Source organism: Setaria viridis, chromosome 5, assembly GCF_005286985.2.
Source record: "Setaria viridis chromosome 5, Setaria_viridis_v4.0, whole genome shotgun sequence".
Classification (NCBI taxonomy): domain Eukaryota; kingdom Viridiplantae; phylum Streptophyta; class Magnoliopsida; order Poales; family Poaceae; genus Setaria; species Setaria viridis.
Window position 1 is genome coordinate 30016624 of NC_048267.2, and position 70346 is coordinate 30086969.

Sequence of the window (70346 nt, forward strand, 5' to 3'; positions counted from 1 at the left end):
ATGTACTCAAGATGTGGATCGACTTACTTAGGGTTGTCAAACGCTACACCGTAACTGGGTAGTTATAAAGGTAGGTTTCGGATTTGTCAAGAAGCATGCTGTGAGGTATGGTCAGTCAAGATGGAATTTGCCCCTCTCTATTTGAGAGAGATATCTTTGGACCCCTCGAGTGATTAGATCCGGAAATGCATGGCCATGCTACGTGAAGTTAAGAGTTAACCTAGAAAGGGATTTCGAATCACAGCATCGAGAAAGAGTGGTCGGCTTGAAGCTGGACCGAATATCATGAGGCAAAGGGAATAGCATGTACGTGATGTTGTGATGGTTCGTCTGATATGATCTTTATGTGCGTATAGGAGTTAGTATGTCTTACTAGAGGCTGCTACTAACTATTGGTTGATTAATTCCAACTAAGGATATTTCTTTGAAATATCTTTACATTGTTTTTCTCAACTAAAATAAATGAAGCATGTAGCTCATCTTTTCTTTTATGTTTGAAATCTCTCAATAGTGCATCTTTTCAACTATAGCACCATTTCTAGTCTTTCTTGCATCCTTGCGTTCTCAGAATTGAGCCGTATCCTTCAGTATGTTCTTTTAAAGCTTTCTTTTGTTTTGGTGTATTGTTCTTAGTTGTACTGGTTTGTTTGCTTGTATGTTTGTGCCAGTGATTGCTTCAAGTAGAAGGATCGTTGTTCAGAAGATTTAAAGATTAAGAGTTTCAAGAGAGCAAGAGCTGAAGAGTAACTTTTATTTGGAGAAAGGCAAGTGTCCCAAACCACCGTTTTGTCTATACTTATTTATAATACCATGATAATATTAATTGGAACATGGAGAACCACCCAAGAAAACAGTGCGGCCATAAGAACTATTTGGCTCTGGTCTTAGCTAATTAATTAGAGACTCTGGTCTTGGTCTTAGCAAAAGGGGGGACTGAGTCGTTGTATAGCCCGGTCCTCTTTGGAAGTGGGCTTTGCTAAGACACTATGCCCACTAGGGAGGTTTATGCACACTAGACACCGAAACCTTATCAGGTTACCACTTATTAGGGAACCATTGTAAAGGCCTTGTAGCGTCCCTATGCAGTCACACTTCGGTAATGTGATGAGTGCCTGATCAGCACAGCATGGTTGGGTCTAAAGTTCTTCTAAACTTTTACGCGACCTGTGGGTAAAGATGTACAGCCTCTGCACAGTGTAAAACTAATATATCAGGCGTGCTCACGATCAAGAGCGGCCTAGACCCTCACATGATAATTGAACTTGAAGATGGACTTAAATAATTTATTCTGGTTATTTCTTGTGGCCTTGCTGAGTACCAACCATAAGTGTACTCACCCATACTTACTGCTGCTCAAAAGAAGAAGGTGTGTGAAGTTTTCCAAAAATGATGCTGAGTTCTAGGCGTATGCAGCCCCCAGTCGATTGCCTGTGAAGTTTGGAGTCTTCATTTCTAGGGATAAGTTGTATATCTCTGGTAGACTCGTAAGTCTTTATTTATTTTTCTTTACGTGATACTGTTACTATTATTCACTGATGATGTCACTATATGTATAAAACTAGATCCTGGCATACATATAGGTAACACTTGGTTTTGTTTTAAAACCGGGTGTGACAACGGTGGTGCTTGAGCTCAAGGATCGGGCAGCGGCGGTGCTAGGGCTATAGTGTGGTAGATGAAAGAGCGAATGGCTCAAGTGAAACGGAAGGGATGACTTCCTCCGTTATTTATAATCGCAGCATAATTAAAACAGAGGTGAGATTAATGGGAATATTCTGTTTTTAAATGCCTGAAGTTAGTGCTTGACAATTTACAATTTTTTCAAAAAGAGATAAGGTTACTATTGGCGAACGGTCACATTAACCAGTGGTTGACCCTTATACCCAAACTAGTCGTGTAATGGCTCGAGGGCTGTGTGCCACGTGCCCATAGGCAAAAAAATTTCTTTGGGTTTTAAGGAAAATGAGATGTGAAATTACAAGACTGACCCCTAGCCTGATTCTTCGATTCAACCTAAGGCTGGGGGGCTACAAGTGCGACTTTCATCGCACTTCCATATAAAATTCAAGATTGAAGATTCAAGACCAAGTCAAACGAGGCTTGAGCACATTCTAGCCACATGGCAATACTCGAGTACATTTGAAGACTCAATCCAATGGAGTATTCTAACAGCACCACAAACAAGTCGGAGACGCCTACACAAGTACTCGGGACTGCTGCATTTGCCTAAAAAGTACTCGAGGGCTTGTCTTCCATACATCTATGGGCCCACCACAAGGTTTGGACAGTCCTAGATACGGGGTTGTACACCGAGACGTGACAGACATAGAGACTACGGTGCAGGATGGCGTGGTCTACGTGGAGGATAAGAACTAGTCGAGGATTCGGAAACTACTCGTAGCAATTAGAGTAGGACTCACTAATCAAATCCGACTAGTATTCTTGTAAACAACCGACCTATAACCCTGCCCTCGTCAATATAAGGCGAGGAAGGGACACCCTCCAAACAAGTTCAATCAATACAATACAACCAACACATAGGACGTAGGGTATTACGCGATCCAAGTGGCCTGAACCTGTCTAAATCGTGTGTTCAACTTCACCTTCGAGTTCCAGATCTCAGTGAGCCCCATGCATAAAACCCTACCTTTGGCACCCCCTCGGTAGGTTCCTGGGTATAAACACCGACACTTGCTTTCATAAAGAATGCATTTATGAGAAGATATTACTGTGGTAAATACCTCTCACCAATGAACGAGAGAAATTCTCCATAATTACCACCTTTGCTTTGACCCAATTTGAGTGTTGATACACTCTGCTTATGACTTGTGGTCTAGATCCAGTTTAAGGTGTATAGCAATTTTTGAGAAGCATATGTCGACAATTTGTCGTGTTTGTATAATTGATTCAATGGAACCAATATAGCATGTGAAATATTAACTCTTTAGAACTCATATCTCATTTCCCACGATGATAGAGTTAGGGTGTTCCAATGACCCAGTGCCTGAATTTATGTGCACATGTACTAAACTTTTGAATGCTGAAAATCCATAGGCTTTGGATTTTCAATATCCAGAAAGTGTCTAACAACATGTATAATGTTGATTTGCATTTACTATCTTGGAGGATGTCTCCCCTATTTCCACGGCTGCTTGTAATAAGCTATATCCCTAGTGACCATACTTCTCCCCCTCTTATTTTAATTTGGGAGTTGAGTGATCTTGTTAGATCATCACTCTTTATGTTACAGTAATTGTAGGGATTGGATAAGATGACACTTTTGATAAGCAAATACATTTACCAGGCTATTTGTAATGTGTTACAAATATAAGATGTTCTGAACTGATGGTTCAGATATACTTTGGTATGTATGTGGATGTGAAGACTGAATGTGTGTAGCATTCATTTTGAATTCCTGGCATTCTATGTGTGGTATTAATCTCCCCCTAATGCCTGGAAGTATCCTCAAACTATGATCAACATAGGGTTGTTTACAAATCTCTATAAGAGACCTAAGGTATTATATGAATGACGGATAATAATACCTTTTGTGTGGGATCCCTAATGCCCATGATGTATGATGAGGTGGTGATATTGGTATGTGGAAAACATAACTGACATGCAGATGTGAAATATTTGGTTGTGGCCAAGTTTCCACATACTAACTGCAATGAAGGGAGCCGCATGATTGCAGTTTTATGAATTTAGATTATGCGGTGCGTAAGTTCGTATATTGCTAACTTGATGTTGATAAATTGAACTCTTTCTTGATGGTCATACAAATGAGTTATCTCGATAAGAGATTCAATTAAGCCATAATTGGTATGAACATAGGGACTTAGTGATTTAGTTCCCAAAACCAAATAATTCCATATGAATGGATTTAATTCTGTATCTAGGAAAATTTGCTCTAAGTTGAAAAATTAGAGCAATGAATTTGGTAAAATTGTGATGCCTTTGATCAGTAAGGAACACATGTGGGACTATTTGCAAATGCATGCATGAGCACTTTAGAGTGCCTAGATAGTCCATAAATGGTTGAATATAGCCAACTTATCTTGAATGCATTCAGAAAATTTAGTGGCTCATTATTTGGAATTTTAAGGTAAGAGGGCCTTACAATTAATTCTCTTGTGACACATGTGGTGCACAAAATCTGAGGATTTGGAGAATGTATTCTATAGCCAATAGAATTGATAATAATTTTCTTATCATCCATGAGTTATGATAGGGCTATCATGTCAATTCTTGATATACTCAAGATTGAAAAATTATTTTATATACAACATGTCATACGGGATTAATGTATGTACATATAACATATCCTAGATGATATGAAAGGAATTTTATGAATATTGAATTTCCATATCCATTGTCCCAAGTTGATGCTGATATTTCATCATTACTCTTAGTAATAGGTTTCGATATAAACCATACAAATGGATGGCATGAAATCATATGTTGGGTATTTGTAGAATACATTAGTGCATCTACGATTCGTGAGAAGAGTATATATCTACCATAATTGTGATAGTGGTTATATGATCCACTAAATGAAATTCCTTTTTCTTTCTAGTTTGATCCTGAATAAATACCATGTATGAGGTACATGATATTAATGATGGACAATATACTACCCGTAGTAGTATAATATAGAACTAATGATAATTTTAGGGATAATATGGAGACTTTTGGAGGTCTCATGTTTGAAGTGAGTTTCAAATTTATCCCCATGAATTTGCTTGCCTCCAAAGAAGTGGAGGTATTGTTGAACCAAATATTTTATTTGGAAATAAGGTGTACATGAAATGTACAACCACACTTTAGACAAACACGAGGTTTGTCATTATGGTCACTTTTAAGAAAAAAAAATAACATTTTATGTATGGGATCCATTGAGTTGTAAATTTCATGAACTGAAAGTTCTATTCTTTGTTGCTAACTCTAATGAGAGTTTAAAGAATAAATGGATCTTGCTCCTTTGGATACTCAAACTTGTAAAATCTGAATGAAGTGTAGTAACATGCAAAGGTGCATGTGTGGTAATACCAATAATGGATTGGGTACTTTGATTAGGGTAGAACTATGGTGGCATTGATGCCATGAATCTGCCAATGATATCATTGGTATCAAGAGCCCATGTTGGAGAGTAAATCTCATCCAATGCAAATTCGAAAAATTCCATGTTGGAAACATTAGTCATGTCCTACGTGAGTAGATCATGTATTGTAATGAATTTATTCGAGGAGTAAATTATATGGCATGAAATATATCATTGTGCAAAATTTATTTAATCAAGTTGATACTTGATTATAAGCAACCTATTCTATAATTTACAGGTGCCAAAAGTCTCTGCACATGTTCTGGACTCCACTCTTGTGAGTATAGATGATCTGATGATCATTGCCAAAATATAGTGTGTGTGTGTGTCTATATATATATATATAGTCACCAAAATATGTTGCACTTTTCTGCTATTTATTTAAGCAAAAGTTGATGCCTAAATTTTGAATTCAAGATGAGTCTTGAATTAATTATTCTATGTAAAATCTTGTACATTTAAAATGTGACTTGAATTACAAGTAGTGTGAACCTCATCATTGATAGGCGATGAAATCGCTACTATTATCGAGTGTGACTCGATCATCATGTACTAGTGGGTTAACATATCACAATGTAGGCACCAGAAAGGTGTAGATCTTGAAGTGGTGGATGAGAAACTCGTTGCTATAGGCAGAGTTTGCATGATTGCAATAAATGCCTTAGACTCCACGTGTATATTTTACACTAGTAATATTAGGAGGTCATTTTGGGAGTAATCACTATGTTGGCATTATGATTATGCAAAACTTGTGAAGGCAAGATGATTCTTGCAACAAAATTAAGGTACATGTCAATGGGCAGGGCAACTGCTGTAAATGTATTACTTATATTATTGTGGGAATGAATGACTTGATAGTCATATTGAATTCAAATTTTCCATTACATGAAATTTTGGATATACACTTTCAAGGTAATCACCATAAGATATAGACCTTTCAGTGATGAGCAAATTTGCTGCCTAAAAGCACGGTCTCAGAGCAAATAAATTCTTAGATAAGAACTTATTGAAGCCAGTGCTTATGTCGCATCACCTTGTGTTGTCCCAAAAACATATTTATATGCCTTAATTTTAATTTTGCACCATCTTCTACATGACGTAGAATATTAATTAAGGATTAATTATGCAAACAAAATAAATTGCATATGTAAAGATTGTTCTAAAACATATAACGGATTATGATAATGCTCAATTACTGCGGTAATTTTGACATCCTTATTACATGGGTGCTAATACTTATATCTTACAACGTACATGACAACACATATTTATAGAACAATCCAAGAACTAAAAAAACATGTAGAATAGAATATTTTGAACATGTAAATGAACAGAAACCTAGAAGCTTTATTCAAATTTTGAGCAGGCAAATAAGGTTAGACTGAAATGTTGAAAGCAGCATGGCTTGACTTAGCTTCGGCCTGCCCTGCGGGTGCTGGACCCCATGGCCTTGCAAGGCCACTTTCGGCCGTTCAAGACGCGAGAAACCCAGCACCGCTAGGCTCCACACGCTACGTTGGATGCCCGAGCGACAGCTACGACGCGACCGAGTCGGCTGGGTGCTGTGAGCCCCACAGCCTTGGCCACGTGCGCCGTCGGAGGACATGAAACCCCGCCGGATGTGCAGGCAAGCAGGCACCGCTGCCACATGCACGTAGGTAGAGCCAGCCGTAGTGTCCTCTGCCTCTTCCGACAGTGGTCACGGCAAGTGCTATGATATTTGATCAAAAATATGCACGATCGATGTGAAAGAATGCAGATCGGAGCGTGTGTGGCCTGGTATAATTTAGCTCTGTGCCACCTGATAGCTGGGACGGGACTGCCTGATGTGACCGTCATGTCAACGCGCGGTGACACCCAGTGTACTTTGTGGACTGTTTCCACAATCTAGTGGTCTTCGACCTGTGCTTTCACCGCCGTCTTGGCGACGCGCTTCGACAGCTCTAGCTACTCTTCTTCGACTATTCCAAGAGGAGCTCAGTTTAATTCTGTCCCTCTGTCATCTGTAATTTGCATTGGACATTTGGACTGAACAAACACAAAATCTAAGTCAGCGAATCATGGTGGTCAGAGTAATGTAAGTACTGTACTATATTTACTGGAGTACTATACTACTGTATATAGTTATCACTTATCACATTGGTCAGAGTAATCTAAGTCACGCATGCATTTCCAGAAGGCACTCGATGGATGCTACATGCCCGCACGCGCTGCACTGTAAGCCTGAGGCGGCTGTAGAAGGACAGTCCTAGCGTCGTCACAGTATCACGCGCCTTATTCGAGTCGACCCAAGACATGTATGATACGGCGGCGCTCATAAATATTTATGCCGACGGCCGCGAGCATCATGTGCTCGGCCTTCGTATTCCCGGAAGCGTACGTAGTCGCGGCGATCGCTGCACGTCAAGTACGTACGTGGCGCCGCCGTCCGCCGGACGCCTCGCCACGTCTGCGCTCGTCGCTCGTCGCGCCGCAGCCGCAGCCCCGATCGCGCCGCAGCCGAGCCGCGGTTTGCCACGGAGAACGACCGTGCACCCGCTGCCGGAATTCAATGCAAAGGAAAGAAAGCTTTGGGCGCTGGCAGGTGGCAGTGGCAGTGCCCATGCCGACCTGCGTCCGCGTTCGCCGTGCGGCTCCGCTCCACGCCTCCACTCTACCCGCCGCGGCCGCGCTCGCCCGGGGAAACCGCCGATCTCACTCAAGTTTTGCAGCCGGAAACCACGGGCGATCGATCGGCCCGCCGCCGTTTCATCGTTGCGGTTGCGGCCGGCTCTGGACACCAGGACGGCGGCCGCTGCCGTTGCTTAAATTCGAGCTGTGTGGCACGCGGCGGAGCTGGCAGGCACTGGTACGTGTACTCCACGCGCGGCGCGGCCGGCGCGCGTCCGGTGACCTGCGACTGCGAGGAGGCGTACGCTTTGCATGTGCCCCGTGCCAGGACGATTCGAATATTTAGATACTGATTAACAGTATTAAATATAGATTAATTATAAAATCAATTGCACATATGAAGGTTAATTCACGAGACGAATTTATTAAGCCTACTAATTAACAGTATTAAATATAGACTAACTACAAAACCAATTGCACATATGGAAGTTAATTCATGAGACGAATTTATTAAGCCTAATTCATGATTAGTACATATTTACTGTAGCATCACATTGTCAAATCATGAACTAATTAAGCTTAATAGATTCGTCTCGCAAATTAATCTGCATCTATGCCATTGATGTTATAATTAACTCATATATATCTAAACATTTAATACGACAGGGACGTCAAACCAAACACCCATGAGTCTTAACTGCCGACTAAACTTTCAGTTAATTTCCACCGGACCCGGCAGGACCCGCCACGGCTCGGCACGCCAGACGACACCGCCAAGGAACGGAGGCCGTGTTGTGTCATGTCGCTGTGTGTCACCTGGGTCTTCATATTTCGGTTCATAGGGCGTCTCGATCGATCCCTGCGACAGTACGTGAACGATCCGGCCGGGCGATCAGGTAAACCAACACATGGAGCACATTACATTTGGTTCAAGAAGCAGGGACCGCATGCATGTCCGCATTCACCGAGCTAGCTACCGAACACTGCAGACTGCACTGCGCAGCCTTCAATTAACGTGCGTGCTTCAACTTTTGAGCACACGACGAGAGCCTTTACGTACTCGACGTGCGTGAGGTACAGGGCACGTGTCCGGGGCCGTGGAGGTAGCCAGTACCACATTTGGCTATCAATTAGGTTTGCCCCCACACTCACAGACTGACTGCGCATGGAAGGAGAAGGAACATACTACGACACTGCGCTATGATTCTAGACTCCACTAGTGGTGTGGGTCGGCACCCACGCCCATCGATCAATCATGTAGAATCCGTGCTCTTGGGAATGTTATACGTGAAAATTACCGGCCGCGCCTACGGTGTACTCTACACTTGCTACTGCTCATTACTCTACGGAGTACATGTGCCTATTCAGTTCGGTACACCGGCTGATCGATGACCCATTGACTTTATCGTCTTGCGTCCTTGAAAACTTCCTAACTCAACAACCTTGCTTGTAATCTTGTGTACCTGGGTTAGCGACATTCCGGATTGGATTGTGGAATTAGCTACCAAGGATTCACTTTGTATGAACAACGCTTGTAATCTTGTGGCTTGTTTAGGCTATAATCAACACGCAACCGTCGCCTGAGACAAAGAGCGACGTTCCCCGAAAAAAAAAAAACTCAACAACCTTGCTTACCGGTCAGCCCCACTCTGTGTGCATCGTTGGATGGACAGCGCAAGTGCATAACAATTAGCCAAAGTTGTACTAGAGATTGAATGGGGATATGGCATGCTTTGAGGTTAGGGTTTGGGAGGTTTAGGTTACCCAAGAAAGCGGTTCACTGGCCTGATGGAGGTGGGAGACATATTGGGGAAGCAGAAGCGGTGAGGGTGCTACCGGAGCCGGGTGGTGGGCGACCCGTGATGGGATAGTGGAGGTTGTGCGGATGTCCGACAATTAGCATCGGGCGAGGGTGTCACATTAGGGACTCAGGCTGTCAGGTGGAAGATGAAGAACGTGAGAGAGAAAAGAGATAAGGAGAGAAGCGCGTAGACTTGGATATCTTAGTCAGATAATAGTGAATGATGATCGCGTAAAAAGGATATATCAATTGATTGATGAGAAGACATAGTCATAATGAATAGGTGGATTCTCACGAATTCGGCAGATTCCTGACCCATCTGCGGATGACTGCAGGGGTTATGCAGGTCCAATCGTTTATTAAGCTTTTGCCTATCTCCTTCACCGTGTTGTCTGCACCAGCCACCGGCCACACGTGGGCTGCAGCCAAGGTGGATTGTTATTTTCTGCTCAACAGCGAGAACAATGTGCACCGCTCGACGGGTTTTTATTATGGCTACGGATAAACAAAGTTTGGCGGCAACAATGCTTTCAGTAGGAGCCCGGGGATAGATGTTTAGATCTTGCTCGTAAACTGGCATCATAACCTAATCTAATGTACAACTACTATGGCAATGATATGTTACTATTATGGTCCTGTTCTCAAGCTTCATTAAATCGGTTACGTGGTATCACCTGGCTTTCTGCTCACGCACATGACTTGGTCATATCTCCTCAAGATGCGGGCCATGTCGTGTTGCCCTCCTTGCTGAGATCTTAGGCATGGCATGGCCCTCACTTTCGTGCCATGACGACATGGTTCAAAGTGTATTATGATGTGTTGTGAATTGTACCATGCCAAAAGGTCATAGCGTGCGTAGTACAAAATTAATCTAGCTCAATTGCCAGCCCTACATGCATCAATATCAGTAGACCTTTTGCCTATCAGTGGAAGAATAGCCTCTTAAAAATTTGCATGAATTTTCTCTAGGTTTCCGTCCTTAATGTGCCTCTCATTAAATCCATTTGGGAGTGTCTAAGAGAAATCCAACCAAGATCATTCGGTGTTCCTTGCTTCCTTGTTTGGATATTTCCTTCGATCTCTTGCGAGAGACCAAATATCTTCATTGCCTTCGCTAGGAATCAAAGTTTTGGTTATCAGGAGCTGAGAACCTCTAGTAATATGGCCACTACTTTAGGTCCCAACTTATCCAAGTAGGAGATGTCCCAACTTTCTAGGGATGTACTTTTAACCCACAACTCAAGCAATGGCCCATACTTTCCAGCCCCTACTTTCATTTGACATGTGGGTCCTGGTCATTGTTAGGCCAATTCTTTTTAATTCCCCTCCCTTGGGCTGCAGCCAAGGTGGATTGTTGTTTTCTGCTCAACAGCGAGAACAATGTGCACCGCTCGACGGGTTTTTATTATGGCTACGGATAAACAAAGTTTGGCGGCAACAATGCTTTCAGTAGGAGCCCGGGGATAGATGTTTAGATCTTGCTCGTAAACTGGCATCATAACCTAATCTAATGTACAACTACTATGGCAATGATATGTTACTATTATGGTACTGTTCTCAAGCTTCATTAAATCGGTTACGTGGTATCACCTGGCTTTCTGCTCACGCACATGACTTGGTCATATCTCCTCAAGATGCGGGCCATGTTGTTGGGATACGAGGTAGGTTACACTAGCGCAAATCAAAATTTCTACCGCGTAAAACCAGGAAAAGCTGCCGTATAAGGATCACGGGATTACCACTCGACGCACTACTGGTGCGGAAGATGTAGATATGCGCCGATGCAGTGAAGACGATCACGTAGTCGTACATAGTCGATCAACGTAGTCGTACGTAGTCGATCACGTCAACGTCCAGGAGCTCCTCAGCAGCTCGTCCACGTGCAGCAAGATCGCCCTCGTGCCGTCGTCGCCGGCTCGTCGTGGCTCGTCGGCGGCTCGTCCAAGTGCTGCAGGCGCAACACCTCCAAGGTATCCACACGTGCAGGGAGGAAGCGTCGTAAGCCGGACTGCTAGATCCGTGAGTTGCAACAGGCGAGGGCGTGGGAGGCGCGGCAGATGTGTTTCGCCAAAAGGTGTAAACCCTAGGGCGCCCCCACCCCTCTATTTATAGAGGTTCCTGACGGGCCTCTGGGTCTGAGGCCCATTAGTACTTCTAAACCTAATCCAACTCGGATCAGATCCGAATTGGGCTTCCATCCCCTTAAGTGTGTGACCCTATGGATTCGGATACGTATAGACATGGCCCGAGTACTCCTACTCGGCCCAATAGTCGGTAGCGGCCTCTAGCAAGACGTGCCAACTCCTATACGCACACGAAGATCATATCAGACGAACCATCACAACATAATATACATGCTATTCCCTTTGCCTCACGATATTTGGTCTAGCTTCAAGCCGACCGCTCTTTCTCGATTCTGTGATTCGGAATCCCTTTGTAGGTTAACTCTTAACCGTACGTAGCATGGCCATGCATTTTCGGATCCGATCACTCGAGGGGCCCAGAGATATCTCTCTCAATCAGAGAGGGGAAAATCCCATCTTGATTGACCATGTCTTATAGCATGCTTCTTGACAAACCCGAAAGCTACCTTTATAACTACCTTGTTACGGCGTAGCGTTTGATAGCCCCTAAGTAGGTCGATCCACATCTAGAATACATGCGACAATCTCAGGTCTAAGGACAAAGCGTATATGTTGTTTAAAGAGAGAACTACTTCTCGTGTTGGGTCAGTCCTAGCACATGTCTCCACATGTGTCCACACTATTAGTTCAACATCTCCATGTCCATGACTTGTGAAACATAGTCCTCAACTAATACATGTGCTAGTCTAATATTCATGTGTGTCCTCGTATGAACTCCGACTAGGGACAACTTTAGAATAACCATACAAGTAAAGAGTTTCACATACAATTCACATAATTGCAAATCAATTCAAGTAGCCTTTAATAGATATTCAATGAACACAATATACAAATCATGGATACAAATGGAATATCATCATCTCTATGATTGCCTCTAGGGCATACCTCCAACACATGTCGTGTTGCCCTCCTTGCTGAGATCTTAGGCATGGCATGGCCCTCACTTTTGTGCCATGACGACATGGTTCAAAGTGTATTATGATGTGTTGTGAATTGTACCATGCCAAAAGGTCATAGCGTGCGTAGTACAAAATTAATCTAGCTCAATTGCCAGCCCTACATGCATCAATATCAGTAGACCTTTTGCCTATCAGTGGAAGAATAGCCTCTTAAAAATTTGCATGAATTTTCTCTAGGTTTCCGTCCTTATTGTGCCTCTCATTAAATCCATTTGGGAGTGTCTAAGAGAAATCCAACCAAGATCATTCGGTGTTCCTTGCTTCCTTGTTTGGATATTTCCTTCGATCTCTTGCGAGAGACCAAATATCTTCATTGCCTTCGCTAGGAATCAAAGTTTTGGTTATCAGGAGCTGAGAACCTCCAGTAATATGGCCACTACTTTAGGTCCCAACTTATCCAAGTAGGAGATGTCCCAACTTTCTAGGGTTGTACTTTTAACCCACAACTCAAGCAATGGCCCATACTTTCCAGCCCCTACTTTCATTTGACATGTGGGTCCTGGTCATTGTTAGGCCAATTCTTTTTAATTCCCCTCCCTTACCTTTTCTCCCTCCCCACACAGTTCTCTCCCTCCCCCACCTGGCCACTGTGTGTAACACCCTAATTTCCATCATTTGCAAGTTAATAAAAAATTAATTAGAATTTCTCTAGAATTTGTTTGAGTTCGTTTAAGGCTTTAAGGTTTCTTTGTGAATTTATTAGGCGTAAAAATCTTTTTCTAAAATTAACTTAATGAACCATCAGTTTAAGTGTGTTGCATTCATACTGTTTGCATTTCTTATTCCTTGAGTGTGAAAAAGTTTGAAAATGCGTTCTTACGACCGCTAGCCTCTCCGAGAATTTTTTCTGGAATTCATTCTCCTTTTCCTAGAGCAAAATCTATTTATTAGAAGTCTCTAGATTTTTTTTCATGAGTTCTAAGTATTTTATTTGGATTCCCCGTGTCCCAATCTATCTCTTAGAATTTTCCAAAAAAAAATTGGGATTTTTAGAGTATTTTTCGTGGCTTTTATTGAATTATCTGGATTTTCTTTCCACGGCAAATTATTTTCTAGAAATAATCAAAAAAATCTAATCCTTTTCGTCTAGGCCGAGTGTTCGGCCCAACCCGCTCCGATCGGCCCACCAGGCCCAGCAGCGACATAGCATCAGCTGCGCAGCACGGCCGCCGCCGCCTTCTTGGCGTGCATGCCACGGCCGGCCTCGCACCCTGCACCTATTTAAGGCGAGGCTGAGCGCCCGAGCCCTACGCCCTTGTTGCATCGTCTGCCTCCACCTCGCCCCGTCCTCGTCTTGTGTAGCACCGTCACCGACCAGGGACCGCCACCACCTGAGCTATGCGCTGTCGCCCCAATTCGCCGACTAGAGGCGCAACCGGAGCAATCCGACACCACCACGACGTCCACGAAGTCGAGACAAGTGCGCGCCGCTTGCTGCCACCTTCATTTAGTCGCTAGAGGACCACCGCCCATGAATACCCGTGCATCGCCGTCTTCCCCAATTGCCGCCGTCAAAAATCTGGCCGGACTCCGTCCATCCCGTCCACCGGTGAGCACCGGGGAGATTCCCTCGACCTCCTCTCTCATTTCCCCTCCTTGCCTTGGTCCCCAGCTCGCCGGAGCATCGGCAAGCCAACCAGCCAGAGCTGCCGCAGACCTGGGGAAGAAAAAGACCCCCAGTTTTCCAAATAGATCCCCAAAAAAACCTGTAGTTATTTATCCTTTTCATGTGTCTTGGCAACTTTACAGGAATGCCCCTAGAAATTTCTAGTTCCTTTCAATCTAACCCGAACCCTTCAATTTTGTAGATGTAACCCTAACCTTATCCTTTTTGCGAGCATTGTTTTACGTGTCTTGCAGATCTTTATTGCTAGCCCTTCAAATCTATAGTTAATTGCATCTAAGTCCCTGAAACCATGTTTACCTCGTAACTTCTTCGTTTTAGCTCCGTTCCAGTGAATCTTCCGCTCCCGCGATCCTTGCAAGGTGTACGATAGTTTTAAAATGTTGTTTTAGTACATTTTTATAGTTTGGTGTACTGTTTCTTATTAGATGTATTTATTTGCTTGTTTAGTTGCTTTGGGTGATTGTGTGACGCTAGAAGGAGCGCAGTTCGAGCAATCTCAAGTAGAAGCCTACAAAGACTCTGAACAGCAACAAGACTTTAAGGAAGGCAAGTTGTGTCCTTGATCACATTCTATCCTATACAACATCTATATATGAAACATATGCTAGGAACACTTGAGTCTTAATTTGATGGGTCCTAATTAAGAATTTACCTAGTTTCCATATTATCCCTTGTCAACCTAGGTTTTACTTTATTGTTGGGTAGCTATGCTTGCTGCTATACCTAGTTTATGCGGAAAGTAATGAACAATGATGAACCTGATTTATTTTATGTTATGCACCTTTGTTAATTGCAACCACTCACATGCCTTAATTAGAACATGGAGTGACCACCCAAGAAAACAGTACAACTATAAGACAAACAGGCTCTAGTCTTGGCTAATTAATTAGAGACTCTAGTTTGTGATAGTCTTACCGAAAGGGCCAGAGGAGCTAATAGGTTGTGCAATGGCTTTTCGAGCCAAGGGGTGTACATACCACTTGGGGGAGGGTTCATCCCCTTATGAGGAAACATTAGCGGGTTATCACTTATTAGGAAATCTTTGTAAATGCCTTGTAGCATCCCTATACAGTCACACCTCGGTACTGTGATAACTGTCTTCTTTTGCACAGCATGGTTGGGTCTAAAGTTCTCTAGAACTTTTACACAACTTATGGTGAAAGTGTACAACCTTTGCAGAGTGTAAAACTGGTATATCAGCCGTGCTCACGGTCAAAAGCGGCCTGGACCCTCGCATAATAATTGAACTTAAAGAATAATAAACATGTGTTTTATTTATGTTTCATTTATGCTCGTGATATATTCTTGCTCTTATGCATAATTGGGTGGTATAAACTTACATTCTAGTAAATAGCTTGCTAATAAAACTTGACCAACTTTAAAAGTGCTTGAATGCAGTAAACCAGTCAGCTATTCCTTGATTTGGCCTTACACTACATATTTCCCCCCCACTTACTGAGTATCCACCATAAGTGTACTCACACTTGCTATATCTGTTGTTCAGTACAAGACAAATCTGTTGAAGACTTTGAAGAGTTGCTAGGCGTACGTTTCCTCCAGTCAACTGCCTCTGGTGTTGTTGGAGATCCGCTACTTATACTAGAGATTTTTATCTTATTTCTGATTATGTAATCTATGTAACTCTCTTTTACGTTATAACACTATATTTGATATTTGCTAAAGTCATCATGTGTGTGAATCTTGATCCTGGCACACATATGATAGTCACCTGGTTTTGCCTTTAGAATCGAGTTTGACAGAAGTGGTATCAGAGCTTTGTTGACTGTTGGATGTTAGTCTAGTTAGAAAATGGTTGAATTTAAGAATTATAATGCTTTAGTCATCTTGCTTTCACTATTCTTTTTATTTTATTGCTCCTCCTCACCCATTAATGATTTATCTCACCCTTGCTGCTTAAAGCCCTGCTTATTCTATCCTACCTTGCTCTATTTTCTTAAGATTTATTCTGAAGCCCTTCATGCTATCCTTAGATGACTAGAGAAAGGCAGACTGCTCGCAAGAGTGCTTTTGGACCTTCCCAGCATGTGCAGTCAGGGGAAACACCAGATGCTTCAAGCCACCCCATACTGCCATATTCCTCGCCAAGCCAGTGGAAGTAGTGAAGCACCGCAGATATCTTGAACCCTTCACTAACCACTCAAATTGCCCTCACAGCTGCCCTCAACACTGTTTTGGATGCTGCCGTGTATGAGCTTTTCACCTCAAACATGTTGCTAGAAGAAAATAGGAGGATGAATGAGATCCTAGAAGCAAAGCTAAGAGGAGATAATAACCTACCAAAGGAGTTGGGAGAAGACTTGGACGAAGAAGAGTGTCTAGCCAACTCTCTGCCTCGCAAGATTGCCTGCTATGGCTCTCCTAGCTCTAGCACCAGTGTGCCCTTTGATCCTTAAGTAAACTTAGGAGGTTTTCTTATCAGTTGTAAAATGTTAGAATCTAATCATTTGAGAAGTCTCGTTTAGTGTGCTCGATATGCTTGTCATTGTGTTAAGTTGCTTATGTTGTTTTTTTTTAATGACTGTGATGCGTTGTGGAGTGATGACCAAAATGACATCAGTTTTAGTATCAAAGTTGTTTAGTTGGGTTTTATCTTGTCTCAACCCACATTAGGGTGTGTTTGGTTGGGCTGTAGCTTTTGGAAAAACTGTTGTGAGCTGTGGGCTGTGGAAAAGCAGCTGTGAGAAAGTAACTGTGGGAAAAGCAGAAGACCGTTTGGTTAGAGGAGCTGTGAAACTGTAGGCTGTGTAAGAAATACCTGTAATGCCCATAAAGGTCTGTGAGTGTGTTTATATGCAAATTGCTCGTAACAAAATAAATTTTATATATTTTTCATCCATTAAAGTGATTGGTCCACATAAATAGAACTATATCCATCAAAAGTTCTATACAAGGATGCCATCCTTCAACATGGATGAGCAGGGAGCGGCGGACGGCTGGCCGGCAGCCGGCAACCGGGGGCGACAGGCGGCGGGGTGCGGCGGCCAGGGTCGTCGGGCGGCAGCCGTCCAGGGGGCGGGGTGTGGCGAGCGGCCGGGAGCGCCGGGCTAGCGACCGAGGACGGCTGACGTGGGCCGGCGGATGGCGGACGGCTGGCCAGCAGTCGGCGACCTGGGGCGACGGGCGTTGGGCGGCGGCGGTCAGGGTCGTCGGGTGGCGGCCGTCCGGGGGCGGGGGTGTGGCGGGCGGGCGGGGGCGCCGGGCGGCGGATGGCGAGTTGGCAGATGGCGTCTGGCGGCGGGGTGCGGCGACGGGCCGCCGATGGCGGCGCGCAAAGAGACGGAAGGGTATGCGGGGAGGAGCGGATGGACGCGTCGGGAGAAATAGATCGGGGCAAAAAACGAATCGTTACCTTCATAATCAGTGGCAGGTGGGTAATTTTTTACCCCAAAAGCACTTGAAAGCAGGGGGAAGGTGCTTTTGATTTTGTACTAGAGCAAAAGTAGCTTTTGGGCAAAAGCACGTAGAGCTTTTAGGCCCTTTGGTTGACTTTTGGCTTTTGCAAAAGCAAAAGCAGGTTGGAAAGCCCAACCAAAGGCACCCTTAATCTTGCACAATATTTTATTTATCTATCCATCTATCTATCATACAAGCCTTGGGCTGCTTAAAAATTTGTTATCATCACCGTCTGACACAGCTGTGCTGTTTGAAATATATCTGGAGCTATAGAACTACGATTGACATGAATCCAATTGAGTTAGTTCAAGAATTTAATGGGTTATTTTCTTTCAAAGTTTTATGATTTTTGGATTTTCTGACAGAGAGAAATCTACATGTTAGTGGAATATGTAGAATCTATCATTTCTCTATGATAGTTACACCTGATTGAGTGGGATGAACAAAATATGTTGTAACTGGATCTCATACCTCTCTATCTTCTAGATTTATCTCTATCTACAACTATCTGAGTCTCATATTTTTACTGATCATTTGGTGAACACAAGGTCCGGATCCAGAGTTGAGCCTTGTCAGAAGAGCCGCAACTCCAACCTCGATCCTCAACAGAACCAGGTGCCACTAGAAGGGATGGAGCAGTTCTTAGCCACCCAGACCTTGCTGTTGTAGAACCTAGCCAATATTATGGCCAGTTTGCAAGCTCAAGTGAACCAGACGCCAACAGCACCACCTGTGCAGCCTAGGGACAAGCATAGGGAGTTTATGAGCCATCAACCTCCTACCTACTCTCATTCAACAGATCCACTGTAAGCTGATGATTCTCTCAAGAGTGTAGAGAAGAAGCTTGAGATCACCCAATGTAATGATAGGGAGAAGGTCCTATATGCTTCAGAAAGATTAGAAGGACCTGCTGCAGATTGGTGGGATTCATACACAGGTGCCCATGTAGACACATCTACCATCACCTGTTCGGAGTTCAACAATAACTTCAGAGCACACCACATTCCAGCTAGTGTGATTAAGCTTAAGAAGAAGGAGTTTCTCAGTCTTAAGCAAGAAGGGATGTTTGTGTGTGAGTACAAAGATAAGTTCATCCAACTATCTCGCTAGGTGCCAGAAAAGGTGGATAATGATGAGAAGAAGCAAGACCACTTTCTAGAAGGTTTGAATGGACCTATTCAGTATCAATTAGTGGCCCACAATTTCCCTAACTTTCAGCAACTTGTGGATAAGGCGATACTAGTGGAGGACAAGCACCTTGAGTTGGTGGAGAAGAAGAGGAAGTTTGAATCCCAGAAGAAAATTACCAGTAACACTCACCCCCATGGCACTCAACCGTGTGACCACTCATTTTACTCTAGGGAGCAGGATGTGTTCCAGCACCCCGATCCAAAGGTTCAAGATAATTGTCAGATCTCGCCTAGTAACATCCTGATGGAGACCAGTACCCCTTGCACTTTCAAGGGAAAGGGATGCTTTAGCTATGGAGAAGTTGGTCACTTTACCAACAACTGTCCAAGAAAGGATACTCAGAATCTCCAAAGACAATTCAGCAATGGTTCTAGGAGTCAAAACTGGAAAAGATGGAAAGTGTGAAATGGAAACCAACCTCAACAAAATATGGGACAACAGAACTACATACGTGGTAAGGTGAACCATGTGACTTCAAAGAGTGCTCAGAAGGCTCAAGAGGTCGTGCTTGGCATGTTCTTTATCAACTCAGTGCCTGCCACGATTCTATTTGACTCTGGTCCCACACATTCATCTATTACTTCTCCGTATACATCAAGACAGAGCTTACCCAAGTACACCATGAAGAAGACCATGTTAGTAGATTCTCCTAGTGGTGAGATAAGAGCAAGCTACATTTGTCCAAAGGTCAACATAAATATAAAAGAGGTAGACTTTCCTTGGAATGGGATGGTTGAGCACATTTGATGGATAATTCAGTGTGCCAAGACATCAGTGCTTCTTACAAGTTCTCAAGGACAAAGGATTGAATTTATGGCTAGGTTACCATCAGAAATGGCATGTGTAATCAATCAGCTGAAGGATATTGCCATAGAAGACATCAGAGTGATGTGTGAGTTCCCAGGCGTCTTCCCCGATGATCTACCAGGCATGCCACCAGACCGAGAAGTGGAGTTTGTTATTGATCTTATACCTGGTACTGCACCTATTTCCAAGAGACCATATAGAATATCGAGTGATGAGTTACAAGAGCTTAAGAAACAACTGAAGGAACTATTAGATAAGCGCTTCATCCATCCTAGTTCGTTACCTTGGGGAGCACTAGTTATATTTGTAGAGAAGAAAAGATGGTACTCAAAGGATGTGTGTGGACTACAGATCACTTAATGAGGTGACCATCAAAAATAAGTATCCACTACCTCAGATTAAAGATCTATTTGATTAGATGAGAGGAGTCAAGGTTTTTTCAAGATTGATCTACGATTAGGTTACCATCAGATGAAGATCAGGCCATCAGATATTTCCAAGACCGCATTTACTACCAGATATGGACTATATGAGTATATAGTGATGTATTTTAGCTTGACTAATGCCCCCGCCTACTTCATGTATCTCATGAATAAGGTGTTTATGGAGTATTTGGATAAGTTTGTGGTTGTCTTTATTGATGATATTCCAATATACTCCAAGAATGAAGAGGGGCATGAGGAACACCTGTGACTTATGCTACAGAAGCTTAGAGAACATCAGTTGTCTGCTAAGTTTAGCAAGTGCAAGTTTTCGTTGAGTGAAGTTTCATTTTTTGGACATATCATCACAAATGGAGGTATTGCAATTGACCCAGGGAAAGTCAGAGATGTGTTAAAGTGGGAACCGCCTCAAACAGTGACAGAGATTAGGAGTTTCCTTGGACTTGCTGGACATTACCGCAGATTCATAGAAGGATTCTCCAAGATAGTGAAACCAGTCACCTCGCTACTTGAGAAAGGGAGAGAGTTCAGATGGATTGAATCTTATCAAGCCAGCCTTGAAGAGTTGAAGAAAAGATTGACTACAGCCCCAGTGCTAGTGGTTCCTGATATTCACAAGAGTTTTGATATTTATTGTGATGCATCTCAACAAGGCCTAGGTTGTGTGCTTATGCAAGAAGGACATGTTATAGCCTATGCCTCTAGGCAATTGAGGAAGCATGAGCAGAATTACCCTACTCATGATTTGGAGTTAGCAGTAGTAGTTCATGCTTTAAAGATTTGGGGGCACTACATCCTTGGAACTAGATGCTAGATCTATACTGACCACAAGAGCTTGAAGTATATCTTTACTCAAAAGGACCTCAATCTGAGACAGCGCCATTGGTTGGAGTTGATCAAGGACTATGACTTGGAGATACATTATTATCCTGGCAAAGCTAATGTTGTTGCAGATGCTTTGAGTCGAAAGGGACATGTTAACATGGTCCTAGTACACCAGTTACTCGAGGAGTTGTTTAAGGAGTTTGAGAGACTCAACCTTAATTGTCCATACAGAAGGAGTAACTATGGAAGTGGAACCTACCTTGGAATCAGAGATATAGAAAGGCTAGCTTGAGGATACCAAGGTTAAAGAAATTAAACAACTAATGAAGGAAGGGAAAGCACCTGACTACAGGATAGATGATCAAGGAATGCTTTGGCTTGGAAATTGAATCTGTGTGCTATATTTGGAACCTCTCAAGGTGCTGATATTGAGAGAAGCCCATGATTTCGCCTACTCCATTCATCCCGACAGTACTAAGATGTATCAAGATCTCAAGGAAAGATATTGGTGGTATGGTATGAAGCAAGATGTTGCTCAGTATGTTGCTCTATGTGATACATTTCAAAGAGTTAAAGATGAACACTAGAGGCCAGCAGGATTGCTTCAACCATTGAAAATACCAGAGTGGAAGTGGGAGGAGATTAGTATGGACTTCGTTGTGGGATTGCCTCGCACACAAGCTGGATATGATTCTATATGGGTCATAGTGGATAGATTGACCCAAGTTGCTCACTTTATACCAATCAAGACCACTTACACAGGAGCTAGATTAGCAGAGTTGTATATGTCTAGAATTGTCTGCCTACATGGAGTGCCTAAAAAGATTGTGTCAAATGGAGGTACACAGGAGCTAGATTAGCAGAGTTGTATATGTCTAGAATTGTCTGCCTACATGGAGTGCCTAAAAAGATTGTGTCAAATGGAGGTACGCAGTTCACATCAAGATTTTAGTAGCAGTTCCATGAGTCTATGGACACAAGGTTGAACTTTTAGTTCTGCTTATCATCCTCAGACGGATCGTCAGACAGAGACGACCAATCAGATATTGGAAGATATGTTGCGAGCCTATGCTCTCCAGTATGGTAAAAGTTGGGATTAGAGTTTGCCTTATATAAAGTTCTCTTATAACAACAGTTATCAGGATAGTCTCAAGATGGCTCCGTTTGAAGCTCTGTATGAAAGGAGGTGCAGAACTCCATTATTCTGGAATGAAACTGGAGAGAGACAATTGTTTGGGCCACAGATCATACGTGATGCAGAAAAGAAAGTGCAGGTCATTAGGGAGAATTTGAGAACTGCACAATCAAGGAAAAAGAGCTATGATGATACCCGTCGTAGGGAATTGACCTTTGAAGTAGGTGATTACGTTTATTTGAAGGTGCCACCTATAAGAGGATTACGGAGATTCAAGGTCAAAGGCAAGTTAGCACCTCGCTACATTGGCCCATTCAAGGTATTGGAAAGAAGAGGAGAAGTAGCATATCAGTTAGAGTTACCAACTTAACTTTTAGATGTTCATAATGTCTTCACATATCTCAGCTGAAGAAGTACTTAAGAGTATCAAAGGAGCAACTGCCTATGGGAGAGCTAAATGTGCAGGATGACTTAACCTATACTGAGTATCCAGTTAAACTATTAGAGACGTTGGAAAGGATTACAAGGAACAAGGGAATCAGGATGTGCAAGGTACAATGGAGTTATCATTCAAAAGATGAAGCTACATGGGAATGAGAACATGAGCTGAAGGCAGAATTTCCTCAACTCTTTGCTAGCCCATCCGAATCTCGAGGACGAGATTCATTTTAAGGGGGTAGGTTTGTAACACACTAATTCTCCTTTTCCTAGAGCTAAATCTATTTATTAGAAGGCCCTAGATTATTTTTCACGGGTTCTAATTATTTTATTTGGATTCCCCGTGTCCCAATTTATCTCTAGTAATTTTTCTAGAATTTTTGGGATTTTCAGAGTATTTTTCGTGGCTTTTATTGAATTGTCTGGATTTTTTTTCCACGGGAAATTATTTTTCGAAAATAATAAAAAATCTAATCCTTTTCATCTAGGCCGAGCCTTGCACCTAACCCGCTCTGACCCAGCCTAGCAGGCCCAGCAGCTGCAGAGCAGCAACTATGTGGCACGGCCACCGCCTTCTTGCCGTGCGTGCCACGGCAGGCCTCGCTCCCTGCGCCTATTTAAGGCGAGGCTGAGCGCATGACCCTGCGCCCCTGTTGCACCACCCGCCAATGCCTCGCAGCGCCCTCATCTTGCGTAGTGCCACCGCTGACCAGAGACCACCGCCACCTAAGCTGTGCACCGCCGCCCCGATTTGCCGATTACAGGTGCAGCCGGAGCAAGCCGACGCCACCACGAGGTCCACGAAGTCGAGCCGAGCGCGCGCCACTTGCCACCACCTTCATTTGGTCGCCAGAGGACCACCGCCTATGAACACCCGTGCGCCGCCGTCTTCCCCATCTGCCGCCGTCAAAAATCCGGCCGGATTCTATCCATCCCCGCCGCCGGTGAGCACCGTGGAGATCCCCTCAACATCCTCTCTCATTTCCCCTCCTCGCCTTGGTCCCCAGCTCGCCGGAGCGCCGGCAAGCCGACCAGCCAGAGCCGCCGCAGACCTGGGGAAGAACAAGACCCCCGGTTTTGCAAAAAGATCCCCGTAAAACCCTGCAATTATTTATCCTTTTCTTGTGTCTTGGCAACCTTACCGAAAACCCCCTACAAATTTCCAGTTCCTTTCAATCTAACCCGAACCCGTCAATTTTGCAGATCTAGCCCTTACCCTTATCCTTTTTGCGAGCACTGTTTTACGTGTCTTGTAGATCTTTCTTGCTAGCCCTTCAAATCTATTGTTAATTGCATCTAAGTCCCTGAAACCATGTTTACCTCGTAACTTCTTCGTTTTAGCTTCGATTCCAGTGAATCTTGCGCTCTCGCAATCCTTGCAAGGTGTACAATAGTTTTAAAATGTTGTTTTAGTACATTTTTTATGTACGGTAGTTTTAAAATGTTGTTTTAGTACATTTTTATAGTTTGGCATACTATTTCTTATTAGATGTATTTATTTGCTTGTTTAGTTGCTTTGGGTGATTGTGTGATGCTAGAAGGAGCGCAGTTCGAGGAATCTCAAGAAAAAGACTACAAAGACTCTGAACAGCAACAGGACTTTAAGGAAGGCAAGTTGTGTCCTTGATCACATTATATCCTATACAACATCTATATATGAAACATATGCTATGCACGCTAGAGTCTTAATTTGATGGGTCCTAATTAAGAATTTACCTAGTTTCCGTATTATCCCTTGTCAACCTGGGTTTTACTTTATTGTTGGGTAGCTATGCTAATCGCTATACTTGGTTTATGGTGGGAAGTAATGAACAATGATGGACCTGATTTATTTTATGTTATGCACCTTTGTTAATTTCAACCACTCACATGCCTTAATTGGAACATGGAGTGACCACCCAGGAAAACAGCACAACCATAAGACCAACAGGCTCTGATCTACGCTAATTAATTAGAAACTCTAGTTTGTGATACTCTTATCGAAAGGGTAAGAGGAGCTCATAGGTTGTGCGATGGGTTGTATAGCCAAGGGGTGTACGCACCACTTGGGTGAGGGTTCATCCCCTTATGAGGAAACCTTAGCGGGTTATCACTTATTAGAGAATCTTTGTAAAGATCTCGTAGCATCCCTATGCAGTAACACCTCAGTAGTGTGATAAGTGCCTACTTTTGCATAGCATGGTTGGTCTAAAGTTCTCTTGAAATTTTACACGACTTATGGTGAAAGTTTACAACCTCTGCAGAGTGTGAAACTTGTATATCAGCCGTGCTCACGGTCAAGAGCGGCCTGAACCCTGCATAATAATTGAACTTGAAGAATAATTAACATGTGTTTATGTTTCATTTATGCTCGTGATATATTCTTGCTCTTATGCATAATTGGGTGGTATAAACTTACATTCTAGTAAATAGCTTGCAACTTGACCAACTTTAAAAGTGCTTGAATGCAGTAAACCAGTCAGCTATTCCTTGACTTGGCCTTACACTACACATTTCCCCGCACTTTCTAAGTATCAACCATAAGTGTACTCACACTTGCTATATTTGTTGTTCAGTACAAGGCAAATCTGTTGAAGACTTTGAATAGTTGCTAGGCGTACATTTCCCCCAGTCAACTGCTTGTGGAGTTGTTTGAGATCCGCTGCTTATACTAGAGATTTTTATCTCATTTTCTGGTTATATAATCTATGTAACTCTCTCTTTATGTTATAACACTGTATTTGATATTTAATGAAGTCATCGTATGTGTGAAACTTGATCCTGACACACATATGATAGTCACCTGGTTTTGCCTTTAAAACCGGGTGTGACACCATGTTATATTTCTCTCAAGCACAAGAGGATGATGGCACCAAGGACCACCCCAGCACTGTGGATCCCGGCAGTGCTCATGCTCCTGAGGTAGATCCAAGCAACACCGTTCTCCTGAGGGCATTGGAACTACCATTGTCATCCCCGTTGTCCCCGTGCCCCCTTCTCGCACGAGATGCATAGGAACATCGTCAATTTGTCATCCTCGGCTTCCCACCTGTGTTAGGAAGGTCGCCCAGGGCGGTGCCATTGGGCTAAGGGTGACGTTAGGGGGTGCCGAGCTCAGGACGGGGACTGGACATCCCGAGGTCAGGCAATGGCAAGGGTGCACATGCACAGGGGGAGGGAAAAGCGGCAGCAATGACAGATCCACCGGCGCCGAAGGTGAATCGAGCGTGAAGAAGGTGGGAAGGAGAGCACACCAGCATCAAGCTCATGCTCCACCACACACCTCCTTCGCACAAGGACGATGAGTACGCTCAAGCTCAGGGCCCATGTGGGGTAGCTAGAGCTCGGGGGCGACGGTGGGGAACCTGCACAAGGGGAAGGCGGCCGGGGACGTTGGGACTCATCGGGTAGGAGAGGCAGCGCCTGCCGCCAACGTAGCAGGGATGCGGCGACACCCGTGCTCGTGGAGGCGGCGCTTGGTTGATCAGAGTCTTTTACCTGAATACGACATTAAAGAACATCTCGCGTGTATGCCGTATGTCTTGTTATTATGCAATACATTTTAACATGCAAAGACATATAAAAAATGGGGTTAATATAACAAAGATACAAACAGATCAATTTATTTCGCTAGTCATTTTTAAGGGCACCGGTAAATTGCAAAAACAAATTACAACATGGCAAATGATCATATGTTATCATTTAATTGTGGCAAAAATGTAACTTTTCCTAAATAAAAATTTTGATTGATGAAAAAGTAAATTTACTTACTAATGTTATATTCCTAATCATATCCAAGGAAGAAGACATTAATCCGGTAAATTGTTATTAGAAATGGACCATACTCTAGTGTACTCTCATATCTCTTTTGCACTAAAATGGATAAAGAGGATGGGTGTGTTACAGAAACCATGTGATGCATTTGCTTAATTAGTGCTACCTCGGTTCCAAATTATAGGCTATTTTAGCTTTTCTATATTCATAAATTTAACTATGTACATAGATATACGCTATGTCTAGAGACATAGCAAAAGATATAAACCTTAAAAAGTCAAAACAAACGTATATAATTTGGGACGGAGGGAGTATTTTATATACCATGCACAACATCTTTTAAGGAAAAAAAGAAAGGTACAATGGCACAATTTCTACTCACGACAAAATGGAGACAATGCAAGTGCGTATCATAAATAACCCAACGAAACCGGGCACCCCTGTACTATTCCTGAACTTGCTCACATAGCCCTCAACAGTGATAAAGGTAGACATTCTTAGGTGTGCAATTAAATGACGAAGTTAAGTGTAAGAAACAAACGAATCCCCTGTATGGTTGTCGTGATCGAAAATATGCTACAGACACCAGGAAGACGATCCACTCCCCCACTCTCCGAGAAGCCATAGATGCCTAGAATTCAAACAGAAAAGAATTTGCTTAATTTAAAAAATCAAAATTTTAATTTACAAATCATGAAACTTTGAACTCGCAAAAACCAAGTCAAGTCAAACACCATCATAAGCTTTAGTGCAACTCAAGTCCTAATTTTAGTAATCAATTTCTTATATGTATTTCCACATAAACTCAACACATTACTACAATTACATGAACTATGAGGGAAGGTCTGCTTCCTATGCTTTCTTGTCCTTTGAATTAGAAAACAGTCTTGAGCCTTGAGCTGAATCCAAGGTTCCCATGGTTCTGCTCCCTTATATTTCAACGTGGTGGGAGTAATTGTGTTGGACTTCAGTATTAGCGTGACCCATGACTTCTGTCACATCCGGTTTTAAAACAAAAGCAAGTGCTACCTATATGTATGCCAACATCTAGTTTCATACATATAGTGGTATTACAAGTTAATAACAGTAACAGTATCACGTAAAGAAAAAGAGTCTATCAGAGATATACGCTTGATCCTGGAAACGGAGGGTCCAACTTCGCATGCAATCGACCGGGGGTTGCATACGCCTAGAACTCAACACCATTTTCAACAAACTTTAAGTAACTTCTTCTTCTGGGCAACATTGTTTATAGCAAGTGTAAGCACATGTCGTACTCAGCAAGTATGGAGAAAGTATGAATGCAAGGTTTAAACAAAGAAAGGTTGACTGGTTGATTGCATTAAGCATTTTTAGTTGGTCAAATTTTATTAGCACTTGAATACTAAGGTATAAGTATATACCAAACCACATTAAGCATGAACATAAATAAAGATAACAGCAATAAATAATAGCATTTTAATTCAAATTTTGATAGATTAATTATGTGAGAGTTCAGGCCGCTCTTGACCGTAAGCACAGCTGATATATCAGTTTAAGACACTCTACAAAGGTTGTACATCTTTACCCACAAGTTATGTTTCCCATGTCGCCTGAGGTAGCTAGCCTCTTAAACACTTCCAAGGTGAGAGACCTTTACAAAGATTCCCTAATAAGAAGTAGCCCGCTAAGGTTTCAAGTCAAAGTAGAGCATAACCCTCCCTAATGAGTGCAGTTCCTTAGCCAAGAATACCACTCAAGAGGATCGGGCTATACCCCAACGATGCAACCCCTCTTGCCCTTTCAGGAAGGCCACCCAAACTAGAGTTTCTAATTAATTAGCTAAGCTAGAGCCATATAGCCTTGTGATTGCACTATTTTCCTAGGTGGTTCTCCATGTTCCAATTAAGCATCGTGATCTTGTATTAGTGAAAGGTATAGCATAAATTAAAAAAGTTTAATCATTGAGTTCATTAAAACCACCCTAACCCAAGTATAGCAGCTAAGTATAGCTACCCAACAGAAAGATAAACCCAGGTTGATAAGGAATGATCATAAAAACTAGGCAAAACTTAATAGGACCCATCAAATTAAATGCAGGCATATGCAATAGTGATTAAATATTGTTATTGGGATAAAAGCACAAGGACACACTTGTCTTTCTTCAAAGAGAAGAAAGAATAGCTGCTCAGATTATCTTCAGCTCTTGCTCTTCAAAACACTTGAATGGTGTTCCTTCTACTCATAGCAATCATGAGGCGCAAGCGTACAAAGCAAACAAACACTACAACTAAGAATAGTACATCAGTCAAAAGAAAAGCTTTCAAAGAGCGCATTAAAGGATAGGGCTCGGTTCTATGGTCACGCAAGAAACGCTGAAAACAAAACTAAGGTTGAAAAGGCAACGCTATCGAGATATTTCAATCATAAAAGAAAAGATAAGAGCTACATGCTTCATTTATTTTAGTTGAGAAAAATAATGTAAAGGTATTTAAGAGAAATACCCTTAGATGGAATTAATCAAATAACATTTATATATGAAAATATGATGTAAAACTTAGTCCAATTTTATTTATAAATATTTAAGTACAATTCATGCAAATTAAACATTTGATTTTAAAAGAAACATGTAAAAGCATCTAAGCTTATAGCTTTATGATTCATGTTAAACTCACCAATTATAATTTAAAACATCTTTATATTTACATTAGTCAAATTAACATTTAATTATGAAAACCCGAGATATAACCTACATAGCTTTTATTTATAAAACAAATTAAATAAATATTAATTAAATTAAGTTTAATTTATGAAAAGTCGAGGTATATCTCTAGTTAGCTTTTAATTGGAAGAGTTGTTTAAATAAGTATTAGCCAAATTTACATTAGTTATGAAAACACGGGTTGAACTCTAATTAGAATTTAATTAAAAAAGCAACTATATAAGTTGGGATGAATCATATTAATATTTTGAACAAATTACAAAATAGAGAACATGATTAAACACATAGTTTAAGGTCGGATGAATCTAACGCAACAAGAATGGATTAAAACAGAACTGAAACGTGGAATCTATGGGTTAAACAAGGCTGCAAGGACTTAGATGTGATAACTAAAGATCAAAAGGGCTTGCAGAGAAGTTTGCCGAGACGCATTGAACAGTGCTCGTCAAAAGGCCCAAGTTCAGGGTTAGATTCATAAAAAGAGCATGGCTTGGGCTCAGTTGAACGCATCTAGTACTTTCAGAGGGTTATATGTAGATTTGACAAGACACAAAAGATAAGCTAGTCATTACAGGGTTCTCCAGGGGCCTAGATGCAAAAAAATCTTAGGGAGCTTGGTCGTGGTGGATGGCTCTCTGGCCGGCAAAATTGACGGTGGTTCGGCAGTCTAGGCTTGCGGTTAACATGAGGGATCGAGAGAGGAGGTTGAGGGGAACTCATAGAGGGTCTCACTAGCGGAGGAGGAGCACAGAATCAGCCGGGATTTGCCAACGGCTGGTGATGAAGGTTGGATGGTGAGCAGCTCGGCCTTCGTATGGCCGGCGGGGCTCCGGCATCGTGGGGTTTCAAGTCCGAGTGGCGAAGCTTCCTCTTGACTAGGGGAAGCCTGTGGTGGTGGTGGATTCTGCAGGCGGTGCTTTAGTCGCGATGAATCGACGACGACCGATGGACGGCAGACAATGGTGGCCGGCTTAGGTCTTCACGTGCGGGAAGTGCTCTAGTGGGGCATTGGCGACGAGGACCAATGGCGGAGCTGCTCTTTGACGTCACGGAGCTCCTAGTAGCTCCAACTTGCTCCGACGGTCAACGGGCATGGCAAATCGGAGCGGCAAAGATGGCAATGGTGCTCGGCTCTGGCAATCGATGACACGCGGTGCTGCGCAAGCAAGGGAAGCGAGGCGGCAGGAGGAAACATGGGTGCACGAGGCCAGGTCCTCGCATTTTACAGGGGCGCAGAGCACGAGGATCACTTGGCACGCAAGCCGAGGATGGCCGGTGGCGGCGTAGTACAACGCCAAGAGACGGGGAGAGTTGCTTAGTAGCTGGGTCGGACTGGGCCCCTAGCAGGCCTCACGGGCTCAACCCAAAAGGGTGCAGGGGCCCACAAACAGAAAGAGGATCTGGATCAGGTTAGGTTGGATCCGATCCAAAAGGGATTTATGGGTTTCTGTAATTTCAGAAATAATTTCCTGTGTAAAGAAAAATCTAGATAATTTATTTAAATCATGAAAAATACTCCGAAAATCCCAAAAATTCTAAAAAAAATTCTAGAGATAGTTTGGGCACGAGGAGTCCAAATAAAATATTTGGACCTCATGAAAGAGATTCTAGAGCCTTCTAATAAATAGAAGTAGCTCTAGAAAAATGAGAATAAATTCCAAGAAATCTGGAAAATCTCAGGGGCACCTAAACATCGTCTAAACGAATTTTAAAACCTTTGCACTCATGAAACATCAAGATACATCAGCATGAATCCAATACACATAGAACCACTTTAATTAATTCTGAAAAAGAACCAATTATTTTTCCTATACTAAATTTCCTATCAAGAAAATAAATGTAGGGAAAAAATTTAAAATTATGAGAAAATCATTGTTGAATTATTCTTTCTAATCACATTCTGAAATCCAAACATTTCAGGGTGTGACAGAAGGTCTGCTTCCTATGCTTTCTTGTCCTTTGAACTAGAAAACAGTCTTGAGCCTTGAGCTGAATCCGAGGTTCCCATGGTTATGCTCCCTTATCCCTCAACGTGGAGGGATTGTGTTGGACTTCAGTATTAGCTTGACCCATGACTTTATAGACAGTAGATTTGGTAAGTAAAAAAATCTGTTTTTGACTGAAGTCAGCAGTGGAAGCTCCTACCTATTTTTTTATAATTTTTTATTCCAGACCCGTTTCATTCGCTCTCACGGGGAGTCGAACCCGGACCTGCTAGGTGCTACTCAGGTACTCTAACCACCGGCCTAGAGGCCCTTTCACTAAGTTTAAAAAATCTTATACCATGGTATTCATATTGTTATTGCATCACAAGTAAAACAGGTATAGTTTTATGCAAGCTGTGGCATATAGATTATGTATTCCTTCTGTGCATGATTGTGTGACATTGAAGAGAGAGCACGGTTAAACTTCTCTATATTGTATCATTTGATGTTCTATGGTTTTATCAACTTTTTATTTGATTTTAAAAAAAATGTGTATGTCTACCCTTTTTAGCGTGCCAATAGTTCACATCCGCTTGCCATGAGCCCATGGCATCTGCACTTGTGGCAACCCTTATGGCACATTCAAGCCGCTTCTATGATTGGCATGTGGACTCAAGGCCACTCCAAGCTATCCGATCCAGTGCCAAAAGGTGATGCAAAGTGAGAATTCTTGAACCCAAAAAAAATGTTGCAAAGGTGTAATAGGTGCTTTAAACCTGGTGCAATACAATAATAGTTTCTCCATCCTAAATTAATTTAAGTCGTTTTAGTTTATCTAAATTCATAGCTTTTCCTATACATATAGACATATGTCGTTTTAGCTTTTCTATGTCGTTTTAGCTTTTCTAGGTTCATAGCTTTTACTATGCATCTAGATATACACTACTAAATGCATAGCAAAACCTATAAATCTAGAAAAATTGAAATGGCCTATAATTTAGGATGGAGGGAGCATCTCATAATGTATTAAATTTTTTTAACTATCATCGTCTTATAAAAAGTAGCGGCCAATGCTCATCAATATCGCTCATGGTCATTTATAAAACACTACATTTGTGAAAACATGGTTTATATGGTAAAAAAACATGCTACATTACCACGATAAAAATTGCACCAGGTAAATATGATAAACTGTGGACTACTTGTACGGATGCACTTAATAATTTGCTACCTCATGTTGACGCAAAATTTTGGTCAACACACAAAAGCACTAGAGCATGCGGTCGTGAATGGACCGAATGGTAGTGATGCTGCGCGGATTGGTCAGACCGGTTCAACAACCCAGTCAAACCGATTTCCTAGAGTTTAGCCCAAGTCCATCGTTTGAGAGGATAACTACCACAAAAGTTTACGAGCAAACCAGCAAAGGAATAACTAACGCACTTATGTGGTGATGAACGACTAGTTTAGGAGCAAACTAGGCAAAGGTCGTCGAAGCTATCGCCCGAAAGGGACCCTGTCAAAGCGTGGACGTCACTAGCGTGTCCTAGGGTCGACCAGCAAGCCTAGGATGCCATCTATGGTCGTGGAGATTAGTAGATGAACAATGAGGGAGGCTGGAAAAGGAGTTTAGGGTTTAGGAGATAAAAAGTAAATGCATAATTTTTTGATTTGATTAGGTTGCCCTCAATCGTCCGTGACCCTTCATAAATATAGAAGTCGAATCTTATACAAATCATGTGTCAAAATATACTCCTAACTTGAATTAGGCTGACCAAATCGGTCTGACCGCCCATCCAAACTGTTCTGACCTGTTCGTTCAGGTGTGAATATTTTCACAATCATAACTCCATCCGAACTCCGAATTAAACGTCGTTCTATATTCACATTTGGATCGTCTCAACAAGATATACACAATGGTAAAATCCAATTAGAGTTTTGACAATGTTTATAAAACCAGCTTGCCCAGATTAGTCAACAAACTTCTATAGTGTCAATTTTTGCCGTCAACACCTCCCTTCTAAAATTTTGTTTACTTTGTCTAATGCTTAGGTGCATAGCCAAAATACCCTATGTTTCAGGGAGTGTTCAGGCAGCATTCATATAGCTTTACTTGATGTTGACAGTTGACTGCAGCAGCCTTTAATTTGACAAGAGATGGCAATGAAATGGTTTAAAAAAATATATGAAAAGAAAAATAATTTTGTTTGTGAAATGCTGTTGCTAACAGACGCAATAACTATCTCCCTTAAACTCCGCACTGTCTCACCCAACATGTCACATTTTGTAAAAAAAAAACAACATGTCGCATTTTATTATGTATACCTTGGTGCCACGGGAAATGAACTATGAACAGAGACCCATCCTTACCGATACACATGCACATCAGCGAGCACATGCATGATGCATATGCCGTAGACGGTAGACCTACCTGACTACAGCAGTCCAGTCCTCGTCCTTGTACTCGATCGACGCTGGAACCTGTTATCCGTTACTGTCTGCGGTTCTTTTCTCGGCTGTACGTCGCGTAGAGATTAACGGCGCGCGAGGCAGGAACTGCAGCCGCTTGCGGCTTTCGGCAAAGCTGAATAGCTCATCTGGCATCCTGCACCCTCCTCACGTCCAGTGTACTAGCCCTGGCGGGACCTAGCACATCATCCGTACAACTCCCTGTGGCGCCCGTCACCAAACCAACCCCGAACGCGAACGTGCGACTCCATCAATGATCGGCGGTCAGCCGGTCACGTCGATCACACGCCATGAAGCTGCAGCGCACGGCACCAAGCTCCATAGCCTCTCAGCCCTCACCCGAGCTATAGCGAGCTAGGACTACCCCCTCGCTACGTCTCGGTAGCCGGAGCCACGCATATGACCAGCGACGCGGCAACCATGCCCCCCGCGAGCCGCGCGCGGCTGGCGTCGTCCTTCCCCCGGTCCACGGCGCGAGCGAGCCTCGTTCGCCGCCCATCCTTGGGTACTGGCACCACGCCTGCATGCGTGTGGTGGGCTGGTGGCGAACGGCGCGCGAGTGGCCGCCGTGTATCCTGGTGCGCACGGCGCCGGCGGGCGCCCCCATGCTAGGACGACGACGACGACGCAGAGAGCGCGCCCGGGCCTCATGAATGCGGCGCAGAGGCGAGGCGCGCACCAATCGACCGAGCTCGCTGCCCCTCGCCCACCGGCCACGGCGTGCGATGGTCAAACTCACTGCCACCGCTGCTGCTGCTGTTGCCGCTACTCTTTTCACTTTCTCCCACCCACCTCCTTAAATTCCCCTACCTACGGCCACAAGACCACCACTACTCGTCTACTCCCGCCGTATACGCATCCTGCCTCTATATATAGACCCCTTCCCTCCACGCCCTGCACTACACCACACCGCCCCTGGCACTCCGAGTTCCCCACGCTCTTCACCATTTGCAGCAGCGACAGAACAGGATATAAACCGAGCCAAGCAAGCTCTGTCTCTGCCGAGCTACAAGTAACGAAACCATCTCCACATACAGGCCGGCACGCAGCTTCCTACTCTGTATGCATGCCTGAAGTGGTCTAGAGGAGCAGCGGTGTTTACGTGCTGTACCTAGGAAAGGATCGGAGGGAGAGAGGCCGGAGATGGTGCCTCCAGCTGTCCTCCCCAAGGTGGCCGCGCAATGGCTCTTCACGTTCCACCGCGCCGCCAGGAAGCTCAGGCGCCAGGCCTTCCAGCTCTACTACCGCAACGCCGCCGCCAAGCCGCCGCCGTCCACCGCCAAGCCGCAGCAGGGCCATGCCGCCACCGCCAAGGGCGCCGCCATCCTTGATGACGCCGCCGCTGTCGCGGCGGCAGACGGGACGGTGGTGTGCGACATGCACGGCGCGCTGCTGCGCTCCACCACGCTCTTCCCCTACTTCATGCTCGTGGCCTTCGAGGGCGGCAGCCTGCTCCGCGCCATGCTGCTGCTCTGCGCCTTCCCGCTCGTCTGGGCCCTCGGGGAGCGCCGCGCCGGCGCCGGCGTCCGGGTCATGGCGCTCGTCACCTTCGCGGGGCTCAGGCCCAGGGACATGGACCTCGTCGCCCGCGCCGTTCTGCCCAAGCACTACATGGAGCAGCTCAACGCGCTGGTCTACGAGCGCCTGTGGCTCCCCTCGAGGAGGAAGGTGGTGGTCACCAGCGCGCCTAGGGCCATGTCCGAGTGGTTCCTCAGGGAATACATGGCCGCCGACGCGGTGGTCGGCCCCCAGCTGCAGGTCGTCACGGTCGGCCGCCGCCGCTACTTCACGGGGCTGCTGACCGGGCCCACGCAGGGGACGGAGCTGAGGCAGAACGTACTGAAGGAGGCGTTCGGGGCCGAGGGTGCAATGGCCGACGTGGGCGTCGTCAGCAACCCCAACCCGGTCGACCATCATTTCGCACCCTACTGCAAGGTGTGTGCTTTACAATTACACGTAGCGTTTTTTTTCCTTTGCCATACAAGGAGACCTGCTTGATTTGAAGCAATTAATAACTGCATAGTACCGATAAGCATCATTAACGTCTCATGAAAAGTAGCCACCAATAATTAGGGTTGTTTTTAAATTTTGTAAGGGAATAATATCTCTTTTTGCTAAGATGATTTTTTAATATCTTAGGCCATGTTGAGACTCCGCTAAAGTTTAGCTAGCTAAAAATTCCTTTCAAACTTAGCTAAACTGTTAAAAGATCAAATTACCCCTCCATCACCTTCCTCGGGAAAGGTTTGCAAAGTGGGAGGGAGGGTAGGATAGATAAATACCTCTTCAACTACCATTTAGCTTGTGGATCTAAACACCGTTAGCTAAACTTTATCTAATTAAAAAAAATTTCTAAATTTAAACTAGCTAAATTTTAGTTGAGTGGATCCAAACCGAACAAGACTAGATCCAAACAGAACAAGACGCCAATTTACCGCACCCAGGGCACCTCCATAATTTCGAATTTGCTAGGAATAGGATTACACATACGCGAATATAAGTACTTGGAACATTTAAAAGTTATCTGTAAATAGCATTTTTGCATAATCAGCTAGTACTCCCTTATCATTAGTTTAATCTTTGTTGATTAGTTAGGCAGGTGTTAATTAATTGCATCTCCCATAGAGGGAGTACTATTAGTGATTGATTGAGGGGCGCCACCGCCATTTTTATTCCTTTGCAATTTATCCTAAAAATATTAGAAATGCTCGCATAAATAAATAAATGGTCGGAAAGCAGCTAACAAACTTCGAGACATATATTCGCACGAGACACAGGGTTTTCGAATCACACGATACAGACCGTATACATACACGAACACTCATCCTAACAAACACACGCACGCAATCCTACATCTATGACCACATTCACTACAGGCTCAGTACCGGTTGTGTATTGACCCGGTGCTGAACATTAGTACCGGGCCTAACGGCTAATCCTCGAGGAACCCCCTGACCCCCTTAGTACCGGGTGGAGGCATCATCCGGTACTAAAGGTCACAAATTAGTACCGGTTGAAGCCTCCAACTGGTACTTATGTACTTAAGAGACTTTAGTACCGGGTGGAGGCTCCACCCGGTACTAATTGGTGGGTGGGGTTTCGAAATTTGGTCTTCACTGGATTGAAGTCCGCACGCGTCCGCTTCTCTCTATCCGTTTCTGACTCTCCCTCTTTAATTTCTCCTAAACGGCCTCCCTCCCTCTCCCATCTCCCCTGGTCCCTTCTTCCCCCGATCCCTTCTTCCCATGGTCCGCTCCTCACCGGCACGCCTCCCCTCCCCTCATAGCTGCCCTTCCCCTCTCCCCTCCACGCGCCCCTCACTGCGACACCGGTGAGGAGCGGCGGTGGGGCGAGGTGAGGCGACAACACGGCCATGGGGGAGCGTAGAGGCGAAGTGGCGGGCGATGGTGCGGGGTACTGCAGCAAGCGACATCGCGTAGAGCAGCAGTGGGCGATGGCGCGTGGAGCAGCGGGATCTGCAAGACGACGTGATGGGAAAACGAGGAGGCGTGGTGGGAGCGGCGGGATCTGAGGGATGGCAGCGCGGCAAGACGAGGTGCATGGCCTCACCTCTCTCTCTTTGGGCAATGGTGGCTGGTGGCGCGAGGGGGCCAACAGAGTGCATTGCGAGGGCAGCCGGCTAGGCCTAGGCGAGGGGGTCGCGGGGGAGGTGAGGTGGCGGTGACGAGAAGGAAGGGCGGCCAGCGGGGATGAGGAGAAAGGGTGGCCGGCGGTGACGCGAGGACGGTCGAGTGGGGTCCACAAATTAGTACCGATTGGTATAAACAACCGGTACTAAAGGCTCCCTTTAGTAGCAGTTATTTGACATAGCAATATTGGTTGCACAACCGGTACTAAAGGGAGGTTTGGACCCGATACTGAAGACACATTCCTCGAGAGACCCGATACTGAAGACACATTCCTCGAGAGACTGGCCTTGCAAATTCTGAGATTGATTGAGGGTACATCGCCTACCACTGAAAGTATAACATGGTTAATTTCTGAATTAAATTCAGAAAAATGCAAGTACGATGCTGAGTCGAGGATTAAATCCGGTGGACAAGAAGTTTCAGAATCTAACCAGCTGATATACACTCCAGTTACGCAACACACAGGGTAACATGATAGTGTTGCTAGACCATTAAAGAGGCCGGCAATAGTGATAGCTACTACAAGTTCGAGCTCAGCAAAAGTAGGAATATTAGTAGACTGGGAAATAGTGATACACACTAATTGATATATGCTAGATATGGACTCGAGCATAATCTTTGCTCCTTTCCCTGTCCTTTTTCATCGTAGATAGACGCCTGTAATTAAGAGGATAGCGATGGCTGTCAAACAAAGGTGCGTAGACCAGCAAATATCCTACTGTACCGGTATTAGTGTATTAGACCGCCGTATAGAGTAAGGTCTGGTTTGTCCACTTATTTTTAGCACCCGTGTTTAGATACTGATTAGAAGTATTAAACGTAGACTATTTACAAAATCCATTATATAAGTGGAGGCTTAACAAAATCCATTATATAAGTGGAGGCTAAACGGCGAGACGAATCTATTAAGCCTAATTAGATCATGACAATGTGTTGCTACAATAACAATTTGCTAATAATGAATTACTTAGGTTTAATTAGGCTTAATAGATTCGTCTCGTCGTTTAGCCTCCACTTATGTAATGAGTTTTATAAATAGTCTACGTTTAATACTACTAATTAATATCTAAACATTCGATGTGACACGTGCTAAAAATAAGTAAGAGTAACCAAACGTCCCAAGTAATCGCACAATCCACTGGCAAACTGGATCCACGAGACCATAGGGCCGTGGCCACCTAAGGACAGCGCGAGGAGAGCACTAGAAAACTCCAGAGTAACCAGATTGATCGACCGCGTACCTGGTGTGGGCACTGTGGATCTGCAGAGTTAGCACTCAGTGAGTCACTGTAGCCTGTCCAGGTCCAGCGGACGAACACGTGAGAGCTCGAACCAAAGCGGCACGGAGGCACGGTGGGAGCACCGGAGTCCGGAGCAGCGCATCCAGCATTCTCCATCCTCGCAGAGCCACGACCCTCACAAGGGGGCCAAGGCGACCGCGCGCATCGGCCGCATGGCCCCCCGCGGCGTCTCGTTGGAAAGGACGGACACGCAGCACGGGCATTGTAAGCAAGGGCACGCCATTGAAGGCGCATTCACGGCGCGTTTGGTGGCATTTAAGCGTGTGCGCTCTGTCCATCAACTATCGTCTCCCGGCCCCGGGAGGCCCGGACCCTTGTGTGCCGTGCGCACCTGGCCACGAGCGTGGCAATGCCCGGCATGGTGATCGGCGGCCGCGGGCAAAGGCCAAAGGGACCGAGGCCTGTGTCCTTTCATGGTGACCCCTCCATTATTGGCATTCCTATGAACTCTTTGTCTTCGGGCACGCCGGGCGGTGCCCATGCCCACTATCCCCGCGTCCCCGGACAGGACACGCCACGCCACGGAGTACCCTTCCTTCGCTAGTTCGCTTTGCAGTAGCTCGTCTCGGCGCACCTGCTCTGGGTGTGGTAGGGAAGCTGCAGGCTGGCCGAGAGGACCAGTCCTCCTCGCTGGTTTTACTAGTACAACCGGCTTTACCGTCCAACCAGGGATCGGTTCCCAAAGAGGCCGTCCGACACGGGCTATTATTGTACACTAGCCCATAAATGAACATGACTGGGCCATGTGTTTTCATGCAACGATTCGCTGGGTTTTCAAATTACGGGGGCAGGAGTTTAAGGAGAGAGAGTTCGGGAAAGGAAAAGGTTCGAACCTTGCGATGCATTCACGCGTGCGTGGAAATTGCGGGTTCGTTTGGCACACTCCTGACTTTTGCAAAAATGGTTTTGGCTCTGTTTTTTTAGTAAAGCGGTTTTTTTCTATCTTTTAGTCAAAATGTTTGGTAAAACAGTTTTTCCTAGCTTCTAAAATAGATGAAAGTGACCAAATGTTCATAATACCCCGAATGCTTCTTCTTCCTCTTCCTTTATTACTCCTATTTATTTTTCTTCATTTCTTATTTTCCATTTCTTTTTTCTTATTCTTTATTTTTTTCATTTTCTCTCTCGTACATTTTTCTACCCTATCTTCTCCCTGATCCTTATCTTCTCTTGGTCTGCTCTCTCTCTCTCGTTCTCTCGATGCTCTCTTTCGTTCTCTCATTCTCTCGTTACTCTGCTGCCGATCCAAGCCTGCCTCGCGTCGCGCTGCTGCTCAGCTCGGCGCCCTGCGGCTCCGGCGCTCCGCCCACGCGTCGCCCTGCTGCTACCTCGCGTCGCTAGTCTGCGCCGTCCAGCTGCCGGTCCGCCCCGTTGCGTCGTCCGACCGCGGATCCGCGGCCATGTCGTCCAGCCGTCCAGCCGTGGCTCCACCTACCGGTGGTCCGCGTCCACGCAGTCCCAGTGCTGGTCAATCCCTCTAATATCTTTTTTAGAGAAAAAGAGAAAAAACGAACTCCAACAGTTCACTTAAACCTTCCCCAATTTTTTACTACGCTAAAAAACAGCCTACCACCGTGTATATTTTAGCGTTGGTGTTCCTCCCCCAATTCTGATTCCCGCACGCCCGCGCGTCCCTTCTGATGGGCCCAATACGATGACGTGGCCTGTTTTGAAATATTGGGAGCAATTTATTAGCGATTTGCTATGGATTGATATGATTTTGAGGAAAAATTTTTTAGGAGAACCCCCAATATATAGTTTTAGGGAAGAATTTTTTAGGGTACTTTTAGAGTTGCTCTAGCACATGAGCATTGCACCCATGCGTGCCCCAAGCCATCCCGGCTTGCGAGGGAAGGTCAAACTTCATACCAGGACGGAAAGGTTCAAGCGAATGAGAGGGTGCAGGGAAAATATACAGACAAGGCATGAATGCCCTATGTACGTGGGTGGGGGGAGGGGGGGGGGGGGGCATCCTCAGAGTTAGCTAGGTAGCTGCTGTTGTTGCAGATGCGTACAAGCGATCATAAATCATCCACGGTGCACACAGCAGCGTTGGAAATGAGTATCGGCTATCGACAGCGAACACAGCTATCAGTAAATTGATTTGGTACTCGTTGTACAAAACGAGCAGTCCGATTTGTGTTCGTTGTCGAATTGAGTGGTGTGCCAGCGATCGATACTGGAGTCGGAAAACGAAAACTCAGTCAACGTTGTCAAATTGAGTTGCGTTGCCAGTGATCGTTATTGAAGTCCGAAAACGAAAACTTAGTCACGGATCTGCTGGTGCTCCAATCATTATTGTTTTTTACATAGATTGTCTTCCTTTCGCTTAACTTAAGATTTGTTTATAAAATTGCAAATATTCAATTAGATTGGTGCAGTGGTGATGTTTGTTTATTTTTGTTTAGGAGTATTTAATCATCATCTTTCAACAGATATTCTAGTAGTTCTGAAAAATGTGCTACTTATTCATGGATTGATAGAGACAACACTGTAGTCTTTCGTGGATAACTAGTCCTCCTTTTATGCGAATAAATGTAGATAGATAATGCCATGTTGGATGAGTAGGCAGTAGCCGGAAAGGGCATTTATGAATAGTTTGACCCTTTTTTAAGAAAATAAATGTGGTGTGTACATGCCTTAGGAGTACTCGGAAAATCATTCATGAATAGTTGGACCTTCTTTTAGCAATTGAATGTTGTATTGGGTCCAGACATTCATTGATATGGATCATCTCGGTAACGATTTTCAAACTCTGACTCAGGCTATTCTTAATGGGGTTTCATACCCATTAAGTAGACTGCCATTTCAGCATTTTTATGATGTGGTAGTGTATTAAATAAGGGAGAGGTGAAATGGGTTTCATGGGGATGAACCCGGTGTATACTGTTTCCTAAACAGCTTATGTCTTGCATGTAACCTAGAAAATAACAAGAGATGAAACTATGCATTGAGGGGAGGTGTTTCATCCTAGTTTCAAATATTTTTAGATGATGTGTCACTCTAGGTAATCATGACCATAAATGATCAGCCACATAAGCAATTTTGATGACATGGTATACTACTTGTGAGGTAAGTGAAGAAAGTAGTTTCATGAGGATGAAACCATGTGTACACTATTTCCAAGATCTTTGTGTCTTGCATGTAGTCTTGAAAATAACAAAATATGAAACTATGCATTGTGTGAACTATTTCATTTATGAACTATATACATTTTTGCTTATGTGGCACTCTTCAAAACATAAATATGAAACTTTTTGCATTGAGAATGATCAAAGACATCAAAGATTCACCGTACCTTAACAGATTTTAGTTTGTTGGCACCACATGCCTTCCGAGTAATCAACATACTGTGATAAAGACCAACGGCGTCTATGAATTTTGACGCAATCAGGTTGATACTGATAGGAGCACACAAATAATTGTCTCACAGGATGCCCTTGTCCACGTTTGGTTGGGGGAGATGCAAAAGTGTCTTGATGATCCGTAGAGCAAGTGGAGGAAAAGAAATCCTTGGAATTTATACTAGATCGAATAACACTGTTTCAAAGGAGAACAGGACATGAATGATTAAGTTATTGTCCTTGAATATTCTTTTAGTATAGTTATACATAATACAGCCTCGCAAGGTTCGTCCACGGAGGATTCGTCCATGGAGGATGAGTTAGGGTCTAAGATCAGGCTGAAAGGCGTCGTAATTTCCCTTTGGCGTACAGCAACCATAATATAAATTATGGGAGCCCAGATATTTTGATGAACGGAAAATAGTAGTAATGTCTTACTTCTGTAAATACTGGGAGTAGTAATTGTTGACTAGTCAATTTTGATTATCTGGGGAATTTTTTGTAAAATAATAGCAGTAGTATAAGTGATGAAATCCTATTAAACAAATTGAATAAAATGAAAGTGATGAAGTCTCATTGTGAAGATGGAAAACGTTAACCTTTCTTTTCTATGCCAAAACCTGTTTGGATAGAGCCTTGAAGCTAAATCACCAATATATACTTCCTGTTTTACTTAAATCAGAGTAATTTAAAATCTCATAGAAATAAATAAACTTTTCCCGATGAACCTAAGTGGGGCAAGATGCCAACCCGAATTTCATTCCATCGAACCATTTCATTTCTCACAGGAATATCTTACTGACCGGCTATGATTTCGTTTCTCGCAGGAAGTTTATGTCGTGAGCAGAGAGAGCGCAAAGAGCGCCAAGCTACCGCGGGACAAGCACCCGAAGGCGCTCATCTTCCACGACGGCCGCCTCGCCTTCCTCCCCACCCCCGCCGCCATGCTCGCCTTCTTCCTCTTCCTGCCGCTCGGCGTCATCCTCTCCGTCATCCGCATCAACATCGGCATCGTCCTCCCTTTCAAGATCCAGCTTTTAGCCGCCGCCATCTTCGGCCTCCGCTACCGCACCTCCGGCCTCCGCACTCCGCCGGCTGATGGCAAGCAGCGCAGGGGCGTCCTCTACGTGTGCACGCACCGGACGCTGGTCGACCCCATCATGCTCTCCTCGGCTCTGCAGAAGCCCGTTCCGGCCCTGACGTACAGCCTCAGTCGGCTTTCAGAGCTGATCGCGCCCATCAAGACGGTGCGGCTGACGCGCGACCGCGCGCGGGACGCCGAGACGATGTCGAGGCTGCTGAGGCAGGGCGACCTCGCGGTGTGCCCCGAGGGCACGACGTGCCGCGAGCCCTACCTGCTGCGGTTCAGCCCGCTGTTCGCGGAGCTCGCGGACGACATGGAGCCCGTGGCGCTGGACGCGCAGGTGACGGCGCTCTACGGCACGACGGCGAGCGGGCACAAGTGGCTGGACCCCGTGGCGTTCTTCGCCAACCCGGCGCCGTCGTACCGGGTGGAGTTCCTGGGCGCGGTGCCGCGGGAGTGGACCCGCGCCGGGGGCAGGACGGGCGTGGAGGTGGCGAACTGGGTGCAGCGGCGGCTCGGCGAGGCGCTCGAGTTCGAGTGCACCGGGCTGACTCGCCGCGACAAGTACATGATGCTGGCCGGCAACGACGGCGTGGTCGCCAAGTAGGCAGCGCCGGGCGTGCGCTGCAACTGCAACAGCTGGGTGTGTTTTTATGCATACATGCTGAGTAAATTATTGTGAAAAGTTAGTTACTGTAATTTGTGTGCAAGTAATGGATATTTTGGTTCTCTTGTGTAAAGAATGTTTGATTAGCTCCAAAGACTAATCAAATAGTAGATGCTTGGATTGAAGTTCGAATCAAATAGTATATGTTAATTTGGTCTGATCGTCTTGCAGAATCATTTGCCAACCTTTTTCAAAACTTTTTGTAGTATCAGCCAATTCCAGCTAATCCTAAATGAGATGGAGTGCCAAACAATGCAGTGCTAGTGGTGTGCCATGCATCCTTGTCAAAAAATCTTGGAGAAATTTTGTTGAACAAATTATCACTCCTGGCTTATTCAGCTTAAGCAGACCCGCACGCTTCTTTTAGATCTCCTTAACGAAGGCCCCCAACAGTATTCGATTAGCAACTCTAGCTCCAAAGAAAAACACAATTTCTTTGTAGATTGTCAATCAAGCGCCTTTAGCGATCTCTTACCTTCACATTTATGTACATCAGCCACCCACTTTGATAGCTCATCTGCTGAAAATATCTATTGAGCATCGTCAACTGCAATATTTCTTTCAGAGTAACATATCTTCTTCAGGGCCGTTGCTGAGTTTCAGCAAAGTCCCGATCCTGAGAGTCCACATCTAACACATCTTTGAGGTGGTCAGCAGCTCGGCTCGGCGCAAGGACGAAAAGTATTTCTTCTCAACAAAATCACAAATTCACAATTAAGCAAGGCGCATGCGTTTCAAAAAACAAACGGTAATGTTATCCACGGGGCGTCCAACGCGAGAACGTTTTTCCGGACAGACCAATGACGCGTGACGCAACATGCTCCACATATTTCACTGCTTCTTTTTTACATCGTCCACAAGCTATCCACTGCCGACTCCTCCTTTCAGAGACATATCCCCCACCGTTATCTGCTTCCTTGCTTTTCTCATGGCCATCCATTTCTCCCTCTGCTCCCTCAGGTCGATGAGGCTGAGCGCCGGCACAACTTCCTAGCTGTTGTATCCTGCCTCGAGTCCGTGTTGCGCCCGCACACAATGTCGTGCTCCCTCTGCTCGCCGAGGCCCGCACGTGGCTCCTCCCACGGGCGCGGCAGCGACGCACAACAGCACAGGTAGCGCCCTCCGGCGAGGAGGCCATGGCGGCGCTGGGCGTGGCCGCGGCGGAGATGAACCGACGACGCCGCTTGACCTGCCCCACCCGCCCTCGCCGCCTGCTTCCTTCGTTGCCGTTACGGATTTGCCTCCCCTCGTGCCGCAAGCGGGGGACGCGAGGTGGTCCACGCTTGAGGCCATCGCCGCTCCTCCACCAGTCGACGAGCCCACCGCCACCATGACGACGGCCCTTCTGCTCCCCAGCCCGTACCTCGAGGCGGCAAGCCCTTCGCCTCCCGTCCACAGCACCGCGGTGGGGATGGCTTCCTCAGGCAACGACCTCGGCCTGCAACAGCTCGCCAACAATAGCAAATATTGCCCCCACGCCCCCACGTCTATCCTCTTCCTCCCCACACCACAATAGCCAATTCAGATATTTTGTGTATTTATTTCATTTGTTTCAATTATTTGTTTCTCTTGTTGCAGATTTTGTTCACTTTTCTGGAATTTCTATTATGATTTTTGCTTGCCCCCTCTTCAGGATTTGTGATGTTTCAATATTTGATTTTGCATATTGCAATGGTTCATTTGAGATGTTAAGGTAGGAATTGGTGTTGCCACGTGGGTATCCTTCTTCCTCGCTGGCTAACTTCGTGAAGGCAACGATTTCATGTTGCAGCTCAATGAATTTGATGTTGCAGTAGCCTTGTTCTAATGTTTCAACTGGATCGATGGAGATGGTGATGCCATCCATACTTGCATCCATACATGTTTCAATGAGTAAATCGATTTGTTGCGGTAATATTTTCTTGATGTTGTAGTAGCTTTTTACTAGATTCTGGAAGAGCAAAATGAATTGTTGCGATAGATTTATTCGAATGTTTCAGAATTGGATCCAGTTCTATTTTCATGTACAACTCAACTGGATCGATGGAGATGGTGATGCTATGTTCAAGGTTGCAGTAGCATTTTTTATGGATGTCGCATGTGCTTTTTTTGTTGTTGCAATAAGTTTTCATTGATGTTGCGGCACTCACAATTTTTTTATTATATTCTCGATGTTGCATAGATTATTTTATAATACTGCGGATGCAATTTTTTATGGTACATGAACTATTTTCATCTTATCCAAATCTCCAACCAATCATCTCTCTGCCCTCTGAGCCGCGTGACGTTGGGTTCCCCTCTCGTGACGAAACAGCAGTATAGGATCACGGTGGTAGGACGATGTCCGCGTATAAGTGCTTGGGTAATAATTAATATAGGATCCACTGTCCAACGATTACGTCGAGGCGCTAGCGGTACCGGAAAGGTTACGTCCAGGCGCTAGCAGTAAAAAAAAAAAAAAGCGCGTGCCACCGAAACGAGAACAAGCAGGTTTAGAGACGGAACCTCACTCAAAACGACTCCACCGGGGATACCCTGAACATAAATTAAATTTGGCCCAATTTAGAGTGGGGACAACTGAGGCCCCTAAAAAGGCTCAAGCGTTGACAAGCCCAAATTGGTGGGGATCCGTCAGCACCACCAATTGTGGAAATAGCCCAAACAGGTCTTGCCGTCATCAACTCAATCTCCAGAAAGGCCCATCAAAACATTCCAAACCGACGAATGGCTCGGCAGATTCCGTGCCTACATTGCGCCCTAGTCCACCGTTGTTGGCGCAGATCAAGCTTAGCCCCTCACTGATTGGCGCCTCGGTCAGGATCGTTGCCTGGATGTACAAAAAGCAAATCTTGACGCTTTGGCCACCATGATATCTGCACAGCGGAAAGGGAGCAAAAGGAGGCGAACGGCATCGTCGTCTTTAGAGAGCGGTGAAGGTGAGCTGAGAGCAGAGCTTCTGAAGTTCTGATCAAGGTGGACCTTTTTCTCAGTCTACTAGCTATCCTACTAGTAGTTACTACAGTGAAAGGCTGCTGGACCAGAGCTTCTGCCGGCGAGAAAAAGGAGTGTTGTTTCTCTGCTCCAACCACCGGCGCACCGTCAGTCCGTGGCTAGTCGGTGCTCCGGCGGCAGAATTTGTGTACGTGGATGATCGCATGCAAGAGCTCTAGTGGCGACGATATGATGGCTACTGACAAGTATGGGCCAGTTTTTGAAATGTAGAGAAACATTCATTTCTCGTTATGCCCGTTTCTAGAAAGGCATACTGCACAATATATAGAAATGACTGTTTCTCTTTTTTTAGTGGAAATGGAACTGTTTTTAGAAAGGCATATCTGTCAGAAATAGTACTTGTATATCCATGATTTTCTGCTGCACTTTATTCTGGTTTCTTTAATTAGTTTCAGACTTGAATCATCACGGATGTATGGCTACTGTTTTTTTTTATATGAATAGGTTGCTGTATATCATCCTGTGTGCAGAAGATGTATGATTGGTTTAACTTGATTGCACCCATCCTTATTCCTGCACATACTGAACTTGAAAGAACAAAACAGAAGAATGATTATTGTCGGCAAAACCGAGTACTTGAGGGATAAAATTAACAGATCAAAGTTCAGAATAAGATTATGAAATTCAAAGGATCAACCCTACAGTTTGTTGTTAGTCTCGCATCATTAAGGTGCGGATTCGCCTGCCAAAGCCAAAGCTAACGTTCTGGTTTCAAAACAGGCCTCCAAAATATGGCCAACAATTTTCTAATCCACAGATCGAGCTAATGACTAATGAGCTATAGTACCCTGTGAAACTCCATTAACAAACATGCATGAACCTCGTACGGGTTCTGAGGATATTAAACCGCAAAGCCAAATATTCTCCGCAATCCCGATGCTCTCGCTCCGACCGATGCGATCAGGGATGCAGCCGACATGAAGAATTCTTTCACCTCCAAAGTGCACTACTGCCCGTGCAGCTTTCCTTCCCCCGTCGAGCTAGATCTCCCCCCTGATCGACCAAGGCCTTTTGCTTTGCTCGTGCATTTCTTTGCCATATGTTAGTGCTGCCCACCCATCCGTTGCGTGCTCCAACCTCGCAAAGCTCCAATCCTCCCCTCCCAAGTTTCCTCTTATTCCTTGTCGCTCTTTCTCCCCCTCTCTCCCCTGCCGCGGAAGGAACCTGTGATTCGACGTGACGGCGTCATGTTTATATATACGCCATGGACGCAGAGAAAGCAAGGCCCCTACTTTACACCTCTTCGTCAAGTAGCTGTCCGTCGCTGCCTGGTTTTGTCTTTGGGTTTTGGAGGGAGATCAAGGCTGAGATTTGGAGAAACGACATGGGTCATAAGCCGTTTAAGCGCTTAGGGCTCATTTTTGTCCTTGTTGCTGTCTGTGGCGGTGAGTTGCTGATTCTTCGCATTCTTTTCACTCCAAATTGTTCGAGTTATAGCTACGTGCTTGGTAGTGATCAGGTTTGCAGTCATGAAGCATAGCGCTTGTCTGTTCTGTACCTTTTGAATTTCTCGTGTAGAATGTGATGATGTTTCGTATTACTTGAATCGTTTGATGCTCTTCTTTTCACCTGATTTTTGAGGAAATATTGTTCAGTACGCAGTTTTTGTTTGCTCTAATAATGAAGAAACAAGACCTAGATACCTAGATGAAAACTTAAAGCGTCAAACAGGAAGTTGCTAGGTCCGCCGAGAAGTAAATTAATCAACCGCCTTCGTTCCGTCTGATCCCGACAGGAACAGAGCAGAGGAGAGCAGAGGCAGCCGATCGAGCGACGCCGCACAGGATGCTCACCACGGTCTCGGTGTCGAAGCCGTCCTACCCCACGGTCACCACGCCCATGTCGGCCTCCGCCGACCCGGGCTGGGCGCCGGGCAGTCCTTCCTCCACGTTCCCGTCGTTGGCAGCCGGGAACGGCGGGGTCGATGCCGGTGGCGGCGGTGCCGGCGCCGGTGCTGGTGGTGGCGCCGGTGCTGGTGGTGGCGCCGGTGCTGGTGGCGGTGGCGGTGGCGGCGGTGCTGGTGCTGGCGGCGGCGGCGGCGGCGGGACGTGGTGCGTGGCGAGCCAGAGCGCGAACCCGACCGCGCTGCAGGTGGCGCTGGACTACGCCTGCGGCTACGGCGCGGACTGCTCCCCGATCCAGCAAGGCGGGAGCTGCTTCAACCCCGACACCGTGCACGACCACGCGTCCTACGCCTTCAACAGCTATTACCAGAAGAACCCCGCCCCCACCAGCTGCGACTTCGGCGGCACCGCCACCATCACCAACACCGATCCCAGTAAGCTACGCCAATGCAGCCTCTAGTCGCAACCACAGTGTGACAGTGTGCATCTCTTGGCGTCCTTATTGATCAGCAGAGAATCTTCCAAAGATGTTTCTCACGCAAGCAACTTTCTTCCAACCTTGCAGGTTCAGGGTCGTGCCAGTATCCATCATCAAGGTAAAGTGTTCGTGCGACTCACAAAAGGACCTGAAAGTCTGAAACAGAACAAATTATTCTTAATAAAGTTCCGTTCGTGCTGAAAAAAAAACTGATTGTGTTGTGAAATTGCAGCGGTGGCGGACAGACCATGATGCCCCCGCCATCCCCGACGACCATGCCGCCGACCGTCCCGACCACCCCGATGACCCCGACACCGACCACGCCGGACACCGGCACCCCCGTCTACGGACTATCCCCACCCGACTACGGCTCGATGTCCCCTCCGGGCTACGGATCAACGTCTCCCCCGGACTACAACGACGTCGGCGCCGCCGCGACGGCGGGGCAGGGCAGGGCGGCGGCGCTGACGCTCCTGTGCGTCCTGGTCGCGATGATATCCCTGCACGCCTCCAAATGAGAGGGAGACATCTAAAGATGGCAGTTCTACACGACAGTTTCATTGGTTCAGACGTTTCATGGCGCGCCCCGTGCGTGGTGGCTGAAAGACCCAGAGTTGGTTCGTTGCACTGCACCAGGGGCCTCTCCGTGGTGCTGCCCGGCGCCGGGGAGAGCAGAGCCGCAAATCTGCTTATGATGATGTTGTAAGAAGCGTGGCGATGCAGCGCCCCAGTTCTAGCGGAAGCATCAGATGTTTATATATATTGGGGATTATATTCTACTATTGTACTACTTAGGAGTATAATCAGAAAATTTGTTTCCTTGCCCACTCCATTTGCTTATGCTGAATAACATTGTTACCAAGGGAATACCGACAGTTTCAATCTGCAGATTATACAGCTGATCACGATTTATAAGGAGCTAAAGCTCTAAACTAGCTGTAGCTTCCGATTGTATTAGTTTTATAGTTTCTTGGGGATGATGCGCTGCTGGAAACTTAGGCCCCAACTTCTCAAAGTCCTTCTCCACCGATTTTTGGTGAAACACTACCAAGGGGGCAATTTCAAAACGGCTCCACCACCGAAATCGAGGAGAAGCTGCAAAATGGCTTATACTAGAGAGGAGGAGCAAAAAAAAAGTAGCTTCACCGGCTTCTCCTCTCTCTCCAAGCATTAAGTGATCATAAAATTACCCATATCGCTATTGAGAAGCCATTTTACCAAACATTTTGCAAAATAGCTTCAGCTCCACTAGAGAAGCCACTCCACCAAAAGAGCTGGAGCCGAAGCCGTTTTGGGAGGAGTCAGAGCTCTACCAAACGAGGCCTTATATCTCACAAACGCGATGACAAAAACCCATGCATTCTCACAACCCTCCACCCAACCACCTTCTAACGAACATAGCTCCATTAGATTATTATTTGTGATTTTGGTAATTACATGACAGCATGATCTTTGGGACTAATAAATTGTTTAGAATATACCTTGAAGGTGTTTTAGGTCCCATGGAAGCAAACCGCAACGAAAGCCATGAAAAGAATGGTGATAACGGGAAGAGCCACTGTATCAATCGGTGAGCATGGCAAAGCATGACTTGTGCACTGTTACAAGTCACTGACTCATTCGGTGATGCAAAGATTAAGCCACCGAATCAGTCGGTGCTGCGACGCGCAGATGAACAATGACCATGTTCCGATGGCCCACATGAAGAGTGTCGGAGCAAGTGCCAGAGCTTTTGGTACACTGTGCTGGAGGCAAGTCCAAGATAGACCATCGGATGATCCATGGCTTAATTTCTGTGAGCATCGGACGAATCGTTGAGGCAAAGAAGAAGAAGAAGAAGAAGGAAGCATCGGATGATCCGATATTATACGTCGATGACCATCGGACGAAGCATATTTACTTTAAGAAGTTCCAGAGAGGTTTTGGGCTGAAAACCATCAGCACCAGATGATCCAATGCCTATCGGATAGCATCAGATGAATCGGTGGATTGCGTTGGTGAGCTTTTTGGGCGCGGGGAGGCCAACGGCTAGTAGCACAGGATGTTCCGATGCTTGCCAAAATACTACCATCGGAACATCCGATGGTACACTTTAACTAACTGTTGGAGCAACGACTCTTTGAGGCTTTGGGCTATTTGTACCCCCCCCCCCATCCACTCGCCGTTTTGGAGTTGCTGGAGTGAGCAGGAGTCCATTCGAGTGCAAGACACATCAAGAACACATCCAAGCTACCAAAAGTGCATAAGTGATTAATCAAATGCTTAGCACATGCTTAGAGAGTGTTTAGTGCTAGGATAGGCCTAGAGAGAGTGAATTCAAGGTGCCGCTACCTTGTGATTAGTTCAAGGAGTAAACCACCTTCGTAAGCTAGGTGTGCTGGCGCCTTAGAGCCTTGGTGGTTCGCCGGCAAGTCTTTAACCCTCCGGCTTGGTGTGGAGCGGTGTCGACGACCGTGTACGGAGGACGAGGAGACCTCTTCCTTTGTGGAGAAGCTCCGAAGTGGAGACGACGTCAAGGTGACTGGAAGAGAGGAAGTGGTGAGCCTGGCCTTAGTGGCAAGCTACTCATCCGGCTTGGCAAGAGCCTTTGTGACAAGCTTAAAATCTTGATCAGGAGAGACTTGGTAACCAGAAGCATATCCTTGGTGGAGCTCCAACGTAGACTACGGGTGGCATTTGTCTACCGATATCATGGGATAAAAATCGTCATGCTGAGTTAACCCACTCCTTTACGTTTTTGCATTTCATACTTGCAACTTGTGTGCCTCTACTTTCATAGAGTAGTTCTTGTTAGGATTGGCTATAGGTTGCAAAACTCTTTTTGGGTGGGAAGTTTCACTAGATCAACCATAGATACACATCTAGATAGCATGATCTAGTTTATTTTTGATGCAAGTAGTGGAAACCATAGGCTAAGGATTAAGTTTACCTAATTCACCTCTCCGCTTCTTAGACTACGAGCACCGAGTCCTTACACACCTCTAATGGTACATCCCTTGTCTCTATGTTTTTCTCGGCTAGTGTTTCATCCTTCATCGAATTACGTTTTTTATGATAAAATCTCTTTTTGAGGGGATGCAATGAACCCACATCTACATTGTATATTCTCTCTGAGGTCTGTCCCAACCCACATGAATCACCATCCAAACGCTAGTCGATTTAGGTCCGATCTGTCCCAACCCACTTCAACCCTCAAAATCAAACACATGCTTAGTCTTCGGATAAAAAAAAGTTTTTTCCTACACTTGATTGAACACATTGATATGACAATTGACAGCTCCATCTACACCAACATTACGACATAGAAGGGTAGCGGAAGTGGTGGAGAAGGCTGTTGTGATGATAAGCAGTCTTATGGCGTAGAAATGTCATACATTTATCTACAAGTACCATTGGTTTGATCCCCTCCCTCTCCTCTTAACAACTCTACTCTGCTCCTGCTCTTCCTTTATTCCATAGAGACCGATTGGTTTTGAGGTTCTGCTTCTCACTGATGAGGCACACGGCCGCATGAGTATGGATGTGGGTCGAGGTGGCGGGATGCCACTAGACACGGGTAGCAGAGAAGCAAAGATGGCAAGGTGTCTGAGCCTGTTGAGAAATCTCTAAATATAGGGATAATTACTGGAAGGTCAAAGCTATATAAAGAGACATGTACCCGTCTATTATAAATAAGAGAATAAATTCCACCTACATTGTCACCTACATTAAGGCAGCGGTTTTTGAAGACAGGAAAATTGGATAGCGTCAAAGATGGGAAGGGTCTTGCAGAAGCCAGAAGGCAAAGGAAGAGGAACGGTGCTGAATCCACTCCGATGACATATGGTAGTAGGATACATAGGGCAATTTTAGTTGCTTAGGGGTGTTTGGGAACACCCTATTAAAGTTTAACACCTATCACATCAGATGTTTGGATGCTAATTAGAAGTACTAAACATAAGCTAATTACAAAACTAATTGCTCAGATGGAGTATAATTCACGAGATGAATCTATTAAGCCTAATTAGTCCATGATTTGACAATGTGGTGCTACAGTAACCATTTGCTAATGATGGATTAATTAGGCTTAATAGATTCGTCTCGCGAATTAGCACAAGGTCCTACAATTAGTTTTATAATTAGCTCATGTTTAGTCCTCCAAATTAGCATCCGAACATCCGATGTGACACTGTTAAAGTTTAGCACCTCGTATCCAACACAGCCCCTTGATCCGATCCGTGGGCGGCGTCAAAAAGAAATAGAAACCAATATGCCGACTGGGCCCATATAAGCCCATTTTTTGCAGATGGGCATCACAAAACGGGGCCATACAGCCCACCTAATCTAGCAAAGTCTTTGTTCTTGGGCCACAACTTCCCAATCAAAAAGTTGTTAGGCCTTAATTGCTGCTGTTTGACCTTTTCCCCGACCGCTGATGGCCCAGCAGCTCGACTGTGCTGTTTGCTCAAGGCGCGGGTTGTTCAGAAGAATCTCTAATCCGGCCGGTACCAGGGGCCTCCTCTATAGCACACAGAAGCTAGACAAGCCTTATGGCTTTAAACCCCGTTAGATCCGATTACAGTTGTACAGATTTCAACATCAACATTCGAAAATAGCAAATTCAACAATTTTCGAGAATTAGATCAACATTTTGAAACATGCTACTTTCAACATTTTGAGAAATACAACTCAAGCAAATGTATTCAACATTTATCCAAATCTGTCTCAACATTTTTTTAAAAAAAATCAAGTAGCATTATCTTCTCCGGCGACGTTGGCGGCGCGCGCGGCTCCGGCGATAGCGATGGCGCACGGCGGAGGTGGCAGGGGCGGCGTGGGAGGCGACCGAGCCGCGCGCAGGGGCGGCGGCGCGCCGGCCGAGTCGCGCGCCGGTGACGGGCAACAGCAACGCGGGGCCGCGGCGCAGCTCGGGGTCGCGGGCGGCGGGGTGCAGGAGGCGGCAGCGCCAGCGGCCGCGGGGGCAGTCAGCGGCGCCCGGGAGGAGGGGGAGCGGTGACGGCGCGGCGCAGGTGCAGGCGGCGGCGGCGGCGGCGCGCGGAGGAGTAGTGGCGGCGCCGGCGAGCGGGAGGAGCACTGGTGGCGCGGCAGGCTGGAGGAGCTCCGGCGGGCGATGGAAAGGAGCCGCGGCGGTGCGTCGCAGGAGGAGCTCGGGAGGAGGCTGCAGCAGGCTAGGGTTAAGGGAGGAAGTAGCATCAAACGATAGAGGTTATCCGCACGAATCTCAAACACCGGAAGCCATATAACATATGGGCTTCCGGAAGCGGGATGGGATTGGCGGGTCCCAGGCGTCGTTGATGTGGTTCACGCCCAAGGGCCGGCGGTGGCTTTCGTTTGTTAGCAGGCAAAGTAAGTTCGTTGGTCCAGCCCAACTTAGGTGTGTGGGCCCGTCTGCGTAAAGGGCCAACGAATGTTCAGATCCAAAGTCTGGGAAAACTTGAAATCACGACCGAGTTCGTTCGCCAGGCTCACGATTCGGCTTGTCTAGTAAACGAGTTCAATTGAAATTAATTTGTTTTGATCAAGTATCATGTTACGATATACTGGGGCCACGTGTAAATGTAGCTACATTTCAACTTTGCACGGAGTAAAATGTGAGCAATTTTGGAAACCCAGGAAATAAGATCCGGAAGTGAGCCCACCTGTATATGGCTTGGGATAGTTCAACTTCAAATCATGCCGGGCGCCCAGGGCATATACCGAATCCGTAGGCAATGCGAAAACTTGGGGCCACCGGCTCCAAGGGTTCTGGCTTGGCAAATGGTAGGCAACTCGTGTGGCGCTGGCACGAGAGGGAACGAACGGTACACGGCTCTATCACCAACCAGCTGGATCACATCTCATCATACCACCATTGGGGAACATAACAATCCACAGTGGCGAGAGGCCTATAGGACGACGCACATCGGTCGGGCTCATCCATCCATGGCTAGCACACGACGACGGCGACGTCGAGAGTATGAGGCTAGCTACTAATCGTATCGGCATGAGCTGGCTGTAGGCATACGTGTACCAGCAGTACGCATACCGCCTCGGGCACCACACACGCCCACGTCGACCCCAGCCAAGAACTGTGTGGCCATATGCCGTCGCTGTTGCTGCCAGCCCGGCGCTCCCGGACACTGTAGGCTTTTTGTCAGCGTAGTAGCCTTTTTTCGCGGTGGGCGCGACCGGAAAACAGCTGCGCGCGGCGGGGGTGCAGCCGGGGGCGCGGCGGCGACGGCGCGGTCCTGGCCCCAATAATGCCGTTGCCGAGGCGTAACATGCGCTGCCTGCCGAGACCGATCGATCAGGATCAGCTTCGTACCGCGATCGATGGCGCCACGGCGGGCGCGCTCGGAGCCGGAGGCAGCCGATCGATCTCGGTGCTGTTGGGCTACAGCGTAGATGGATCATGGATCATGGATGGGGGGACGCATGAACTGAAGCATCATCCGCAGGCGCCTGTCGTTGGCGCTGTGCCCTCGGTCCACCGGCACAACTGCAAGAGGGCATGCGCGTATGCGCCGGGCGTCGCGGCAAAGGAGGACAAGAAGAGGCCCAAGTGCTCCCCCGGTTTGGGGGATTCTGTACCCCTGTTTGGTGTAGGTTTTCAGAATTCAGGCCACTGGTGTACGTGCTACTCAAGATTATTGGACGGCAAATGAAAAGGAGTACTAGCAATTCCCGGTCACCAGTAGGCAGACATTGCTGATGCCAGTACCAGGGAGAGTTTTATGTGACGAGACGTGTCAGAGAGACAGCTCACTAAAGCTACACGTTGGTTATGGTTGGATCGTACTCCTAACAGTAGATGGACAAGCAGCTACTACTACTAATAGTAGATTAGTTGTAGCACGTACTGATAGTACTGTGGAGTATTACTCTGATCCGATCAGAGTCCATCCACTATTACGGCGCCTCGTACTCCTAGTCCCTACTACAGGCTAAGTTAAGCGTCGTAGCATGGCACTGCTGCAACCGATCGATCGAGCTGTTTGGCCTCCACTTCCCGGACAGACAAACAGACGCCGCGCGCCCGTATCAACAACCACCAGCCCATGCCCATGCCTGCCGAGCTCGGCAAAACGACGCGCGCCAGCCAGGCGGAACAGCCCAACCCGAAAGCGGCGAGCGAGCGGCGCGTCGTCGCGATCCAATCATCGGCGGAGTCGTGGAGACGGGGTGGGTGGGTGAGCGCGCCCGCACGGGCGTCCTGAATCATCAAGGAAAAAAGAAAAAACAGAATCCCGCCGCGCGGACCCTTCCCGAACCCGGGGACCACCGCGCCCGCCAAGCTCTCACTCTCACTCTCACGGCACGATCTCAGCCCGCCGAGCGGCGAGGCGGTTCCACCCGGCGCAGAACCAATGATTTTTGTGTTATCCTGATCGGTGATCCACGGGCCACGGCCGCGCGGCGCTGGGTTCGTTTGGCTGGCTTCGCCTCGCCTCGTCTCCCCAGCGCTCCGCGCGACGCGGGAGATGATGATCCCGTGCCCTGCCCCTGCGGCTGCCAACTCGCGGCCGGTTTGGTGGTGCCTGCGGCCTGCTTGCCTGTGACATGCGAGCCCTGCCCGTGTCCCCTCCCTGCATGCCTTTCCAGTTCGCGTCACGTTACTTACGCAGCCAGCACCAGCATCGTGGCCCGCCCGCCGGGGCCGGTACGTCTGAGGTCCCCTTTGCTTTGTGGGGCGGCGGTGATCGTCTGTGTCGCCCGTCTCGCGATGGAACATCTGCGGTACGTGCCGGCCAGCCCCGGGGATACTTTGCTTTGGACGTTGCTAGCATCTGACGATCCATGTGCCAGATCAAAAAAAGGGGCGTGCCAAAATGAGGTTTAGGGACACTTAGCTTGTTCTGAACTTATAATACAAGTTGGCCACTGCTGCCAAGCCGAAGCAATTTGGAAACCACTAGCCTCGCCAAGGAGTAGAAGTGTGCCTATTGCCTAATCTCCCTCTGAAAATACAGTAAAATCCGTGGTAGCCACTCGGTTTCTCGTTCGAAAACGGTTCCCGCTTCGTGTTTTGACGGGTCAAAGAGAGGATCCTGGTTGGCCTAATCTGGCAGTGATTGATGGGCTCGCAGACCCAACATGTGCGCAGATTCCTAAACATCCATCCAGTCACCCACCCGCCGAAGCATCAAATCGCCGACCGCAGAGGATCCGCGGGAGCCCGGGGGAATTTCATGAGCAGCGACAGCTGTGACCCGGCATGCAACCAAGAACCATCAGACCTGGCCAATTAAAAAAAACGCGCAACGCAACAACGAAACCGGCCGCAGCGCAGAATTGCAGGCAGAGAGATGAGGAGGTGATCCAGATATCGAGGTGTGCCGTGCCGAGGTGGTCTGGTGGTGAGCCAAGCAGGGAATGGTGGTGGCATGGCAGTGGCACAAGGGCTGAGCTGAGCCAGCCTGAATCCAAGAGCCTCGTTGGTGTCATGCTGATGCGTCCTCAGTTACTATTCTACTACCCTGCTCTGTCAGTTGACCAGAAGGGCACGTTCTTCTCCCATCCATCACAAACGCTCGCCTCTTCGTCGTCGACGATGATCTTACCTCCTCCTCCGGTTTTCACCGCTTTTACACCCTACCGCGCCGGCCGTCTCTTTCTTTGACTGCCGCCTTCCGCCCCACCCGTTTCTCTTTCGTTCGGCACCCCCTCCTTCACTCCTCGCTGATCCAGCCATTAATGCCACACCAGCTACATCCACTACCTCCCTCTTCCTCCCCCATTTTACTCCCCCATCCCTCTTCCTCCCCGCACGCGATTGCTGGTACGATCCCTGTCCTGATTCCAGTTTCGAGCTGGGACTGTGTTAATTGCGCGATTCGGTCTCTCAGCGCCGCCGCGCGGTTCCCCCTTTCTCTTTTTTGTTTCAGGTTCTTTGCTTGAGGGATGAGTGGAAGGAGGCCCGGTTGCAGAAAGAGGTGAGCTTTAACTGTCCTCTCGTTTGATGCCCTGATGGGATTCGGATCGCAAGGCAATTTTGGGCCCTATTTTCCTTTGGCCTGGCCGTAGAATTCAGTTCAGCATCCTGTTTTCATCGATGTATCTCGCCAAAGAAAAGGGGGGAAATTGTTTCCACGCAGTATCTCTGAAAAGATAGTTCTTGTAGGGAGCAGAGGTTGTTCGTAGTTTCTCTTGATTTGCAGGGGCTTCGTAGTCTGCATTTGTTTATACTTTATACACAGAATTTTAGCATCTGCATACATGGCGTTCTAAGTGTTTCATTCGCGTTCTGCAGGAAGAAAACTTCATCTGCACCTCGTGCTGATGTGCATTAGGGGATCTGCGCTAGTAATATACAGCTAAACCTCGCGAGCTTGACTGAATCGACTCTCTGAGCCTGACAGCACCATGGGTTCCGGCGATTTGAGCTCGGACATGAAGAGGACGGTTCTTGGCCTCACGCTCTGGGTCTGGATTGCCATCGGCGTCGTCGCCCTTCTCGTGGCCATCCTGCTGATGATCTGCATTTGGGTGGCGTCACGCCGGAGGACGAAGAGAACCATGGACAGCCTGAGGCAGACGCAGATCCCCATCTACTCCAAGGAGATCCCCGTCGACCGTGTTGCCGGCCGCAGCCTTGCCCAGACAATGCACGAGCGCGAGCAGTCGAGTTTCCCGCCGCCGGACAAGTACGCGAACCGGGAGCCGGCCGGGGCGACGCTGGGCCACCTAGCGCTCAGCAAGTCCTCAGATCACGATAACATGAGCCAGGGGAGCTCGGTTTGCAATGTGGACCGTGCCGCCAGTGTGCACTCCGGTGAGGATGGGAGCTCGGGGCCACGGAGGAAGCCCAATTCGCCTGCGGCGTTTGTGTCCGCGTCGCCTCTGGTCGGCCTTCCTGAATTCTCTCATCTTGGCTGGGGTCACTGGTTTACTCAGCGTGACCTTGAGCTTGCTACCAACCGTTTCTCCAAGGAGAATGTGCTTGGAGAAGGTGGCTATGGAGTTGTGTACCGTGGGCGTCTGGTGAACGGAACTGAAGTTGCCATCAAGAAGATCTTTAACAACATGTAAGCTCTCACCTGTGGCTTCTATCTATTGCTTTAGTCTCTGTAATTTGTTTGCTCCAGCTGGACTAGCATACCTAGACATCTAGTTATGAATCACATACTCACATTATCTCTGGGTTTGCAGGGGGCAGGCAGAGAAGGAATTCAGAGTGGAGGTTGAGGCTATTGGTCATGTCCGACATAAGAATTTAGTTCGGCTATTGGGATACTGCGTTGAGGGTGTAAACAGGTAGGTGAAACTGCCAATCAGGAATACGATGTTAAGCCTTGTAAGGAACATTGAAAATTGACCTTAATATTTGCTTTAAAAGTCACTCTTGATAAGTCAATGGGATGAGCTAAAACTTTGATTCTTATACAATATTAGCACCTTACAAGTAAATATTTTGGCAAAAGTTCTGCACTTTTTCAGTTTCTGGAATCTAAAGTTAGAAACAGTGCTAATTTGCTATTGTGCTTTTGGTTGTACCAAAGGGAATAGAGTTGATTGATCACACACTAAATAGTAGTACAGGTCTTCTACTATGTGCAAATAAAAAATTTATTGATTATTTGGCAGCATATTTTTGGTCTGCACAAATTAAAGAATTTTGATGCAGGCATTTCAGTGTTGCAAAATCTTTTTATTTGTTATTATTACATGCTAGGGAACATAATGGTACTGCATGTGAACACCATAGTTTACTGAAAAATCGATTCTTTGTGTGATCCGCATTCTTCCATCCTTTTCACAGTAGCCCGCAGAACTTCTGTAGAAATTTGGTTTTTTATTCACGGAAACGTTACAGCAGTACTTTTTTCCCCTTTGTAATAGGATGCTGGTGTATGAGTTTGTGAACAATGGTAACTTAGAGCAGTGGCTTCATGGAGCTATGTGTCAGCGGGGTGTTTTTAGCTGGGAAAATCGCATGAAGGTTGTAACAGGCACTGCAAAAGCGTAAGTCTCATCAGCTTCTCAGTCCACAAGTTAACTACTATAAATTTTCTTTGTGTATTTTTATAGGTATCTAGATTTGTTCCAGTATTTTTGGCTAATTATGATGGTTGCAGGCTTGCTTACCTTCATGAAGCCATAGAACCAAAAGTTGTACACCGAGATATTAAATCAAGCAATATATTGATTGATGATGAATTCAATGGCAAGGTCTCCGACTTTGGATTGGCTAAGCTTTTGGGTTCAGATAAAAGCCACATTACTACTAGAGTGATGGGAACGTTTGGGTATTCTTTTTTCCCTTTCCACCAATACTTGCTCATCATTAGCTCCGTTTCTTCACAATTACTCATGGACTTTAACCTTCCTCTTACTTGTGTTGCTTCAGATATGTTGCACCAGAATATGCTAATACTGGGATGTTAAATGAAAAGAGCGATGTCTACAGCTTCGGTGTTCTCTTGCTGGAGACTGTGACAGGAAGGGGTCCTGTTGACTATAGTCGATCTTCCAATGAGGTAAATTCTTGGAGTTTATTTACTTTATATCTTTGTTTGTTCCATCTGTTTAGATTTACGTCATTTTCCTAGAACCACCATTCCAATGTAATGGCAACTAAACTTTATCTGTCTGGCAACAGAGTTGTTGGGGACAGTTCCATCAGTTGTCCATTCTAGGATCCTTAGGCCTCTATTGTTCAGTCAAAATGCTATATATACTTTGTGTTTCACAAAAAAAATCTTTTCCCCATCAAATGATGACCCATCTTTGCTTAGGTCAATCTTGTTGAATGGCTCAAAACGATGGTGGCCAATCGAAGGGCAGAGGAAGTGGCTGATCCAAGCTTAGAAGTTAGACCATCTATTAGGTCTCTGAAGCGAGCTCTTTTAGTGGCACTAAGGTGTGTTGATCCTGACTCTGAAAAGAGACCCAAGATGGGACAGGTTGTCAGGATGCTTGAGTCTGAAGAAGTTCCGTACCGGGAGGTAATAATAATTGAAAACTTACTTGATGTATACTGTAAGTAAGATATTTGATTGTCATAACACCTTTTGAAAAAACAATTCAGGACCGGAGAAACCGGAGGAGTCGCACTGGAAGCATGGATATTGAGTCTATTGCAGAGGGTTCGAACTCTGCCGAGTTTGGAAAGAAGGTAGAGAGGACTGGCAGCGCGACATCAGACCGATCTCAGCCTTGAGGCCTGCAAATACATGCTATATCATGAACAGTCTGAGAAATGATGTTGATCACCAAGGTGATTGCTGCCCTGATAGGGTATGTTGGTAGGTGGTGGAGGCAGGGCAATCCCTGATGTTACTACCTGAATCTTAGGTCTACTAGTATCAGGTGGAGTAGAAGCATTCTTGGATGAAGAATCTCCTGGTCTCCTGTTCTCTGTATAGGTTATATGTTGGTGCCTAGGGAATTCCCTTGGTTGGGTGTTTTAACAATTGGTCGGTTCTTTTGGTTCTTGCATTGTTACCTTCTCAAATCTGGTTCACTTCTCCCTGCTTCTGCAGTGCTGCACATGAGGTTGTGCTGTTAGTGTTGCTGGCTTGCTACTTGTCAATGTTTCTCTGATTTGACTGTAGCCACAAGTTTTGTTTGGCAACGCATGTTGATTTTCGCGACTAGGCAGGTGCTCGAGTAGCTCAAAATGGTGTCGTTATTGTTGTTTCCTGGATCATTTGAACATAAATCCCTAACGACCTTAGGATTGTTGATGGCAGACAGATGTCTTGGAGGCCTGTGCAAGGCCCAAGTATGTAACGCAGCACATTTAGGCCCATCCTTGATTGCAGTTCTGGGCTGACCCAAAACTCCGGCAGGCTGGTTAGAATTCAAACTAATTGGACTTTTTGTGTGCCAGGCACAAAAACTTGCGAGTGCGGTTTTGTTTTCTAGATCGAAGATATCGGATAGCTGTCTCTAACTAGTGTATGTATATTTTTTAGAATATTTCATTGGATAAAAAACGTTGATCAGGTATTTCCAATTTTTGAATTAGGTTTTGTAAATTGCTGAATTAATTTCCATTTTTATGTAAGCAAAATATTATATGTTTAAATTCCAGAGAAGAAGTGATAAAGAAAAAGGGTCAGAATAAAGAAAGGTAAATATACTAGAGAAGAAGTTAATAAAAAGGGTAAGAAAAAAGGAAAGTAAATACTCCACATGCTAACAGGTAGTGTAGATGCCTATCCATTATCGATGGAAACTAGCCAGCCAACTATGTTCAGCCGCCTAATGATGAGGTATGTGCTTCTAGAAACAAACTGCAAACTTTTCGCAAAAACAGAGAAACAAACAAACTGCAAGCCGCCTAGTCATGACTCATGATGTATATCTAGAAACAAATTGTTCATACATAAAAGGAAGGAAAACGCATCTGGTCTCTGTTACCCACATAAATAATCTTACTGTTACTAGGTGTTAGCAGGCTAGCAGCAGCCCTCTTGCCATCGGAGCCGAACGTTCCGCGAGTATCCTCGCGTCAGAGATGACGAACCGATCAACCAAACCGGGCGGCGAAATTTGACTCCATCGCTATCGAGCAATGGCTTCGATTATAATAAGCTCGAAGAAACGGTTGCTAATCATCCAAAATCTTCTAACCCCCTTCCCCAAGCTATCGTGTCCGTATTCTAAACCATCAGCACGGCGACTCCGATCAGAAGCTTCCGTGCAACCGCCTCTCAGCCTCCAGACTTACCTGCTGACCCAAGGCGCGGTTTGACTTTGAACCGTCAAGTCTTGTTCCTCTCGCGAGTGGCGACTAGTATTCTGTTCCGTACCCATCTGTGCAGACATGCAGTGGCAGGATTACTACTAGTAGTTACGGCACCTGCGAATTTGGGGAAATTCGAATGAAGGCTCGCGCCAGCGCCACGGCGGCGTGGCGATGACGTCGTCAACTCTGCCAACCGCGTGGCGTCGCAGAATAAAAGGCTTGCGCGGGAGAAGAACTGGAGGCCGTGCACTTGCATTGTAGTTGCAGAGAGCTGAGAAAGCAGACAAGAAAAGGCCGGCGGCGCTCAGTTGGAGGCTTGAGATCGACCGGAATCGGATCGTTTCGAGTTGGATGGCGGGCGTGAGCAAGAGCAAGGTGCGGGAGTGGATGCGGAAGCGGATGGCGCCGAGGAGGAAGGCGGCCAAGGGCGGTGGCGGCGGCAGCAGCGACGACCGATCGGCGTCGGCGTCCGCGCCGTCGTCGCCGGGGCGGAAGCTTCTTGCGGGCGCCGCGCTGCCGTCGGCGCTGCGGTGGAGGAAGCCCCGCGGGAACGTGCTGGCGGCGCTGTTCCAGCGCGTGGCGTACCACCTGCTGTGGTTCGTGGAGTCCGTCGTGGTGGTGGCGCAGCTGGTGTTCTTCTTCGTGCGCTTCGGGTTCAAGCTCTGAAAAACTCTGCCTGAATCGCACCGTGCGGGGTGGAGCACCAAAAGAAGATCCGTGGATTCTTTCATTTGTTCTCGTTCTTTTCTGTTGGCCAATTTTCAGTGGCTCTTTCGATTTCCATCACCACAAGCTGTAGATAACTTGTTCTTGTGTTTTGGAGAATGTGTAAATTGCTCCCGTAATTGTCTTCCCAAGGAACTGTTCCTTTTTTCCCCTCAATTCCATTGAAAACATCCTTGCTCATATGAGACGAGAGTGCCACGTCAGAATGCCCTTTCTGTATTGCCCAAAAAACGGAAATGCTCTTGCTGTGGTACTCATCTCCGGATGACAAATTGCTGACGTCAAGGCTTTGCCATCCGGTCAGAAAGACCGAGTAGTAGATAGGTAGAGTAGTCTGCATTTCACGCAAACGGGGGCAATTTGCTTTGCGCAAATGACTCGGTCCCCCAAGCCTGCCAGCAAGCACCAAAGCACAATCAAGGAGTTGCCAAAGTTTGGAGGTGCCAAATTACTGTTACAGTACTGTAGCACACTGTAGCGTTTCGTTTGTATTTGTGAATTATTATCCAAATATTGAGTAATTAGGCTCAAAAGATTCGTTTCGCAAAGTACAACAAAACTGTACAATTAGTTTTTAATTTCGTCTACATTTAGTACTCCATGCATGTACCACAAGTTTGATGTGATGGGGAATCTTCTTTTTACATAGTGCCAAAGTTGGGAGTTGGGGGTGAAGTAAATAAGGGCCAATCTTCTACCACTTAACCGTTTATCTGCCTAACTTAACGGATTCCTCTCCGATTCGTCCAGTCAAAACCTACGCACCCAAGTCCTTGCACGGCTGTCGTCTGCTACCTGCGGCCCCTGCTTGCTTGCTGTGCACTTGATCAGTCAAAACTTAAAACGACCACGAGAGCTTGCTGTGCACTTCGCATCCAAAGAAGAGGCCCCTGTGCTTGCATGATTGCTACTTGCCAGCGAGCACTAGTAGTAGCGTAGCTAGGCATTAGACATTCGCCCGGGGACGTGAAGTGGAGCACAAGTTCACGCCCCGGCCCCGTGTCCCGTACTGCCGTGCCCCCAAAGGCTTCCATGCCCGCCACTCGCCCGTCGGGTGTTTGGGCTGCTTGAGCATCCCCCAAACCCCAGCCATTGTCGACATGACGCAGCAACTCTCACCGCCATTTGTGCGGGGGGCGAATCGTTGATCTTCGAAGGCACCGCAGCGCTGGTCCGAAAATGTAACGTGCCGCCAACCCTGCTTGCCCCGAACACCCAAATGCAGGCGTACTTACTGCTACGACGTCGTCGTGCTCCCGTCCTCCGTCTATAAATCGCTCATCAAACGCCGCCGCCAACTCTTGGGCTTCCGCTTCCCCTTTGCAGCAGCGTCGATCCGTCGCCCCAGACAGGCCAAGCGGGTGAGTGTCACATCTCCTCGCTTTTCACTCTTGAACTAGCTCTAAACTGAAACCTGGAAGTTGACGCCTTGCAGTCCCTGCTTCGAGATGATGGGGCATCGAACATGCGAAGCGATCTACATCCTTCTCTCCGTGCTCTCTGCGTCGACGACAGTGCTCGCGTCATCGAACAGCGACGGCCTGATCCGCATCCCACTGAAGAAAAGATCGATAATGGAGAGCATCTACGGGGACCTTCTGCCGAGGACCAGCACGGTGGAGAGCCAAGCCGCGGCAGGGAGAGATGTCTACGATCCGGTGCGGTCAGCCATTGTCCAAGCTCGTGAGCGGGAACACCAGATGCTAGTCGAGGCTGCGGCCATGGAGCGGAGGCGCAAATACTACTGGAGTTACAGGGGGAGCGGGGAAAACAGTAGCGGTGAACCTATTCCGCTGAAGAACTTCTTGAACGCCCAGTACTTCGGGCAGATTGGGGTTGGCTGCCCGCCGCAGAACTTCACCGTCGTCTTCGACACCGGGAGCGCCAACCTCTGGGTCCCTTCTGCCAAGTGCTTTTTCTCGGTACGAAAAATGGCGTGTGCTTCTGTTTTTGGTGTTGTTCTTGCTTTCATTCTGGATGGTTGTCATGCTTGCGGTTATTTGTTACTGATTTCGGTTGCTCTGCAAACAGCTTGCATGTCTCTTCCATCCCAAGTATGAATCAAGTCTGTCCAGCACTTACAAACCGAATGGTATGATACTATTTGAATTTTGAACCACCTTTGTCGCGATTTGGAAATGGGACACTTCCCTCTGCGCAATTTCACTATACTTTGGTCAAAATATCCAAATTTAGATAATCTTTTAATTTTTTCAACAGAGGTAGTCACAGCACCATTGCTGCTGGTCTGAGCTCTACATTTCTTTGCACATCCAGGAACGCCGGCTTCTATTCACTACGGAACAGGAGCAATTGCTGGTTTTTACAGCGAAGATCAGGTCACGGTTGGAAATCTGGTAGTTCAAAATCAGGTGCTTCATTTCCCATGTTGTTACTTGTGGACTTTATTTCACCTATGAAATTTGCAGCACTGATTTTACTGAACTCATTTGTACAACCCAGGAATTCATTGAAGCTACTCATGAGCCTGGTTTCACCTTTTTATTAGCGAAATTTGATGGCATCCTTGGGCTTGGGTTTCAGGAAATTTCAGTGGAAGGTTCAGTCCCAGTATGGTATGATAGTTGGCAGTTGCTGCTGTCAAACCTCTACTAGTTTTTCTGCAACACCTTCTGATCATTATTTACCAAGACAGAGTGCACCTTAGATTTCATGCCTGGGATAAAAAGTACTCCCTCCTTACCAAATTGTAGGTCGTTTTGGCATTTTTAGGTTCATAGCTTTTGTTATGCACCTAAATATACACTATGTCTAAATATATAGTAAAATTTATGAATCTAGAAATGCCAAAACGGCCTACAGTTTGGGACGGAGGAAGTATATTGTGTCAAATGTAAAAAAACAGTTTAGCCACATTTAACTGACCAATACATTGGAAGTTAAATATTAATTTAGCTTTCATGGTTATGGTATTAATAACATTTTTTTCAAACAAATATCTATGCTCAGTAGCTGTTCTGATGAAATAATATGTTGTTCATCAAGTGAAGACTCTGTCATGAAGTTTGCCAATTGCCATACATAGTTGGTAACTGGATATTACTTACAATAAATTGTTTTCTAATTTGTGGCAACTGGCATCTGCAAATGTCCTAACAGGTACAACATGGTGAACCAAAGACTGGTGCAAGAACCTGTTTTCTCCTTCTGGTTAAACCGAAACCCAATCGAAGGAGAAGGAGGTGAAATTGTGTTTGGAGGTGCTGATCAGCAACACTACAAAGGCAGTCATACATACACCAGAGTTACTCGGAAAGGTTATTGGCAGGTTGGCCTCTCTTTCTTTTTTCTGGGGCCTGCTTTTATCGCCGACACCAAATTTTCCTCAAAGCTTACTTGTTTTTTGAGGAAACAAAGCTTAAGCTTACTTATTCTACTCTTGATGTTTGCAGTTTGAAATGGGTGATTTCCTTATTGGTGGGAAGAGCACTGGTAATGCTTAAGCTTATTTGCTGTTCCAACCACAAGGTATGCTCATGGTCGCAACAATTTGTTTCTCTGATAGATAATGTATGTCACGATAGGAATTTGTGTGGATGGATGTGCGGCCATTGCAGACTCGGGAACCTCGTTGATTGCTGGTCCTCTGGTAAGCAATACATAGCCTTCCATATGTTTCACCCTAATGCCTCTAAAGTTGAGTCTATATGTCCATTCTTTTCGCGACCGTGCCATATTTCATTAAGAGGAAGAGATAGAAAGTACAGGGTTGAGCAGTGTCATCTAGACTTGATGACCTGCTTCACAGCTAGAGTTCAGCTTGCTATTACAGAGAAATGATTTCGCGACCTACATCTGTATTACTATTTGAGGTAGGCATAGTTAAAGGAGCTAAAGAATTAAATCTAGCTGCGACCCATAGTGAAGCTTCATCAATGATCGTTTGTATCAGCTGAACCACATTCTTCTCGGTACTGTTGAAAGTCCGACAATTGCGCTCTAACCAGATACACCAGGAGATCGAGAGGACCATGGAATCAAAAGTCTTCCTGTCAGCTTTGTCAACTCGCTTCCTTGATCGTGTCCCCCAGGCAGCCAGACAGTGATAAAGAAGACTCAAAACTAGCTCTGAAGTACTGTCATAGCAGGGGTTTTGATTTGAGTAATTTGTGCTATGTAGGTTGCCATTGCCCAGATTCATGAACAAATTGGAGCTGCTGGAGTGGTGAACCATGAGTGCAAACAAGTTGTTGCTGGGTATGGGCAACAAATGCTTGAGCTGCTGAAAGCTCAGGTTCTAGCTCACTCTCAGCTTAATACTTTCAAGTTCTTGGCATCTACCACTTTTACTTACTTTGCTAGATACATGGATACACTCTTCTGGTCGAGTAAGTCACATAAGTAACTCAACATCTGGTTAACTGCAGACACAACCAGCACAAGTATGTTCGAAGATTGGGCTTTGCACGTTCGATGGAAAACATGGAATCGGGTTCGTGAAATCATTGGCAGCCTACCTTGGCTGCATTTCTGAAGTCTAGTTTCCAACAAACTCTTCCGTTTTGTATGTTTACACATGATCTAATGCCCTTCTTTTGTAAATCATGCAGTGCTGGTATTGAGAGTGAAGCAGGATCTGTAGATGGCATGTCTGATGCTATATGCAAGGCATGTGAGATGATAGTCTTCTGGATGCGAAGTGAGCTCAACCCGAACAAGACCAAGGAGGGCACTCTGGAGTATGTCGACAGGGTGAGAGTCGATCTTGAGTCACTAATTCGTTTTGCATTGGTATATCAGACATGTCTAACCAGAATGTGGGTTGATTGACAGCTCTGCGAAAACATGCCTGATCCTGTGGGATCACATGTGGATTGCAGACACGTCGACTCCCTACAAACTGTTGCGTTCAGCATCGGTGGAAGAGCATTTGAGCTCCAGCCTGAGCAGGTAACTAACTTGCCTGAATCATTTCATAAAATCCGCTCCTTAATTCAGGGAGAAACGGGATGCGACTGAAGAAGGCCCCAACAGATTTGATATTGTCTTTCCTGTTGTCAAGCAGTACGTTCTCAAGGTTGGCGAGGGATTCATGGCACACTGCATCAGCGGGTTCACGGCTTTGGACATTCCCCCTCCAATAGGCCCTCTCTGGTAAGACTGATAGGCCGGTGAATATAATTTACCTGGAAAAACTGAATCGCGGGCATTCCCTGCAGTCTGCGGATCATGATCTATCCACACTCCTTTTACGGTTTACCTTTTCATGGGATGCGCGATCCCTGAATTATATTCGTGAAACTGATGCAGGATATTGGGTGACGTCTTCATGGGAGCCTACCACACCATCTTTGACTATGGCAAAATGAGGGTTGGGTTCGCAGATTCCGCATGACGCAAGCATTTGATGGAGTGAAATTTGAAATTTGTCGTTGGTTTATACGTTACAGTTTGTTTTTTCAAATCACATAAATTGTAGCGGCAGAAAAACTCTGCATTGTGTAGCGTTAGATGTGACTACACAATGCAGAGTTTTTCTGGAGTTTTCATAGAGTGCATGTAGAAGAAATGTTTATCTTTGCATCAAGAAATAAAAGGAAACAGGCAACTTTCATTTGTTCTTAGTTGTGGTCATGTACTGCTAGTAGCGGATCGAGAACAAAAAAAACGCAGAGGATCAGGTCTTAGTTTTCTTTATCTTTGACCAGAACTTACGTGCTTGAAAAGGCGCCTCAATCATGCCATAACCTCATCCACGGACAAGTCATCCGATGTCAACCGAGATGGGTCGTTGGGGCCCGAGTAGTCGAACCCCCAGGTGCAGCGCAGTTGCAGGGGTTGGACTCGCCTGCTCATGAAACTGAAGGCTACGCCTAGTCCTATCAACCCCTCCCGTTTGAGTACGGCAATTTTCTCCAGGAGGTCGGGTAGTTGGAAGCTATCTGACTGAGAAGGCTCATCCAACCACCGGTTATTCCAAACTGGCCAGTGGCCTGTCACCTTGGGTAGTCGAGGCTCATGATTTCCGATGTAAAACCACTTGTCCTTCCTGCCAGAGTGAGAGTCGATCAGCTCGTATTCCAAGTACAAGCTTTTCACTTTCTCTCAGAGTTGAATATCTGCCCCTCCGACTATTTCTGTATGGTCTAACCTGGGCTGTGGCTTAACTCTAAAGAATTTACAAAAAAATTAAAAGTGTGACTCGATTCCAAGGAAAGCTTCGCACAGATGCACGAAGAGGGCAATATGCAGGATGGAGTTCATGTTGAGGTGCACTAACTCCAACTTATAGTAACTCAGCAACCCGCGGAAGAAATTGGATGTGGGCAACGCCAAACCTCGCTCGATGAAGTGTGCAAAGATCACTATCTCGTGGGTGTAGGCTTCCATCGGCTAGGGGTTGCCGCAGGCTTCTCTCCAGTCGATAGACTCTTGATCTTGGAGCAGATTAGCATCCACCAATGCTTGGATGTCCGCTTCCTTCATCACGGACTTCTTATTCTTCTTCCAGGCACACACTTGCGTTGGCGGAGCAATTTGATCTGTCTTGCCGTACTTCAAGGGGAGACGGTGGCGCTTGAGCTCAAGGATCAGCGAGCGGCGGCTCTAGGGCTACAATGACGAAGATGAACATGCAGAATGGTTCGGGTGAAACGGAAGGAATGAATTCCTACGTTATTTATAACCGCATCACAGTTAAAACAGTGGCGAGATTAACGGGAATATTTCATTTTTAAAACATCCGAAGATTTCGCAACGGACTACAGTTTCCAAATTTATCAGAAGAAGATAAGGTTACTGTTGGCGAACGGTCACGTTGACTAGTAGTTGACTCTTATACCCAAACAAGTCGTGTAACGGCTCGGGGGCTGCGTGCCACGTGCCCATCAGCTAAAAAATTTCTTCTTTGGGTTTAAAGGAAAAGGAGATGTAAAATTATAAGATTGACCCTCAGCATGATTATTCGATTCAACGTAAGGCTCGGGGCTACTCCATATGGAGTGCGATTTTCATCGCATTTCCATATAAATTTCAAGATTGAAGAGTCAAGACCATATTAAATGAGGCTTGAGCACATTCTAGCTGCATGGCAGTACTCGAGTACATTTGAAGACTGAGATCTGATGGAGTACTCGAGGAGTACCAACTAGTCAGAAAAGCCTACAAAACTCTACTCGGGACTGCTGCATTTGACTAAAACGTACTCGAAGGCTTGTCGTCCATACATCTATGGGCCCACCAGAAGGTTTAGACAGTCCTAGATACAAGGTTGTACACCGAGACG

At 46.0% G+C, this 70346-nt stretch overlaps 6 protein-coding genes across 6 annotated transcripts; all 6 read left to right on the forward strand.

Annotated features, from left to right (window-relative positions):
- Positions 1-22076: 22076 nt before the first annotated feature.
- LOC140222876 (uncharacterized) lies at positions 22077-22654 on the forward strand. The gene is made up of 2 exons (XM_072294003.1): positions 22077-22376; positions 22463-22654. Exons 1-2 carry the CDS (start codon positions 22077-22079, stop codon positions 22652-22654), a joined length of 492 nt encoding a protein of 163 aa, XP_072150104.1.
- Positions 22655-34214: 11560 nt separating this feature from the next.
- Positions 34215-43547, forward strand: LOC117857783 (glycerol-3-phosphate acyltransferase 1). Its single transcript, XM_034740640.2, has 2 exons — positions 34215-35278; positions 42466-43547. Exons 1-2 carry the CDS (start codon positions 34487-34489, stop codon positions 43327-43329), a joined length of 1656 nt encoding a protein of 551 aa, XP_034596531.1. The 5' UTR covers positions 34215-34486; the 3' UTR covers positions 43330-43547.
- Positions 43548-47375: 3828 nt separating this feature from the next.
- LOC117855440 (uncharacterized) lies at positions 47376-49368 on the forward strand. Its single transcript, XM_034737794.2, has 4 exons — positions 47376-47765; positions 48116-48658; positions 48790-48820; positions 48935-49368. The coding sequence occupies exons 1-4, from the start codon at positions 47585-47587 to the stop codon at positions 49218-49220; spliced, it is 1041 nt and encodes a 346-aa protein (XP_034593685.1). The 5' UTR covers positions 47376-47584; the 3' UTR covers positions 49221-49368.
- A 7606-nt stretch (positions 49369-56974) lies between these two features.
- LOC117857936 (probable receptor-like protein kinase At2g42960) lies at positions 56975-61135 on the forward strand. The gene is made up of 9 exons (XM_034740863.2): positions 56975-57460; positions 57567-57614; positions 57932-58706; positions 58831-58935; positions 59521-59643; positions 59757-59927; positions 60029-60158; positions 60417-60626; positions 60710-61135. Exons 3-9 carry the CDS (start codon positions 58045-58047, stop codon positions 60839-60841), a joined length of 1533 nt encoding a protein of 510 aa, XP_034596754.1. The 5' UTR covers positions 56975-57460; positions 57567-57614; positions 57932-58044; the 3' UTR covers positions 60842-61135.
- Positions 61136-62360: 1225 nt separating this feature from the next.
- Positions 62361-63280, forward strand: LOC117857937 (uncharacterized). Its single transcript, XM_034740864.2, has one exon. It carries the CDS (start codon positions 62726-62728, stop codon positions 63038-63040), a length of 315 nt encoding a protein of 104 aa, XP_034596755.1. The 5' UTR covers positions 62361-62725; the 3' UTR covers positions 63041-63280.
- Positions 63281-64209: 929 nt separating this feature from the next.
- On the forward strand, positions 64210-68685 carry LOC117854640 (aspartic proteinase oryzasin-1). The gene is made up of 14 exons (XM_034736871.2): positions 64210-64461; positions 64536-65022; positions 65132-65192; positions 65378-65472; positions 65564-65676; positions 66221-66389; positions 66514-66553; positions 66646-66710; positions 67242-67355; positions 67489-67553; positions 67672-67813; positions 67895-68011; positions 68127-68215; positions 68372-68685. The coding sequence occupies exons 2-14, from the start codon at positions 64549-64551 to the stop codon at positions 68454-68456; spliced, it is 1629 nt and encodes a 542-aa protein (XP_034592762.1). The 5' UTR covers positions 64210-64461; positions 64536-64548; the 3' UTR covers positions 68457-68685.
- The last annotated feature ends 1661 nt before the right edge of the window (positions 68686-70346 follow it).

Excerpts from the sequence above, each read along its gene's own strand:
- LOC117854640 (XM_034736871.2), top strand. The coding sequence starts at position 64,549 with ATGATGGGGCATCGAACATGCGAAGCGATCTACATCCTTCTCTCCGTG. Across the intron at positions 65,193-65,377 it reads CAGCACTTACAAACCGAATG|GAACGCCGGCTTCTATTCAC; the intron begins GTATGATACTAT and ends TTGCACATCCAG. Across the intron at positions 66,390-66,513 it reads CTCGGAAAGGTTATTGGCAG|TTTGAAATGGGTGATTTCCT; the intron begins GTTGGCCTCTCT and ends TGATGTTTGCAG.
- LOC117857936 (XM_034740863.2), top strand. The coding sequence starts at position 58,045 with ATGGGTTCCGGCGATTTGAGCTCGGACATGAAGAGGACGGTTCTTGGC. Across the intron at positions 60,159-60,416 it reads ATAGTCGATCTTCCAATGAG|GTCAATCTTGTTGAATGGCT; the intron begins GTAAATTCTTGG and ends ATCTTTGCTTAG. Across the intron at positions 60,627-60,709 it reads AAGAAGTTCCGTACCGGGAG|GACCGGAGAAACCGGAGGAG; the intron begins GTAATAATAATT and ends AAAACAATTCAG.
- LOC140222876 (XM_072294003.1), top strand. The coding sequence starts at position 22,077 with ATGGCTCCGTTTGAAGCTCTGTATGAAAGGAGGTGCAGAACTCCATTA. Across the intron at positions 22,377-22,462 it reads GCTACATTGGCCCATTCAAG|CTGAAGAAGTACTTAAGAGT; the intron begins GTATTGGAAAGA and ends CACATATCTCAG.
- LOC117857783 (XM_034740640.2), top strand. The coding sequence starts at position 34,487 with ATGGTGCCTCCAGCTGTCCTCCCCAAGGTGGCCGCGCAATGGCTCTTC. Across the intron at positions 35,279-42,465 it reads ATTTCGCACCCTACTGCAAG|GAAGTTTATGTCGTGAGCAG; the intron begins GTGTGTGCTTTA and ends CGTTTCTCGCAG.
- LOC117857937 (XM_034740864.2), top strand. The coding sequence starts at position 62,726 with ATGGCGGGCGTGAGCAAGAGCAAGGTGCGGGAGTGGATGCGGAAGCGG.
- LOC117855440 (XM_034737794.2), top strand. The coding sequence starts at position 47,585 with ATGGACGCAGAGAAAGCAAGGCCCCTACTTTACACCTCTTCGTCAAGT. Across the intron at positions 48,659-48,789 it reads CATCACCAACACCGATCCCA|GTTCAGGGTCGTGCCAGTAT; the intron begins GTAAGCTACGCC and ends CCAACCTTGCAG. Across the intron at positions 48,821-48,934 it reads TGCCAGTATCCATCATCAAG|CGGTGGCGGACAGACCATGA; the intron begins GTAAAGTGTTCG and ends GTGAAATTGCAG.